Source organism: Coptis chinensis, chromosome 2 (genome assembly GCF_015680905.1).
Source record: "Coptis chinensis isolate HL-2020 chromosome 2, ASM1568090v1, whole genome shotgun sequence".
NCBI classification, from domain to species: Eukaryota; Viridiplantae; Streptophyta; class Magnoliopsida; order Ranunculales; family Ranunculaceae; genus Coptis; species Coptis chinensis.
Genome location: NC_141457.1, coordinates 28,032,803 through 28,104,580, shown reverse-complemented (window position 1 = coordinate 28,104,580; position 71,778 = coordinate 28,032,803). Strand labels below are relative to the sequence as shown.

General features: G+C 38.7%; 5 protein-coding genes across 8 annotated transcripts; 3 read left to right on the top strand and 2 right to left on the bottom strand.

Annotated features, from left to right (window-relative positions):
- Positions 1–13,476: 13,476 nt before the first annotated feature.
- Positions 13,477–15,756, top strand: LOC147515631 (uncharacterized). Its single transcript, XM_086592985.1, has 5 exons — positions 13,477–13,768; positions 13,844–14,024; positions 14,771–15,079; positions 15,188–15,382; positions 15,471–15,756. Exons 1-5 carry the CDS (start codon positions 13,477–13,479, stop codon positions 15,754–15,756), a joined length of 1,263 nt encoding a protein of 420 aa, XP_086449111.1.
- A 6,432-nt stretch (positions 15,757–22,188) lies between these two features.
- LOC147515630 (uncharacterized) lies at positions 22,189–23,612 on the bottom strand. The gene is made up of 2 exons (XM_086592984.1): positions 22,870–23,612; positions 22,189–22,309 (listed from the first exon to the last, which is right to left on the bottom strand). The coding sequence occupies exons 1-2, from the start codon at positions 23,610–23,612 to the stop codon at positions 22,189–22,191; spliced, it is 864 nt and encodes a 287-aa protein (XP_086449110.1).
- An 8,470-nt stretch (positions 23,613–32,082) lies between these two features.
- Positions 32,083–43,412, top strand: LOC147515629 (protein BONZAI 1-like). Its single transcript, XM_086588515.1, has 16 exons — positions 32,083–32,270; positions 34,157–34,204; positions 34,757–34,905; positions 35,026–35,074; positions 38,047–38,103; positions 39,175–39,363; positions 39,460–39,594; positions 40,018–40,079; positions 40,178–40,280; positions 40,362–40,476; positions 41,503–41,579; positions 41,667–41,804; positions 41,916–42,080; positions 42,340–42,453; positions 42,563–42,659; positions 42,802–43,412. The coding sequence occupies exons 1-16, from the start codon at positions 32,118–32,120 to the stop codon at positions 42,897–42,899; spliced, it is 1,749 nt and encodes a 582-aa protein (XP_086444641.1). The 5' UTR covers positions 32,083–32,117; the 3' UTR covers positions 42,900–43,412.
- An 860-nt stretch (positions 43,413–44,272) lies between these two features.
- On the bottom strand, positions 44,273–49,806 carry ATMAK3 (Acyl-CoA N-acyltransferases (NAT) superfamily protein). 4 transcript variants are annotated; one of them, XR_015210771.1, is made up of 8 exons: positions 49,619–49,759; positions 49,253–49,381; positions 47,734–47,973; positions 47,514–47,634; positions 46,498–46,553; positions 45,987–46,246; positions 45,593–45,757; positions 44,273–45,039 (listed from the first exon to the last, which is right to left on the bottom strand). XR_015210771.1 is itself a non-coding variant. In XM_086588512.1 (7 exons), exons 3-6 carry the CDS (start codon positions 47,944–47,946, stop codon positions 46,010–46,012), a joined length of 627 nt encoding a protein of 208 aa, XP_086444638.1. In that variant the 5' UTR covers positions 47,947–48,046; positions 49,253–49,381; positions 49,619–49,806; the 3' UTR covers positions 45,322–45,757; positions 45,987–46,009. The 4 variants fall into 4 exon arrangements, 3 of the variants coding, with proteins under 3 accessions (XP_086444638.1, XP_086444637.1, XP_086444639.1); XM_086588512.1 differs by lacking the exon at positions 44,273–45,039 and having other exon boundaries at positions 45,322–45,757; positions 47,734–48,046; positions 49,619–49,806; XM_086588511.1 differs by lacking the exon at positions 44,273–45,039 and having other exon boundaries at positions 45,322–45,757.
- A 1,143-nt stretch (positions 49,807–50,949) lies between these two features.
- On the top strand, positions 50,950–53,937 carry LOC147515627 (ethylene-responsive transcription factor ERF113-like). The gene is made up of 2 exons (XM_086588514.1): positions 50,950–51,642; positions 53,188–53,937. The coding sequence occupies exons 1-2, from the start codon at positions 51,504–51,506 to the stop codon at positions 53,745–53,747; spliced, it is 699 nt and encodes a 232-aa protein (XP_086444640.1). The 5' UTR covers positions 50,950–51,503; the 3' UTR covers positions 53,748–53,937.
- Positions 53,938–71,778: the final 17,841 nt, after the last annotated feature.

Sequence of the window (71,778 nt, the reverse complement as noted above, 5' to 3'; positions counted from 1 at the left end):
ATGTAGAACCTTGCCAAATTAGATTTTACTGCTTTTAACATAAATGGTGAGTACTATTTATCATGGGTATTGGATGGTGAAGTACATTTACAAGCAAAAAGTCTTTCGAAAACCATTACAGCTAGCAACGAGGAATCCCCAGAGAACTATGCCAAGGCCTTGTTTTTTTTAAGGCATAACCTTCATGAAGACCTGAAGTCTGAATATTTGACAGTGAAAAATCCACTTGAATTGTGGACAAGCCTAAAAGAAAGATACAATCACCAAAAGACGGTGATCCTCCCCAAAAGTCATTATCACTTTGGTATGTATAGCATCATCATACACTAAAATTGTGTGGAGAGAAATTCACTGATGCAGACATGATGGAAAAGACTTTTTCGACTTTTCATGCTTCAAATATGCTCCTGCAGTAACAGCATCGAGATCGAGGCTTTAAGAAGTGCTCTAATTTAATATCATGTCTGCTGGTAGTAGAACATAACAATGAAATTTTGTTGAAAAATCACAGTTCTCGAGCATCTGATACAAAACCTTTGCCTGAAACAAATAATGTCTCATTCTAGGGTAGTGGCTGAGGCGATGGTAGAGGTCGAGGAAACTACCAACAGGGAGGCGGTGGTCATGGTAACTACCACAGGAATTATCAAAATCACCACCTTTACAGAAGAGAAAATGATAGGGGAAGAAACAAGAAATATCATGTTTGTTACCAATGTGGTGTTAAAGGGCAGTGGTCTTGCACATGTCGCACACCAAAACATTTGGTTGACCTTTATTATGCATCAATTAAGGGCAATGGAAGTAGACATAAGTTAATTACACTGACCACCCTACCCTAAATGCTGATGCAACTCACTTGGACGCTGCACACTTTTATAATGATTCAGATGGTAATGATACCCATATATTATGGAACAAGCTTGATCATAATCTTGCTTGTTGGTAGTATTTCCATAGTATTTGCAAATTTTTAAGTTTTATTTGATGCATTTGTATTTCTCAAAATATTAAAATAAATTATTCTACTAATAAATGTTTGTAGTAGTATATTTTAGACATGGATGATTCACTTCTTTTATAAGATAGCAACAAAAACATATGTCTAGCAGATTGTATGACCCCACATACAATCCTTCGAGAAAAGAAATATTTCTCAAACTTGACATTGGTCAAAGCCGATGTCCACACCATATCAAGTCCTACCAACCTGATTGAAGGCTCTGGTAGAGTTAACATTGCATTATCTGGAGGAACTAAACTTAGTATCCCAGAAGCACTTTATCCAGCAAGATCCAGAAGAAATCTACTAATCTACAAAGACATTCATCTTAATGGATACCACATTGAGACTACAATTGAAAATGAGACAGAGTATCTCTATATAACTTCAAACGTCTCAAGCTAGAAGCATATTTTAAACAAACTTCCTCGTCTCTCCTCAGGGTTGTACCATACGACTATTCATACGGTTGAAGCCTATGTTGTCATGAAGTTCTCTGACAAGAAGTTGTTTATGCTATGGCATGACTGTCTTGGTTATCCATGATCAACAATGATACGACGTATTATTGAAAACACAAATGGTCGTCCACTAAAGAATCAAAAGATCTTTCTCCCAGTTGATCATCCTTGCCCTGCTTGCTCTCAAGGAAAACTGATCATCAAACCGTCTCATACCAAAGTTGCAACAGAATCCCCTCCATTCTTGCAAAGAATTCATGGGGACATTTGCGGTCCAATTCACCCGCCATGCAGACCATTTCAATATTTCATGGTCATTGTTAATACATATGTGAGATGGTCTCATGTTTGTCTTCTCTCAACGAGAAATGTTGCTTTTGGTCGTCTATTGGTTCAGGCTATTCGACTACATGCTCAGTTCCTAGATCACCCAATCAAGTCTATTCGATTAGACAATGCTGGAGAATTTGCTTCTCAATCATTTAATGACTATTGCATGTCAGTTGGGATTGATGTTGAACATCATGTTGCTCATGTTCATACTCAGATTGGTTTAGCATAATCTTTAAGAAAACATGTTCAAGGGTTAACACGACCTTTACTGATGAAGACAAAATTATCCACTGCTGCCTGGGGACACACTATATTGCATGCCATACCACTTTAATCCGCATACAACTAACAACATACTATCAATATTCTCCACACCAGCTTGTCCTTGGTCATCCACCAAATATTTTGCATTTGCGAACATTTGATTGTAATGTTTTTATTCCTATCTCTCTTCCACAACACACAAAGATGGGGCCTCAACGTCGACTTAGCATATATATTGGATTTGACTCGCTGTTAATTATCCGTTACCTGAAACCTTTAACTGGAGATGTCTTCACTAAACACTTTGCGGATTGCCATTTTGATGAGACTGTATTCTAGTCGTTAAGGGGAGATAAGTTGTTCCTTGAAATTACATGGAATGCATCTTCTAAGTCTCATCTTGATCAACGCACCTCTCACTGTGGTTCAGAAGTTCAAAGAATCATTCACCTCCAGAATATTGCAAATCAACTCCCAGACTCTTTTACAGATACTTCAAAGGTAAAAAAATCATATATACCTACTACAAACACTCCAGCCAGATTAAATGTCCCTGAAGGACAAAATTTTTACAGAGAGCAGCTAATGAGTCATCCACGACTTGCATGAAGCGTGGAAGACCCTTTGGGTCAAAAGATGTTAATCCCCGGAAGCGGAGAACTCAAACTCGTACAACTATGACTCCTGAAGAGGTAACACCTACAATACAGGTTAATGAATCCACAATCTCTGAACATATCACTCCTGAAGAGGCAACCCTTGAAGTAGAGCATGTACATGCACATATTGAAAATAAAGATAGCTCTATAAATTATGTCTGTACGTACGGAAGAAATATTTGATCGAAACATGATCAATGTGGATGAGATATTTGCCTGCATAGTAGCTCTTTCCTTAGTTGATGATGACAATCATGAACCATGCTCTGTTGACGAGTGTCGACGCAGAAGTGATTGGCCAAAGTGGAAAGAAGCAATTCAGGTACGTGGAACTTGATTCTCTCGCAAAACGCAAGGTATTTGGACTAACAGTCCAAACACCGAAGGAAAAAATGAATCTCTGGGCATCAAACTATGGCCAATTTCACATAGTGGGCAACCAACTTTTTTTGTTAACACTTTGGGCATCCAACTTTTCAATTTTAACAATGTGGGGATTCCATCAGTTTTCCATCCAAATACACTTAACAGTTGCATTTTTTTTTAAAAAAAAATCATCAAAAATTAAGAAATCATCAAAAATTATCCAAACGTGCAACCTCACTTTTTTTTTTTTTTTTTGATTTTTTTTTTAATTTTTTGATGATTTTTTTTAAAAAAATGCAAACTTTAAGTGTATTTTGATGAAAAACTGATGGAGTCCCCACATTGTTAAAATTGAAAAGTTGGATGCCCAAAGTGTTAACAAAAAAAGTTGGTTGCCCACTATATGATATTGGCCTTTGATGCCCAAAAATTCATTTTTTCCAACACCAAAAGACGTTAAGCCTATTGGATACAAATAAGTATTCATACGGAAACGTGATGAAAATGGCAATATCATGAAATATAAAGTGAGACTTGTTGCACAAGGTTTCTTTCAACGACCTGGAGTCGATTATGAAGAAATGTATTCTCCAGTAATGGATGCCATTACATTCCGATTTTTTTTCGGTTTAGCTGTTTATGAAAACTTGACATGTGTCTAATGGACGTAGTTACTGTTTATTTGTATAGGAATTTGGAAACTGATATTTAAGTCTCTGAAGGATTAAAATTGCCTGAAGCAAATAAATCAAAACCACGTAGCATGTATTCTATCAAGCTCCAAAGATCCTTGTATGGACTAAAGCAATTCGAGCGAATGTGGTATCATCACCTAAGTGAGTACCTCATTAAGGAAGGCTACATTAATTGTAACGCCCGTATTTAAAATACTTATTTATTTATTTATTTATTTATTTAAAATTGGTTGGATTGGATTTGGGATACGTGGGCCTGATTTTTGGGCACGAGTCTGTGTTAGGCTTAGGTTTCAAACCCAGATATATATTCAAATTTTTCCAGAGAATAGGGTTTTTAGATAAAAAAAATAAAATAAAAATGGAGATTTCACCAAAGCTTTACTGTTAGAGTTTTGGTTCTCGCTCAGTTTTTCTGCTTTCCCTATTTTCGTTATTTTGCTCCTCCTATGAAATATTTGGACTGGTTAGGTTAGATGGTAGTATAGTTATTTACTAAATCCTTGAAACTCTAGATTTAACTGTTGGAACTCGGAAGGAGTCGTCAATGGTGTCGCGAGTCCAACAGCAAGAAACCATCCTACATTTTTGGTGGAACTCTTCTGTGGTGGTGTTGATATTGTAGTTTTACCTGTTATTTTGTATTGTGGATTGGTTGATTGATGAATGGTGGTAGTGGGGAGTTTGGGTGTGGTTGAAAGCTTCAAGGATGCGACAATGGCGGTCGGATCCAAGGTTGATATTGCGATACTATGGTGGTGTTGATTTTGTAGTTTGAACTGTTATTTTGTATTGTGGGTTGGTTGATTGATGAATGGGGGTAGTGAGGAGGTTTTAGTGTTGATTGAAAGATAGAAGGAGGCGTTAATGGCGGTCGGATCTTGGTTGGGGAGTGATTTTCAAAGTTTATATGTTAGAGTTTTGTATGTATTAAAGTGGTGGGGGTTTTTGCAAGGAGTCCAACCGCTGGGATGAAGGGGAGAGATAGGGGTGGCCGGCACGTGAGCTGGTCCGGTGGAGGGAGCTGGTGAGCTGAGGGAGATGAGGAAGACGACCTGTTGGGGTTGGGGCTTGGGCCTTGGGCCTTAGCTAGTTTAAGTTGTTAGGCCATTTCATTTTAAGTTGTGTTGGGCCCATTTCATTTTAAGTTGTGTTAGGGCCAGTTTCTATTTTTTTATTCTGGGCCGACCCATTTGACTTAAAATGGGTCAAAGTGAGTCTTTAAGGGTTTAGACTTTTGGGCTTTGGTTTTGGCCCCGGTTTTGGGCTTTATTTTGGTTAGTTGGATTAGGACCATGGGTTAAAGTGTTTTACCTACGAGTTTGCGTTAGGACCTATTTGGATGAATACTGAACTGGTGACTGTTGGGTTTGACCATTGACCGTTGACTATGGAATGTTGACTTTTTCCAAATTTTCACATACTTAAGAATATGGACAAATGTAGTAATAAAATGTTGTCGAAAATTGTATAACCTTGTTTGTCATTATCTAATTAAGATTTGACGTAAGTAGTGTGTAAAACATATAAATATTGGTACGTAACAAGAGGGAAATTCTTATAATAAGACTTAGATATATACATTTTTATGAGAATTAAATTATATACGGACTTAGATTCATGGACTTTAGTATTGGGCTTTGATGGTGAATTGAGTTCACACAAATATATTGAACGAATACATTACATGATTTATTGCTATTATGAGTTGCTACTTAAATGTAGTATTTATGAAGGCATGAGATATTTCGTAGGGTGTAGTGCAATATATGATTGGCAAGTGAAATAATAAGTTTCGAGATTTGATATAGAGATACTTGGATATCGTGCAATGAATAGTATTAGCACGTGATAATGTGGATTGTATTACAACGAGAAACGTTGAGCTTCAGTACAATTAAGTATACTGGCATGAGATAGTATAAGAATTATTCTGAGATATAAATGTATGACACCTGAATAAATTACGTAACGAAAATCCTAGAACCTAGCTACCACAACTCATGAGATTTGGCCCTAGTGATGGGCGTATGTGATATAATTGGCCCTTCCGGCGTTTCAGTGAATCTGAATGGCCTTTCTGGCATAAGTAATTTGATTGGCCCTTCTGGCATTTTAGTGAATCTGAATGGCCCTCCTGGCATAGCCGAATAGTGACTTGAATTATTCCGTTCGCAAATTTAGAACTAGAAGCGCGATATTTTATGCCGAATAGTGGCAGTACTCACATAATGGCTTCCTTGTGAGGGTTACTTGGTATGCGATATCCCGCTTAGGGTAGCTACGCACGGAGTGGTTCATTATGTGAGGGGAGGCATGTGGATGTACATGTTCGGTGTTGGGAAGCAATTGTGGTAGCCAGAGAAACTAGGTAAGACATAGATACGACATGATATTTGGGACACGCAAAGAAAGCCTTAAATAATATAATTATGGTAATATGTTGGTAAATGATATATCTTTAAATATATGATTGTATATGGTTTGGAAGAAGGGTGGGTCAACCTAATTACTTGTGCAGAGATGACCCACACTGTAATTGAGCATGAAATGCGGAAGTATAGAATATGATTGGCTGGTTATTAGTTTAGTTAGAACCTAAGGCGCCTTGGTGGAGAAACTAAATGCCTTTTTATTATGCGTATGGTTTGTTGTATGGTTAGTGGAAGTTAAGGCGCCTCAGTGGAGGAACTACCTGCCTTAATTATGGTACTTAAGGATATTGTATTATACGTTGGAGGTTAAGGCACCTCGGTGGAGGAACTAACTGCCTTATGGATTGTGTATATATTTGTATAAGTATAATTTGTATTTTAGGGCTACTCACACCAGCATTGTTTATAATGCTGACCCGATTTGCATGTTTGCTTATCGGGTGTGTTCATTAAATGAACATAGTTGATAAGTCTTGACAGGTTTAGTGTTGAAGAAAGTTGGTTGCTGCTTGTGGTTTGCATTAGTGTCGCATTCAGGATATGTTTTGTTTTCCCTTAAGGTGTAATAGATTTTAGTTGAGACAAATATTGTTTTGTATTTTCAGTTGTAATTATAATTAAAGAGGGTGGAAAAGAGATTTGTAATTTAATCATATTTGCGAGTTTTTAGTAATGAAGAGGACTTTTGTTTATCTTAAATTTTTATTGGTTTTTAATTATCCGCGTATTTAAACTGATTATGGGTTTTTGGGAGTTGAGAGTGCATCACACCTCGAAAATCGAAGAGTCAGGAACAAATATTGTTTTTTCCGAATTCTATCGAAATTCGGGGTGTGACATTAATGATGATATATATCCATGCGTTTTCATTAAGAAAACAAACTCTAGATTTGCTCTCATTGTCGTATATATAGATGACCTAAATCTTGCTGGGACTCCAGAAGAGCTTACAAAGATTGCAACATATCTTAAGAAAGAATTTGAAATGAAAGATTTGGGTAGGACAAAGTTTTGTCTCTGATACAATCTTGAAGTGATTGTATTGAAAACAAATAAAAGTAAGGCTTATTGAGGAGCCTTTGACCTCCTAATTCACACACAAGTGCAAACTACAATAATATTCTTCTCATCCCTCATTCAGTCCATGGTTACAACTATTTATAAGACTTGCATACTAATTTACTAAACTACCCACTAACATATAATGACCATAACCCACTTACAGCAAGTATTACCTATTACCCCATGCTCCCACACATTTAACACGTAACAGCTCCACCTCTTGAAAACAACTTTGTCCTCAAGGTTGAAAGAACTGATCTTCTTCCTCGATCCCATAAGCGGCGTAAAGCTCGAACGAGTGCTCCAGATTTGCCATGGTTTTCTCCAGATTTTCCACCCTAGCTTTGTTCCATGCCTAGCTCTTGATACCACTTGATCTCGTGCTCCTTTTCTTCCATGGTGATGTTGTGAAATTGTTTAGTACTACAGTGGAAATAATTTCCAACAAGACACCTTCCCTTCATGAAGATAACTCCCTCATTGAATTCTCTTTGGCCCACCACTTGGAAATCTTCACCTTGGCTTTGTAAAACTGAATTGGACATTACTTTCACCTTGGTTAGTTCCATACAGTACGGAAAAGCTAGAGTTATATCAGCAGGTTCTTCTTTGTCGTCTCCTTCAGTTTGTTCTACTTGCAACGAAATCTCATGCATTTTTTTGTTGTCTTTGTGGACAATATTTTCTTCCTTCATAACAACATTGCCATCTTTCCTTGCACAGCAATATTCAATCATGAATAAATGCTTCACTGGTGATGAGACGTTGTGTGAATTGAGTTTATTGAGTAGAGTGATAAACTTCTCCATAATTTGTTGTTGACATATAATGAAAGAGTGCACAACTCTCTCCAACTTCACCACTCTTTGCTCCAAATCCATTCCACTTGCTTAAAAGATGAATGCCAATGATAGAATGACTAACCATAGTCCAAGGATGGAACTGCTCCGATACCACTTGATGCAATCTTGAAGTGATTGTATCGAAAACACATAAAAAGCAAGGCTTATTGAGGAGCCTTTGACCTTCTAATCCACACACAAGTGCAAACTACAATAATATTTTTCTCATCCCTCATTCAGTCCATGGTTACAACTATTTATAAGACTTGCATACTAATTTGCAACTACCACTAAACTACCCACTAACACATAATGACCACAACCCACTTACAGCAAGTATTACCCACTACCCCATATATGCTCCCACACATTTAGCACATAACAGTCTCGGCCTGCAGATCAAACAACTCCCAAGTGGAGCATTTGTCCATTAATCTACATACATTAACAAAGTCCTAAACCTATATGAATAAAGCTCATCCTTTGAGTAGTCTTATAGTCGTTCGATCCTTGGATGTAAAAACAAATCCATTCCGTTTTCAAGAGGAAAATGAAAAGGTTATTGGTCCCGAATTCAGTACCATACCTTAGTGCAATAGGTGCTCTAATGTAGCTAGCAAACTGCACCCGACTAGACATCTCATTTGCAGTTAACCTGTTGGCTAGATACAACTCTGCCCCCACTGATCGCCACTGGAAGGGAATCAAACATGTACTTTGATATCTCCAAGGAACTATTGATATGAGATTATTTTATCATAGTCATCAGAAAGGCATTCCACAGTTAGTCGGTTATGCAGATGCTGGATATATTTCAGATCCACATAGAGCTCGTTCACAAACATGATATATTTTCACTTATGGTGATATAACAATCTTTTGGAGATCTACCAAACAGAAGATGGTTGCAACATCTTCAAATCACTAAGAAATACTTGCACTACATGAAGCCAGCCGTGAATGTATATCCCTCGGGCTCCTCATTGAGCATATTTGGAAAACATGTGGACTCCACTCAATCACTAACATCCCGACGACGTTATATGAAGACAATACGACTTGCAAACAACAATTCAAGACTGGATATATCAGAGGCGATCGGACAAAACATATTTTACCAAAGTTTTTCTACACTAATGAACTCAAGGAGAAGTCCACAATTGACATTCAGCAAATCTGTTCTATTGACAATCTGCTGATTTGTTTACAAATGCACTACCTACAACAACGTTTAAGAAGTATGGTATCAGTTTACGATGATTTAGTGATATTTCATAAGTAAATGTTTGAGTGTTTCTTACACTTGTTCAAATTAGGGAAGAGCAATAAAATGTAAGAACAACATAATGCATGTAGTACTCTTTTCCCTTCATCATGGTTTTGTCAACGAGGCAACTGTCATTGAGTAAGAAGTAGAGCTTCGAGAATGAAGAAAGCTATGAAAGAAAGCTGCACATTGTATTTTGATATTTCTCAAGAGATTTTTCCAATCAAGACTTCAACGAGACAGTTCTTCTGATCACAAACGACGATCATTCAAGGGAGAGTGTTATAAACGAGAAAGAAATGTATGAGTGTATGACTGATCCACCACATCTATGCATAAGGGGCGGCAACCAAACAAAGAAAATGTAATCAATGCATTTAAACTAAATAGTTGTTAATATTATTTTTACCATTCACTTGTTATACTATAAAAAGAGAGTTTGCTAAATAAATAAGAGAATCATCGATTTTTTATTTTTTATTTTTTTTTTGAAGCAGTTAGGGGTTAGGCAGACCCCAACCTGTATTAGAAAAGCAACTTAACCGCTTTGGTACATCATACCCTAGCATCATCCTCCACTATTACATTTAACTCATACTCTAGCGGAGGGATGTTATATAAGGTGTTTAGACTCTCACAAGGACTAACTCTATCCATAACAGTACTGGCCTTAGCCAACCAGTCGGCCACTCTATTTCTCTCCATAAACACATGGGAGACTACAACAGACTCAAACTTCCTCATGTTCCTTCTGATCACAGCAACCAGTTCTAAGCAATACCATGGACATATCTCCCTCCCGTTGATCACTTGAACTGCCCTCAAAGAATCAGTTTTTGCCAAGATGTTCTTACAGTTCATGTATTGGGCTGCCAAAAGCCCAGCTTCAACTCCTTTTAGCTCTTGGATTATAACCGATCTAAGATTTGAGTGTCCCATGTAGGTAAGTACTGGTACCCCTTCCTGATCCCTTAGAACTCCACCATATCCCGCTCCTTCAACATTTACTGCCCCATCGGTATTAATCTTTATCATTCCAAGTGGTGGTTTCACCCATTGTCCTTGCACTGGGGTTTTCTGTTTCAGCGATAAGTCAATACCGATACTGGCTGTGATCTTCCTGGCTTCAGGTGTGTCTTCAGTGTCACTACTAAAAAAAGGTTTTTTATGACGCCTATTTTTTTTCTACCATGACGATTTCCGTATAACCCGTCATTATTTCTATCTCACCATTAATTTTATGACGCTTGATGTCAAATGTTGACGGTTATAGGTCAGGCATCATAAATATATGTGACGTTTTTTTATCAATGTGTCAAGTTAGTGACTAACAATTGTATACTTACCGTTCACTTTATGACGCATGATGTTAATGTTGACTGTTATAGGCTAGCCGTCATAAATATTGTTGACGTTTTTTGTCAATGTGTCAAGTTTGGTGTCTAATTTATGAGTTCATTTTCACAAATGTCAAGTAAGAACTTGTCTAACTTTTTCGCACGACCGGTGTTTAATTAATTGTCTAACCATTTGGGAGCAATTAAAAACGAACCCACCCCTTGTAACTGACTGGTCGAGTGAACCGTGAATAAGGACCTAATTCTTAATAACCAAACTTTTTTTTTTTTTGGTAACTCAATAACCAGACTTCCCAAATAACCAAAACCCTGAATCCCTATCTAATACCGAAGGTAATAAATCGATATGGAGAAAGGATTTCCCCGCTCAACAGATATACAGTGCACACTTACTAATCTAATTCCCGGATTCTCCTCAACCCTAACAGTTTATTATCGTAAGTTGTCAAATTGGGATTGGAGATTGGTTGCCGCGCGAAAGAGGTCAATATTCCCCTTCACTCTGATTCTTAGGGATTCACTTTGTAAACCCTAGAATAGTATCTCAATTATATATAAATTTAAATGTATGCGTCTTTTAACTCATCTTGCAATTAGCAGTGTTCACTTAGCGTCGAACTTAGAGTGGAGTGCGCTGCTTTTGCCAAGGAACTGATTTCTTATTAGCAAGTAAGATTTTACATTTGTTTTTTTGTTATCTGTTAAGCATTCTATAAAGGTTTTATAATGCTGTTTTGATTTAAAATTTCATCAAATAGGGTGTTTGGAATTTGTTTAAGGGTATTATCTATACATGACCTGTTTTGGCTGCAATCTTGTTTAACACGTATCTGGATTGCTTAAGTGATTCTTTTTGGGTACTTAACTGGATGCTTATTGCTGATGTTTTTTTTTTCTGTTGGTTTGTTTATAAAACTCTTCTGAACCATGCCATAGTTTCCAAGGGATGTTTTAACATTATATTTTTAATTGGGGTTAAGGGAATTTGGTGGGGTGTGGGAGGTGGGGTCTAATTATGGGATGGGATTACCTTTGCTTAAGTGACTAATTAAGAGATGAAGACAACATAGCAAGTGTCATATGCTACTAAAGAGTAAAGCTCTATATTACACTAGCTACATTGCTCTGAGCTCCTGCTATGTGAATATGTGATACACTCTCCCAGGGGCAATCCTGATCTTCAATTCTCTGTATCATTCCAATTTGGATGTCTTTTTGCAGCCATAATGTAACTCTTAATCAAGGCTCAGTGACACATCTAAAGCAAACAAATGAAACCATAAATACTTTGATAAGCCTCCTTATTACTAAGACATAATGCTCTAGGGCACAAAATATCATTATTTAAAAGTACTGCACATATTCTTTTGCTGGAAATTATTCAACTAGTAGTGGTTTTTAATATATTTTGCAATCCAAGCAGAGTACTAGAGTGTACTGTTGCGCGCTATATATATTGAACTTCTGATTCTTTGTGTATTCACTATACAAGAGTATGCATAAGTGAACTTAGTTCTCCTTAATGAGTTTGATTTAGCCTTAGCCGTCAAATTCAGGTCAATAGAAGCTGTAGACAAGTATTTTAAAAGGTTTTAAACTAAGGCATAAAGGTGAGAAGCTGATACTTGCAGAATTGTCTGTTAATACTTTTTGAAATTGCAATGGTTATATACGCAAAACCGATCTTCGACACGGCCATATTTCTTTAGTTTATCTACTTTCATATGTATTAACTACTTTTGAGTTGGTTTGATATTGTTAGGTGTCCCAGGCACATATTTATACTCAAACTTTTGGCCCGTAATTAATGTAGTTCATTAATTAAAGTGACACCCTGTGCTTACCCAATTAGCTTGGTATCACTTGTGCATGTGTAGGGTGTTGCCTTTTATGTGATAATCTAAAATGACCAACTGTTGCTCAATTTATGAATATTAAAAGGACCTGCCTCCCTATATGCATCTCATTATTATTTTGTCTTTATTTTTTTGTAATCTAATTGAGATTATTGTTAGGTGAGCATAGTACTTTTGACAAGAGTAGAACTAGTAATCAAATTGAGATTGTTAGTAAGTAAATTAATTTGCTCCACTGCAAATGCCTACTGGAAAGTAGTAGTGATACAAAAATTAGAGCACTTTTATGGTGCCTATGAGAATACATAGTAATAGAGAAGAATAAAATCACTAACATATTTAATAATCTTGAAGCGATTATTTTTATGTTTTTTTTCTTAATGAAAAAAGTGCAAAATTTGGGTGTTTTCAGGATTTTTGTGTCATACTTGATTCGAAATGGACAGATTGTGGATGTCCAAGGATAGGCTAACAGATGAATATATTGTAGGGGTTAAGAATTTTCTTCTGTTTGCAAATCCAATAGAGAGTGAGACCATTCTCATAAGATGTCCATGCAAACACTGTGTGAATCTTTGTGAGTTTACTCAAAAGGAGGTTAGAAACACCTTTTTGAATCTGGTGTCGACCAACACTATACTAGCTGGATATATCATGGGCAGAAAAGTCATAATGCAGCCCCTTCTAGTGTCAATGGAAATGAAGACCATCAAGATTATCACAATATGGAAACTCAGAAGATGCGCAAGTATAAAAAAACTTCTTTGGATCTTTGGGCGTGACCAATTCACGGTGATCTGTAGAGTTTGAACAATTGCTCCAAGATCTTTGAGAAACCATTATATGAAGGGTGTACAAAGTTTACCAAGTTATCAATGGTGGTTAAACTATTCAATCTAAAAGTCAAAGGTGGGTGGTTAGACAAGACTTTTTCAGAGTTACTGAAATTGTTTGGAGAGGTGCTTCCGGAAGGTCATTTACTACCATCCTCACTGAATAAGGTCAAGAAGACATTGTCCGTTTATGGAATGAAGTATGAAAAGATACATGCATGTCCTAACGACTGCATCCTATACAGAGGTGACGAGTATAAGGATCTTTCCGTGTGTCCTACTTGTGGAGCGTCAAGATATAAAGAGAATAAAAATATGACCGAGACAAGTAAAGGTGTGCTTGCAAAAGTTTTGTGGTATTTTCCACCCATCCCAAAGTTCAAAAAGATGTTTCAGTCTGTGTAAACAGCTAAGGATTTGACATGGCATGCTGATGCAAGAGAAGTTGATGACAAATTGCGTCACCCAGCAGATTCCCCAGCATGGAAGACTGTATATTGCATGTGGCCAGAGTTTGCAGCAGATTCACAAAATCTGCGTCTCACACTCTCCGCAGATGGTGTCAATCCACACGATTCTATGAGTAGTAGGTATAGTTGTTGGCCAGTTATGTTGATCACTTACAACCTTCCACCATGGTTGTGCGTGAAGAGAAAGTTTATGATGCTTACATTGTTGATATCATATCCACGACAACCAGGGAACGATATTGATGTGTACTTGAGGCCCTTGATTGAAAACTTAAAAAATTTATGGAATACTGGGTCGATGCTTATGATGCTTACCGACATGAATCCTTTACATTGAGAGTTGTGCTAATGTGGACAATAAATGATTTTCCCTCGCTTGGTAACTTATTTGGTTATTGCGTTAAAGGATATTATGCTTGTCCAATATGCGGTGAGAATACACCTTTGCTCAGACTGAAGCATTCTAAGAAGATTGTATACATGTCCACCAGAAGATTCCTCCCAAAGAACCACCCTTACAGAAAGCAGAAGAAGATGTTTAACGGTAAACAAGAGTTTCGATCACAACCAGAACCATTAACCGGTGAGAAATTAAAAGAAAAGATTAAGCTGCTTAATATTTCTTGGGGGAAAAAAGTTAAGAATGTAACTGTGAAGAATTTAGCAAAACCAAAAGGGCGGAAAGAAGTTACGAAACGAAAATTGAAGAAGTCAATGGGTAAAAGGAAGTGACAGGGTGCAGAGAAAAAGGCAAAGACGCCAACCACATCAGCAAGGGTTGATACTAGAGTCGATGATATTTTGAAATGTTGGAAAAAGTCGTCAATATTTTTTGAACTGGACTATTGGGAGTATTTGCCTGTTAGACACAACTTAGATGTCATGCATCTTGAGAAGAATGTTTGTGATATCATTATTGGTACATTGCTTAACATTCCTTTTAAAACAAAGGATACTATTAACGGTCATCTTGATCTTGAGGAGATGGGAAGGGCGGAGTTGGCACCAAAGATAGGTAAAAGTAAAACTTTCCTACCCCCAGCTTGTTTTACATTATCTAGGGATGAAAAGAGAAGAGTTTGCCAAACATTGCATGAGCTGAAAGTCCCCGAAGGATACTCTTCTAATTTCAAGCCCCGTGTTTCAATGGATGATCTAAAATTGCAAGGGCTGAAGTCGCACTATTGCCACGTTTTGATGCAGTAGTTGCTTCCTGTGGCAATACGATCTGTCTTGCCAAAGCATGTGAGATATGCAATTGTCATGTTGTGCTTCTTCTTCAGTGCGCTTTGTGCAAAAGTAATAGATGTGCATCAATTGAGTCAAATTCAAAAGGATGTTGTTGTCACCATATGTATGCTGGAAAAATACTTTCCCCCGTCACTCTTTGATATCATGGTTCATCTCACGATTCATCTTGTTAGAGAGGTGAAGCTTTGTGGTCCAGTTTTCTTTCGATGGATGTACCCATTTGAGAGGTAAACCAACTTACTGAGCTTTCCTTTATCCTTGGTTCGTATGACATAGTAAGCATCATTGTACCATTTTCCCATTGAAATGTCTTAGGTACATGGTGGTGCTGAAGGGTTATGTACGAAACCGCAATCGTCCAGAAGGTTGCATTGCTGAAAATTATATTGTAGAGGAAGCAATTGAGTTTTACAGTGAATTCTTATCTGACTTGGATGCAATTGGAGTTCCTCCCAATTGTAAAATCACTCCTGATGATATGCTAGTGGAGGGAGTTACCCCTGTAAGGGGTTATGTTGTTGAAGTTGATAGTACTGCCTTGGAGCAAGCGCATCTTTATGTGTTGCACAACACAGGAGTTGTTGAGCCCTACATAGGGTAAAATATGTTGATAGTTTACTTCCATTCTTCCATTGGTTTAGAATTTCTATAGCTAAATGTGAGATTGCTTTCGGTAACTAAATAGGGAGCACATGGACTACCTGAAGAAAATCCACCCCCGTCAGTCAAAGAAACCAACATGGTTACAAGAAGAACACAATCGTACCTTTAGTGATTGGCTTAAAGAAAGGGTACAATTAAGCAATTCTAAAGTACCATTTCTTCTGTAAACTCCATTTAATCGTTACTAACCCTTAAAAGAACACAGGTTTCACAAGAGCGACGCATCACCAATAACAAAGTCTCGGATACCTTAATGTGGATATCTCAAGGGGGGTGTGGTGGTTTACAAAAACATGGAGATGAAAATTTTCAAAATATAATTTATCTTCAAGGAATTTTTAACTTAATTATAGATAGGAAACAAGCATGATGGTGTGTCATTATCAAAATACAGTAGCTTTAAAAGATGGAAAAAATTGACAATAGCTTAGCTTACCGTACTCTCATCCGTCCTAGTTCCTATGCAATAATAGTGAAAGTACAAGAGTCATGGTGTTATTGAGAGTGCGAGAGATGAGCGCGAGAATGAAAAACATCCCCCCCAATGTTTTCACCCATTTTCATTTGTTTTCAATTTTTCTTTTATTTTTTTTTTCAATACGTCACACTTTATTATCCATCACATAATATTGGGTATATGTTAGGAAATAAATCAAGTATTTGCCTACAGAATAGGTAACAGTTGGTAATATTTCTAACATAAAACATGTACGTGTGACAAACATTGTAACGGATGAATAAGTGTTAGCAATCAATTTTACTATATGTTGCAAATTCAGTGTTATGGTGTAGTGCTACCAATAATGTTATGCTAAATTGTTTTGTTGTTTCAAAAGTGTAAACTGGCTTTGGGGTCCAAAAGCAATATTGTTGCGGATGCTAGTCTAATTGAGGAGTTCGGACCGGATGACAATATCCATAATGTTAAAATGGGGGAAGGCTATGTACGTGTACAAATCATACGTACAATTTTGGCAAATTCTCTTCTGCCAAGACCGATTCCGGATGATGATATTACCACCATAGGAGGTGAAGTTGGCTACCACGTGGCTTGGCCAAGTGACTTTGTGGTATTTGACAATTTGGCTATCTCAAAACCTATGTTAGGAAACAAGCAGGTACTTGCCATTTTGATATTAACTAAAAGTGATAGTTATAGTTTACAAATATCTATTGAAATTGTCCTTATAATGTTAGTTAGGTTGTGGGATCAAAAGACAATGATAATGGTGCTAAAGTCGGATCAAAAGGCAATGATAATGGTGCTAATAAAGCCAAAAGTGTTATGCCAATCTCTAAACCAAAATCAGGAAATGAGAAGGTAAAATCTCTAATTTCTAAAATCATTAATCATATATGATACTCACTAGAATTTTTAATTTACAATTATTTTAATGTTTGTGGTTGTTTTAAAGTGCAAACTTGCTTTGGGGTCCAAAAGCAATGTTGTTGCTAATGCTTGTATAATTGAGGGGTTTGGACCGGATGACAAGATCCATAATGTTAAAATGGGGGAAGGCTATGTACATGTACAAATTATACGTGCAATTTTGGCAAATTCTCTTCTGCCAAGACCGATTCCGGATGATGATATTACCACCGTAGGAGGTGCAGTTGGCTACCACGTGGCTTGGCCAAGTGACTTTGTGGTATTTGACAATTTGGCTATCTCAAAACCTATGTTAGGAAACAAGCAGGTACTTACCATTTTTATATTAACTAAAAGTGATAGTTATAGTTTACAAATATCTATTGAAATTGTCCTTATAATGTTTGTTAGGCTGTGGGATCAAAAGACAATGATAATGGTGCTAAAGCCGGATCAAAAGGCAATGATAATGGTGCTAATAAAGCCAAAAGTGTTATGTCACCCTAAACCAAAATCAGGAAATGAGAAGGTAAAATCTCTAATTTCTAAAATCATTAATCATATATGATACTCACTAGCTAGAATTTTAAATTTACAATTATTTTAATGTTTGTGGTTGTTTTAAAATGTAAACTTGCTTTGGGGTGCAAAAGCAATGTTGTTGTTGATGCTTGTATAATTGAGGGGTTTGGACCGGATGACAAGATTCATAATGTTAAAATGGGGGAAGGCTATGTGCGTGTACAAATCATACGTGCAATTTTGGCAAATTCTCTCCTGCCAAGACTGATTTTGGATGATGATATTACCACCGTAGGAGGTGTAGTTGGCTACCACGTGGCTTGGCCAAGTGACTTTGTGGTATTTGACAATTTGGCTATCTCAAAACCTATGTTAGGAAACAAGCAGGTACTTGTCATTTTGATATTAACTAAAAGTTATAGTTATATATAGTTTACAAATTGTTACAACACGAATAACAAAGTCAAGCTCTTATAACCCAAATGTTCTTTTCGATCTGTTACAACTCAAACACTGTTACAATCTTCTCTCTCGCTCTCTCTCTCTCTCTTGGATCTATTGCCGCCTCCTCCTCTCCTCTTTTTCCCCTCTCTTTCTTCCTCCTCACTTCCCTTTTATATCTCCTCCCCCTCTCATCTAAACCCTCCACCTGTCCCTCGATCCCGCGGTCCCCTACCCTCCATGTGTAGGGTTTCCGTATCGCGACCACGTGCTGGCATCACGCTCTGGTGCAGCGCGGCCTTGTGGGTTATGTTAAGTCCGGCCCCACTCCCTATGATATTCCAGGACGGTATCATGCCACTACAGATGCCCCCTCTCGAGTCCGCGATGGTATCTCGATCGGGGAGTCGAGAGTTCGCCTCCTTCCTCCTTCCGACCGGGGTCTTCCCTCTTCCCCTCACAGCTGGATTCGTGATTGCGCATGCGGTTTCCCCTTCTGCCCCCTCGTTTCTCGTGCATCCACGTGCCTTCTGCTGGCTGGTTCTTTTTGGTGTCCCCTCGATTTCAGCACCCCGGCAATTACCCTTTTGCCCCCACCTCTTATAAAAAGCCCGCTCGATTTCTTTTCTCTCTCTCACTCAGCCCTTCTTTCGCCTTTCAGCTTCTCTTCCCCTTTTCCTCCACCCTTCTTCCATTTTCCCAGCTCCGGTTGCTTGCTCGGTCGTTTTCTTTGGGTTCTGTAGCTGACATTCTTGCTCCGGTTGCTCTCTCTTTCCTCAGGTTGGTCTCCCTTTCTCTTTGGCTTCCTTTAATTGTTATAGTGCTCACTATTCCTTTGTGTTTGGAACTATTCATCTTCACTTCCTTCCCTGCCTTGTTGTGTTCGTACGTCTTCCACCCTGTCCCCGATGTCTGTCTCTAGATCCGCCACCTCCTCCTCCTCCCTACACCGCAGCCTTGCCCCTGACCAGACCGAGGCCCCCTCTACCTCCGGGCAAGCTTTTGCCCTTCCGCTGCCACCACCACGTAGCCGTAGACCTAATCTTGAGGCTGTTAAAGCGGCTTATGGGATACCCGCTGACGTCACCTTAGAGCACGTGCCCGACTTAACTTATTACCCTCATTTGGTCCCCCACAAGCCAGGGTGTCTCGTGGCCACGGTAGGACAGATTGTCGCTGGCCTTCGACTGCCTCTCACCCGTCTTGATGTCGAGGTGTGCAATCACTTCAACATCCCCCCATGCCAAGGTATTGGCAATTTCTGGAGAGTCATGTATGCCGCGAACCACTACAACCGCTCAGAAGTACCCCGAATAACGGTTCGCGACATGGCCGCCCACTTCTACCTCAAAAAGAGTACCAAGGAAGTCAGTGTGGGCTATCACTCGTTTTGCCTCCGCCCTAGAAAAAAGCACTTTATCCTTCGCATCACTTCCTCCGACAAATTATGGCATCACTACCCTCTTTATATCTCCGGAAACTTCATCTCCGCGGACCTTCCACCTGAGTTGAATCTCCATCACCTGGCCTTCCTCCCCAGTGGTGAGTCCCGCTCTTTATCTACCCCTATGGAAGTATGTCTTTCGGTTTCTAATCAAACTTGTCGTTTATCTATTTCAGGTTGGCGGCCCGACTCGAGATCGCGACCCTACGACAACATCTTTTCCACGACCTTCCAGAGGATTCGTGACCTGGGTGCGGCTCAATCCGTGCTACTTGGGATCGACCCCGCCACAGCTACGCCCTTATTATCTGACCCTGAGTTGGCATCCATAGGAAAATACAGCGCTCCCTTTTTTCGTCCTCCTCCCCCTAAAGAAAGAAAGCCCCGTGCCACTTCCCCTCCCAAGAAAAAACGCCGCACCGCAGCCTCATCACTCCGCCCCCAACCTGTTCGTCTTACCACTCACCGCTCCGCAGCCCCTACCCCCTACCGCTCCCTGGAAACTTGGGAAGACCAGTGCTCCCCGTCTCATTCCTCCTCCACCACTTCTCCTCCTTCAAGCATGGGCGCTAACAAACGCAAACTCTTCGATAGCGACTCGGATGAGGACGTTGTCGCCGCTGCCCCTCAATCCACCGCCGTTCCTCCATCTCCTCCCCCAGCCTCCAAACGTTCACTGCCTTCCGTCCCTGGAGAAGGCCCCCCATCTAAGGATCGCCCCACCTACCGCGCCCCCTCAAGTGGAACAGCGCCCCGGGAAGGAGGTGGCGTCCCACACTGATAAGGAGGCCGACGAACCCACTCCTCCATTTTGCCCCTCCTTCAAGCTTCGGAACCGCACCCTGACCATCAAAGATTCTGCTCTGAAGAACCCAGCAGTGGCTTCTTCCCTGTTCTTTGGGTCTCACCTCCCCGAAGATATGGCATATGCCGAAGGTGGTTCCTTTGAGTCCCACCGGACTTCCTTCTATACGGGCTGGGAGAAGGTACCCCTCTCTCTGCATTCGATATCTTTCTTCCTTCTCTTTAAGTATTCTGACTTTTGCTCCCTTCTTCAGATGAGCTTGGATATCTCCTTCATGATCCGCGGCCTGTTTGGTGCCAGGGCGCGGATTAATGAACTTAATAAGGAGGTGGCCCTCCTAGAAGAGAAGAAAGCGGCCGCTGACCTAGACAAGCTACGGGCCCAAGACAAGCTCAGGGCCGCAGAGGCCGCCCACCTGGCGTATATGAACGCGGCCGCCCTCCAGCGTGAGGCCCTTCAAGAGAAGCACGCTGCCGCTCTGGACTCTCTTTCTCAAAAGCACCAAGAAGCTTTGGCGGCACTCCATGCGCAGCACGAGGCCGACATGGACGAGCTCCGTGGCATTTACCGGGCCCAAGCCGAGAAGAGGGTGGCCAAGAAGGTCAAGGAAGAGATGACCCGGCTCACTAAAGAAGGCCGCCTCCTTCCGAAGCTCGCTGCCGCTGCTCCATCGAGATCGTTGTGCCAATGGGGACTCTACCGGAAGGAGAGGTGCCACTGAGCTGGTAGCCGAGGCTATAGATATGGCTGCGGACATAGTTATAGAAGAAGCCGCCGCTTCGGTGATCCTGGAAAGTTCTATGTCTTGAAAATGGCTTGTTTATGCCCTGGCTAGGCTTCTCTTGATGCTACATTGTCATACTCTTTACGTTACTTTTGCTGTATTTTTACTCCCCCCAGTTGGGATGTTAATACTATGTTTTGCCCCTTTTTATCTCCTTTTTATTGGATTGTTTCTGTCCACCCTCTTGTTTGGATGTTTGACTTGCCTGCCCCGATCCAGATTGGGGGCTCCGCTACTCTCTCTATCTCCGGCAGGCGCTCTGCCCGCGGCACTCGGAAGCCTCTTCGGCTTCCGCCCTATCTACCGAGGGATCGGGCGACTCCTCTCACCCCGGCCCTGAGAGACCTCACCTTAGTGTGGCAACTCCTTTTTGCCCCCCTAAGGTTTGGACCTCTCGTCCTTGGGGGGCTCATCCCCCCCCTTCCCTTCACTCTGAGGGGTAATGAAAACTCAAACGATGATATTCCACCTCAAAAGTGCTACAGTTTTATATATGTACAAGTAGCTCATGCAGTTTTCAGTCTCTCTCATTACATTCACTCATGAAATATTTTCAACAACCTTATATTCCACGGCTTATCCACCGCTGCTCCCTCCAAGGTTTGTAACCTGTAGGTACCGGTTCCCCCTACCTCGACTACCACGTAAGGCCCCTCCCACGTCGGGCCCAACTTTCTCTCGCTAGCTCCTTGGTGCTGGGTGTCACTCTCCAAAGCACCTTGTCTCCCACCGCGAATCTCCTCACTCTCAGCTTTTTGTCATACTGCCTCTGCAGGCGGCGGTGATAGTCCTCCAATCTGACGCGCGTCGTGTCTCTCCTTTCCTCTGCTAGGTTCATATCCCTGGCCAAAATGCCCCAGTTCGACTTATCCTCGACAGCCACGGTCCTAGTGGTCGCCGCCACCATCTCCGTTGGTATCACGGCCTCTACTCCATATGCCAATGCAAAAGGGGTGTCACCGGTGGATGTTCGTGGGGTCGTCCGATAGGCCCAAAGCACCCGACTTAGTTCGTCGGCCCAGGACCCCTTCCTGCCCTCCAGTTTCCTCTTGAGATTGTTGAGTATGGTTTTGTTAGATGACTCCGCCTGCCCATTTCCCTCGGGGTTGTAGGGGGCTGAGAATCCCTGCTTGATGTGATACGTTTGCAGGAAACCCCTAACCTTAGAACCCGTGAACTGGGTTCCATTATCCGCGATTATAGCGTAGAGGGCAACCGAAGCGGCAAATGATATTTTCCCACAAGAACTTGATCACCGCACCTCTTTCCTGCGCTGTAATAATGCCTGCGGCTTCAATCCACTTTGTAAAATAGTCAGTTGCGACCAACAAGAACCTCCTCTTACCGCGGGCCATGGGCAGCGGTCCCACTATGTCCAGGGCCCACATCGCGAATGGCCATGGGCTAGACACACTGTGCAGCGGCTCGGCTGGGGCCCATATCAACTGAGAAAATCTCTGACACTTCTCACATCTTTTAGAGAATTCCACAGCGTCTCTCTTCATGTGAGGCCAGAAGTAACCCTGTGTCAACAATCGGTGTACTGTTGTCCTGCCCGCCGAGTGGCTCCCGCAATCCCCCTCATGTAGCTCACTGAGCACCTCTCGAGCCAGTCCCGGCCCCAAGCATTTCAACAAGGGTCCCTTGAAATTCCTCCGATATAACTCCCCCCCTACTAATGTGTACCTCCGAGCTGTCTGTTCCAACCTTCGTCTCTCCCTGGGACCAATATTCTCTTCTCCTGTCAAAAACTGCTTGATAGGCACCATCCATCCTTCGTCGCTCTCTGCGGTATTCAGTACTCCCGCTGGTTCCTCTGTGCTCGGTCTATCCAGTCTTCTCACCTCTATAGTTCTTCCTTCAGACCCCGGCATGGCCGCGGCTACATATGCCAGGGCATCAGCGTGACGGTTCTCCCCACGGTTCAAATGTACAAACCGAATCGCCGCGAACTTCGACGCCCGACCCCGGAAGACCCCCAAGTATCTCGCCATCCTGGGACACCGTGCCGCGAATCCACCATTCGCCTGGCACACCACCAAATTGGAATCGGAGTACACAGTAAGTTCCTTCACCCCCAAGCCTTCTGCCATTCCCATGCCCGCAATTACCGCCTCATACTCTGCCTCGTTATTAGATGCCGCGAATCCTAACTTCATCGTCAGCTCTAGCCTGTTATTGTCTGGTGTGACCAGTACTACGCCGATTCCACTGCCGGCATCCGTGGCTGACCCGTCAGCAAACACTCTCCAACCGTTACCTCCGTCCCATGGATCCGCGCTACCCTGTTCTTTTTCTCCCTCATTCTCCAAAACCATCTCCTCCCCCCAATTAGGGTCCTCTGCGGGGAACTCCGCCAAGAACTCCGCCAGGGCCTGTGCCTTCTCCGCTGTCCTAACCTGATATTGGATCTCATATGCACTCAGCATCACGGCCCATTTCAACATTCTCCACGATTTCTGCGCCTCCGAGCACAGCAGGGGCAAGTTCGTGACCACGATCACTGAGTGTGCTTCAAAGTAGGGCTTTAGTTTCAGGGCCGAAAAGAGATCGAGGGGTGCTTCTCCACGCGGATCCGCACGGTTTCGTGATCCAACATTGTCTTGCTCTGAAAGTACACTGGTCTTTCTATCTTATCCACTACTCGAACGAGGACCGAGCTGATTGCGTAATCTGAGACCCCTAGATACAGATACAATTTCTCTCCTTCTTCCGGTCGCGACAACAAAGGGATCTCCCCCAAATATCTTTTGAGCCCTTGGAACGCCTGTTCACACTCTGCCGTCCATGAGAAGTCCGCGGAGTTCCTCAACAGTCGATACAGCGGTCTGCATTTGTCCGACGACTTCGATATGAATCTGTTGAGAGCTGCAACCCTTCCAGCCAACCGCTGCACCTCCTTTACTGTCTGCGGCGAGGGCATTTCTACCAATGACCTAATCTGCTCTGGGTTGGCCTCTATCCCTCGCTGTGTCACAATATACACTAGAAATTTTCCTGTGGTCACTCCAAATGTACATTTCTCGGGGTTGAGCTTCAAATTATGGGTCCGCAGTATCCGGAATGTCTCCTCCAACCCCTCCAAATGCTCCTGCTCCGACATGCTCTTTTCCACCATATCATCGATGTATACCTCAATGCCCTTGCGAATTTTGCCCTCGAACATCTTCTCCGCCAGGCGCTGGAATGTGGCCCCTGCATTTTTCAACCCAAACGGCATTCTCGTGTAGCAGTATGTGCCTCCTTCCACCACGAAGGAGGTCTTCTCCTGATCCGGGCCATACATCGCCACCTAGTTGTACCCCATCAATGCGTCCATAAACGAGAACATGCTGAATCCCGCCGTCCTGTCTACCAACTCGTCAACTCGCGGCATTGGATAACCGTCTTTCGAACACTCTAAATTTACATCTGTGAAGTCAACACACATCCTGACCTTCCCATTCTTCTTCGGGACCGCGACTATGTTGGACAACCAGTCCGTGAATTCCACGTCCCTTATAATTCCTGCCATCTTTAATCTGGCAACTTCTTCTCGGATTCCTTCCGCGTATTTAGGCCTCATACCCCTCATCTTCTGTCTCACTGGCTTCGCGTCCTCCCTCATATGCAGGCGATGACATGCGAATCCCGGATCTAAACCAGTGATATCCTCTATTTCCCACGCAAAGACGTCTTTGTTTCTCACCAAGCATTGTACCAGCTTCTCCCTCCATTCCACTGCAAGACTCGACCCTATCGACGTGAACTTCTCTTCCTCTCTCGCCCGCGGTTTTACCATCTCTATCTCATCCAAAGTTTTGGGATCCCTCATGAGTTGCTCCCTTCCGCTGCCCCGCAAGACCCGTAATTAATTTACGCGGACCTCTTCCTGGTGCTCGTCGGCTTCTCCTCTGGTCCGCGGGACATCCTCTTGATTGTATTCTGGTGACTATTTTTAGATGCCACCTGATCTCCGCGGACCTCAAATGTTCCCATTGGGGTAGGGAATCTAATAACTTGATAGTACGTCGACGGCACCGCCCTCATCTCATGTATCCATCTCCTCCCCAGGATCGCGTTGTACTAGGAGCTGGAATCGACCACCATAAACCTTGAGAACACTGTCACCGGTCCCGCGGTTACTGGTAGCAAGAGTTCCCCCATAGGCTCAGTGACACTTCCATTGAATCCGTACAAACTTGTCCGCGGAGGTCTCAGTTGTCCCGGGTCGATCCCCATCTCCTCTATAGCCCCTCTGAACAGCAAATCCACGGCGCTACCACAGTCTACCAGGACCCTTTTGACCACATAATTACCCATCGCTACTGTGATGACCAACGCATCCTCATGCGGTGTGTCCACGGCTCAGAGGTCTGCCTTGGAGAATGTAATTGTCTCTTCCATTGTCTCTTCTCTGTATCTCTGTCCTCGGTGCGACTCATTGACCTGTTGGATACTTCGTCCTTCGACCTTGTCGATGGGCGTTATGGCTCGGTCTTCCCGCTGAAAATAACATTTATAGTTCCCAGTATTCGCCCGGCCGCTGCACCCTGCTCCCTATTTGGAGGTTCCCCCACGAATTCCCTCAGCATCCCCTTCTCCACCAATCTCTGGACTAACCATTTTAGGGCATAACAATCGTTGGTCTCGTGATTGTGCACCTGGTGATAGTCACAGTATGGTTTGTTAGGCATTTCCGCCGGAATGGTTCGCGGCCCTTCGTATCCCTGTACATTTCTTATCAACGGTAATATCTCACTCAATGGTCTCCGCCCGGTATGTGATCTCGGTTCAGCGGTATGGCTTCCTCTCCCTCTGCTCTCTTCGAATTACCTCCCTCCCTCTTTCCGGCCTCGATGATTGACCGCGGTACCTCTCTTTGCCTCGGTCCTTTCCCTCGGTCTTACCGCGCTCCCTCTCTTTCTCCACTGCTGATACTGTCTTGCCTCCCCTCTTCGATTCATTCGCATGGTATCTTTCATTGCCTGATGTACTTTCTACCCGCGGGTATAACTTCGTGCAAAGGTCGCGATCTCGTTCTTAGCCACGATGATGGACCGCCGCCCGGTCGCGCCCTCTCTCGAACGCTATTACGCCGTTCGTTCTCGTCCAGATTTTCCACCTTTAGGGTCTCGGCCTGAAGTTTATTACGGATACTCTCGGCCGGACTCAGCGGTTCTTTGTCTAACATTGAATAAGGCCGCGATGTCTACCACCCTCCTCTTCTGATGTATAAAATGATCCACAAATGCCTGTTCTAGCTCTTGGAAATTCGTTATGCTCTTTGAGGGTAACCGATAGTACCAGTCGGAAGCCCCCCCCTTAAGGCTGGCCGGGAACATCATGCACCGCAAACCATCATACCTCGCCTCTCTTGCGGGCGGCATCTGCTGTCTGAAGTGATGGATGTGATCTGCCGGGTCCCCCGTGCCGTCATATCTCTCGAATCTCAGCTGGTTAAAGCGCTTTGGTACTTCAGACGTCCATATCGCGTCCGCTAGGGGATTGCGATTCAACCCCGCCACCACTTGACTGGCCGCGCCCGTTTGGGCCCTTATGCATTGAAGATTAAGCCTCTCTATCTGTTGATCATTTCTTTGGACTGCTCCATTGTTAACCCGGTCACCGGATTGTCCACCAAAGGTCGGTCCTTGCTCCTCATCCTCCTCCTCTTCTCTCTCCGGCTTCCTCTTACCTCATCCCCGGATTCTTCCTCCCCTCTCTTTTTTTCTCTCCTCGGCTCCTCATTTTCCTCCCTCAATCTCCGATTTCTTTCGCATGAGGCGCTTCCTCCTCTGCTCTTCCCTCCTCTCGTCCCTCTCCTTCTTCCACCGCCGCTTCCGGCATTTGTTCCGGGACTCTCTTCTTTCGGGGCCTACCCGCCGCCTTCTTTGGTGCCATTTCTATCTTGTTGTCCCCACAGACGGCGCCAAATGTTACAACACGAATAACAAAGTCAAGCTCTTATAACCCAAATGTTCTTTTCGATCTGTTACAACTCAAACACTATTACAATCTTCTCTCTCGCTCTCTCTCTCTCTCTTGGATCTATTGCCGCCTCCTCCTCTCCTCTTTTTCCCCTCTCTTTCTTCCTCCTCACTTCCCTTTTATATCTCCTCCCCCTCTCATCTAAACCCTCCACCTGTCCCTCGATCCCGCGGTCCCCTACCCTCCATGTGTAAGGTTTCCGTACCGCGACCACGTGCTGGCATCACGCTCTGGTGCAGCGCGGCCTTGTGGGTTATGTTAAGTCCGGCCCCACTCCCTATGATATTCCAGGACGGTATCATGCCACTACACAAATATCTATTAAAATTGTCCTTATAATGTTTGTTAGGCTGTGGGATCAAAAGACAATGATAATGGTGCTAAAGCTAGATCAAAAGGCAATGATAATGGTGCTAATAAAACCAAAAGTGTTATGCCAATCTCTAAACCTAAATCAGGAAATGAGAAGGTAAAATCTCTAATTTCTAAAATCATTAATCATGGTACTCACTATAATTTTTAATTTTTAATTATTTTAATGTTTGTTGCTGTTTTAAAGTGTAAACTTGCTTTGGGGTCCAAAAGCAATGTTGTTGCTGATGCTTGTATAATTGAGGGATTTTGGACCGGATGACAAGATCCATAATGATAGAATGGGTGAAGGCTATGTGCGTGTACAAATAATACGTGCAATTTCAGCGATTGCTCTTCTACCAAGACCAATTCCTGATGATGACATTACCAGGGTAGGTGGTGCGGTAAAATTTTACCACGTGAAGCTTGGCCTCGTGACTTTGTCATACTTGATAATAAGGTAAAACGTATTCTATTATATTTTTCTACCAATATTTATATAAATTAGCACCTATTTGTATTTATTATTCATTGTATTTTTTTTTTTATAGATTAATGAGGTTGAATGTGATGAGCATGACGAAATTATATTTGAAGAATTTGCGGTTTTGGTCGGCAATATAATGAAGGGAAATCATATAAGTGAAATGGACATGAGGATTTTTGAGCGTGAACTGCAGTTTTATATTGTAAAAGATGAAATAATGGATATTTGTCATAAGCAAATGTTGAATGCCAATTGCATTGTAGTATATATCAGGTGAGTGGAATCTTGGATTTTTTTTTAAGAGTTGAGTTGTTTAATTTATGCGTACATATCGTACTAATGGTAGTATGCTTTTCTTTTAGATATTTGTATGAGAAATACGAAAGTTCTCGGAGGAGGTTTGGATCGTTATCCTGGCGATTTCAACTTGTATGCAGACAAAAAAGAGATGAATCGTCTGGTCTCAAATAGATTAATGGCAAGACAAGGAGACCAAATTATTTTTCTTCCGTACAATTCGGGGTATGCTTGTTGGTCATGTTATTTAACATATATACATTCTCATTTTATTTTTATTTTTTGTACTTTCTTAACTCCTATATATGGTTGTATAGGATTCATTGGGTTTTGGTAATTATTGACGAAAGTGCAAAAAAAGTATATTTTCTTGATTCAACTGGAGGTGTCCCTGATATAAAACTAAGATGCATGGTGAACACGTGAGTTGATTAATCTTATTTTTATTTTGTATGTCATATATGCAAACAACTTGTAACTTAATTGTAAAGTTCGTTTTTTAGTGGGATGAAAACATTAGTATTAAGTGAAGGAAAAAGAGTGGAACCAGAGTGGTACTATGTCAAGGTAAATATATAATACTTGAATGTGAAAGATTTACTTAGTGTATTGAATGTGTTTTGACAATTTGTTTATGCTTTCGTGTAGTGCCCAATTCAACCAGGAGGATACGAGTGTGGATATTATGTCTTGCGGTTCATGAGACATTTTATGATAGATCCTAATCAATCAATTAAGACAAAGGTTAGCAAGTCTTTCTTGTTAATATATTCTAAAATATCTATGTAATTCTTTCTTGTAAACGTATATCATATATACTAAATTCTTTGTTGACTTGACGTACTTGTGTAGCTAATGGAGCTGGCCAATACTATCACCTATACCAATGCTGAGCTTATTGAAATTCATATGGAGTTTATTGACTTTATCGAACGATTTATCTCGCCAAGCCAAAAGTATGAGTATGTATTGCGATAATAGTATTTTGTTTTTATTTTGTTTGCTGCTTTGAGGTATGGGATGACTTTAAATGTAGTAGTGTATATCTTGAATCACATCCCATTTGCATTGTAGGTATTTTCATTTATTTTTTCTTCCGTTGTGAGAACTAAGTCCCATCGCATTGTTATCGTCATGCTTATATAAAATAGTGTGCTTTTGGTCAGTGGCAAATTTACTAATAATGTTTATTTACTTTATATGCTTTTTAGGTTTGACAACGTTCAATCGATCGATGGATAATACTTAATTTGTTGATGATGGAGTTGATTAGAATGATTTTTAGTTTGGTTGAATGTGCTATCAAATAAGTGTATCTAGCATTTTTCAGTGATGTTGGATAAATGATAAATTAATGTAAGGAATAAGTGTTTTCGAATGGTTTGAAAATATATGGGTTGAAGTTATTGTGGATATTTTAATTTTATTTTTGAGAATTTTATAGCTGTTTTATTGGCGAAATAAGTTTACAAATTAGGAATTGAATTACAGGTTATTAGGTAGGAATTGAATTACAGATTATTATGCAGTATTTTTTACTAGAAAAATATAATAATAATATATATAATATAAATTAAAAAATAATAATAAAAAAAAATAGATGACGGTTGTAGAAGAACTGTTACAGTGTAAACTATTTGTTGACGTATTTTTCTTGCATAAAATAACGATTTTGTAGTAGTTGATAGGCATTTCATGACGATTCTACAATAGTCAATGGGCATTTCATGACAGTTCCACAGTAGTCAATTGGTATTTCATGACGGTTCTACAATAGTCAATGGGCATTTCATGACGGTTCCACATTAGTCAATTAGCATTTCATGACGGTTCTAACGTGAACTGTTAGAAAATATTGTTAATTTCTTGACGGTTCTAACTATAATTAATGATGGTTACATATGAGATGTCATAATAAAACTTACCTACTATGACGTTTTAAAAACTAATATATGTCATAATGGGAGGAACTTTTAAGACGTTTTTCTATGAACCGTCATAAATTTAATGACGGTTTTGGTTGGCTTTTTATGACACCCTCAATAATGACGGCTAATTTTTCAATCAGAAAGTGTCATGATATGTATTTCATGACAGCTAAAAATTGTCATAAAAAGCCCTTTTTTTTAGTAGTGCGTCTTTTATCACTCTCTAGAGGTAGTTTTGCATTCTTTCAACTATGTCACTGGAGAGAGTGTCAGCTGAATGTGATTTCTTCTTGAACTTCCTGCTATTCCTTTCATTCCAGATACCATATACTGTGGCACAAACAAAAGTTTTGACTATCTCACTAGTCACCAATCTTTGCTGACTAATTCGTATAATACTCTGTAGGATGTTCACTTTCAATTATTCATCTGGTAACTGTGCTACCACTTCATTCCATCTACCATTTGTGATCAATTCACTCACTTTGGCGTCATCTAGTAAATCATGCAACAAGTTTCGAGCTTGATTATCATGGATCAGCAGCTTAGATGACATCCAGGGATCATGCCACAAGTTAGTCCCCTCACCATCTGCTAGCAAACATCGAATGAATTTTCTAGCAGTCTTTCGGTGTTTGAGAATGCATCTCTAGGCCCAAGAACAATCTTGCGGTATCTTCATGGTCCAAAAGTGCTTACTCCTTATGTGATACTCCCAGGTCCACTTTGTCCATAAAGATTCCTCTTTACTCGCCACTTTGAAGACTAGCCCACAATATGTAGCTTTGTTCCACACTCTCGGATCCATAATGCTTAACCCTCCTTCGGATTTGTGTAATCTCAGTTTCGCACGACTGGCTTTATGCATCTTTGTTTGCATGGACACTCCAGCCCAAAGAAACCGGTTGCACAACTTTGCCACCTTATCAAGAACTCCCATAGGCAAGATAAAGGTCTTAGCCCAATAGATGTGGAAAGAAGAAAGAATGGATTGTATAAGCTGCAATCTTCCCGCATAAGATAAAGCTCTATTTTTCCAATTTGAGATTCTGATTGATATTCTTTCAATCAAAGGCAGGCAGTCCTTTGAGCTTATTCTCGCAGAGGTTAGAGGTAATCCGAGGTACTTAACAGGAGGAGTAGTCTTTTGAATCCCTAGCAAGTTAGCAAGCGCCATTCCATCATCCTCTGTCATACTACCAGTGAGCATAGCAGTTTTGATGGAGTTAATTTTGAGCCCTGTAAGATTGGAGAAGCAATCAATGGACTCCTTTACTGCAGTAATAGACGCTTCTTCCCCTTTACATAAAAGAAGGACATCATCTACAAAGCTCAAATGAGTGATGACAAGTCTTCTACACTTTGAATGTGGGTGATGACAAGTCTTTTACACTTTGAATGTGGGATAATACTTCGTGAGTTCAGACCCTGCTTTAAGAGACCCTCCAACAATTCCATGAGAAACAAACAGATATCTCTTTGCTGGAGCCTTCTCTTGCCTTTGAAATATCCTTGTGGGCATCCATTCACCAATATATAGAGTAAGAAGGAGAGGTGAAAGACATGACAAGCCATTTGATAAACTTTTCGGGAAACTCAATTTTTTTAAGGACTACTACCAATGTTTCCTAGCTGATTTGAGATCATGTTTCCTAGCTGATTTGAGATCATTTTATCTTAAGTTTCTTGTCATCTTCTATTTTATTTTTTTCTAACCTCATTTTACCTCGACACATGACGCCTGACCCACTAAAAACAAAATAACTTTTAACCTATTTAATATGGAAAAAGAAAATTAAAAAAGTAGCGTGACGCGGCAATTTTATCCTTGACCTATAAATACCATTTTTTTGTAGTCACAGTATTTCCAGTCTTTAGAAAGAAAAAATAATAAAAAAATGGGAAACTGCTGCTCTGACGACAAAGGCGGGTGGTCAGCAGTAGGTGGCGGCGCAGCAACTTCCCATAACAATCTGACCACCACTACAAATGATTCCGTCGACTTCTTTTTAAAGTCACGTGGTTACCAAGCTCTCTTCACTCAGATCGAGGTCTGTCGATCTTTATATTCTTTGTCTGTTATCTACTTAATAAGTTCAATGTTTAGGAGAATCAACTTCTTTTGGCTTGATATTGTGAATAGGGATAGATATCCGTTATGTGAGTTGTTTGTGAAAATATTCTAGGGTCTGGAAAAAATATAACTGAATGGGAGTTTTTTTTTCTGATGGTCACACTTGTTTGGAGGCAACAAGTGTATGGGAGAGTTTCATAATAATAACTGATTTCTTTAAGATTTATTGTTTCTCTAGTTTTCTTCTTAATAGTGTAAGTTCGATCCTGGATATAAAGATTCCAATATGCTGTCCAATTGTTGAAAGTTATTGTGGAAGTTTGTGGTTGAATAAGTGCACGGGTCTGGTCCAAGTGTTGGATGATATATGGAATTGAAGCTGCGATGCAACGATGCCACACTATAGTTGGCCCCATATGTTGAAGGCTAGTGTTGACGCTATGGGTGAAATCATGCAGTAAAGATGATGTAGAATATGAGTTCATAGGCGTGCGCCTATAGCTCAAGTCCAAGCCCATGGTCGTGTTATGTGTGTGCAATTAGGAGTCCTTTAGTTATTATTTGGCACATGTCTAATTTCTATTGGTCTACTGTTTTTAGGGTTATTATAAATAAGGGCTTGTATTTAGGTTTTGAGTTAGTTGTGTTTGTGTTTATGAATTATTGAGTGAGATTCAAAATAAAATGTAAGGCTTTCTTAAAGTGTAGATTTTGATTAAGTGTTGTTTCCGCCGCTTCGATCTACATTAAAATAAGTGTCCCTAATCTGATTGGCACTGAAGTTGTTAGAGTCATTCCTGGAGGCATTCTTCAACTCCTTAGGTGCTATCACTCTATTAGTCTTCAAAAACATACTGAACATAGCGGAAGCGAGAAAAGTTCAATTATAAACTCGAAGACGATAAATTGAGAAAGGATTTGTATTTGGTTGACAATGTATGTATTATTGAATACTGAGCATAAAATTTGTTTTTGTACCTCCTTATATAGATAACTCCTACATAAAATTGGTGATACCATTTTTATTAAATTGGAAGCTTGTTTTAAAGAAGTAATTAGTTTCATTTGTATTATGTTTCCCAGTTAGATTTGGATTAGCTATGTGTGAAAAAAATGAAGGCCTTGAAGCCCCACTTAGTCTTTAGTTGTTATTAATTTTGAGAATTAATTAAAATTGGTTATGAAGAGTTCCTTATAGAAACTCTAATTTATCTTTGAGCAGACATTATTGAAGCTTTCGCCAACAAGCTACATCACATGCTTTCATAGATATCTTTAAAATACTATCCTAGTTCCATTAGACCTCAAAATAAACGCTTCTTGAGACTTTTATTGTTGAAGTAGACACGATTTTTATTTTCATAGTGAAATACAGATGTTTTATACAATTGACTTCTTCCACTGCTTTCACTTTCCTGTTTTCCTTCCTTTGGTGTCTGAGGGAACTGCTTGGTTAATTGTTATTTTCTGCTAGATACCTACAAAACTCTTCCTCCGTACTATTGTTTCATACCCTATATTTACCTGATTTTTCTACTGAGTTTTCAAACAAATTCTTTAATTGTTTAGGGTATCCTTCCCACATCACTATCGCAGCTTGTATAAGTTACTCACTAGGATCGAGAGGTTCTTTTCACAAAGTTTATTCTCTATATATTCATTGTTCTAAACAGATTATGCACTCATCCAGTATAGGGCTTAGCTCTCTGAAATTTCGTGGACCATGTGCTTCACCTGCTTATCTGAGATTGATCCGTAAAAATATATCTTTAAAGTTTTGACCTTTTTCTTTGATAGTCATTGACCTTTGCTATGTTCTTTTCTTATTTGTATCTGGCTTGATTCAAAAAATTCTTGGAACAGCTATCATTTTCCGCTTCAAACTTGCAAGATCGGGATGTGCTCTCTAAGGTTTGTATGTTTATGTGCACACATATCTTTCACACCTTAATGCTTCTACTAGCTTCTTTGTGTTTGCCACAATCGCTAAGTAACAGGAAACTTGATTTAGTTGGTGCACACCAATCAATTTAAGTCTTTTTTGCTTCTTGGTTTGAATAACTATTACATCATGATGCTGTCATCATGGGCTATTTTACATCACATATACGTAGATTACTGGTGATAAATCAAATATCTGGTAACCCTGTTTCATGTCATGTGATGGTTACTTTATGAGGAACTAGTGTATTTTCTACATTCTCTGGTAAGTGCTCTTCATTACTAGCTTCAGGAAACCCTGTTTTTTATATTGTTGGCAAATGTCAATAAGTTGTTTGATATATCCTCTTCGAAAACAGTGTAAAAAATCTTCATGTTTCTTTTCTCGTGTCAGTTGTGGGTTTTCGATCAGTATGCATCTACCATTTAAGTAGTATCCAGTCAGCTTCTCTGTATCCGAGCAAGTTAGTGACAAGGTATCTTACACTATCCTTTTTTCCCCCCTTGTCTTTTGGTCATTAGAGTGATCCAATGGCTGTTCTTTATGCGAAAGGAAGAGATGGCAAACTTGAAGAGCTTGGTCGCACTGAAGTAGTATTGAATTCACTAAATCCTGTGTGGATTACGAAATATGTTATTTCCTACCATTTTGAAGTTGTGCAGAATTTAGTGTAAGCATTTTTTCCCCATTGTTAGTTAATTTGTCGCCTCAGTACTTTCTTTCTTTCCAATTTATTTTCATATATTGATCATCATTTATTTTAATCTGATTGTTATGCACATTCCCACAGGTTCCATGTGTATGACGTTGACACACAGTTTCACAATGTACCAGTAAAGGTACATTATATTACTGTTACGAACTTACAATATGATTCTTGTTTGTAAATGCCAGTCCTTCATTTTGCTTGATCAATTGGAAAATCAAACACAGTTTGTTAGGTTCGTTCATAGTCTTAAAAGCAAGCACAAATTTATTGCCTTTTCCACTTTAGAGTTGATAGTTCCCTTTTTGTCTTTCCAAACTTGTTTCTGCTTAAACTTTAGAAGCATGGAAGTTGTGTGTATATACAGGCTGTTGATTTCGCTGGATATTGCTCTACGTAAACATATTTTTGGGAATAGGGAACCTACGCATCTAGCCATTAAGGTAGTTCACGGATGCAAACACTGATGCGGCGGCTCGACTATATCTAAAAAAAAATAGGACGTGGACAGAACCTGGATGCGGAAATTAAATAATGTGTTATTATTTTTCTTGCCTAATTACTAATTAGGGTTATTTAGCTTTAGGTCCTCCCAATAATAGGTGTATTTGCGTTGGATCCAAAGTTTTTTGTTTATTAGCTTTAGGTCCTCCTACCGTTAATTGACCGCGTTGACCGTCATTGACCAGGTTTGACCGTCTGTCGTGGTGTGTCTGGTGTCGTGAACTTTCAAACTGCCCTAACTACTCCTCACTTTGTGCACGTGCCCAAACAAAAAACTCAAAATCTTGATTTCAATTTACCCGATACGTATTGTAATCCTGACTCCCCAATCCAACGACTGCTGAAATTCCAAAAAAAAAAAAAAAAAAAATATATATATATATATATATATATATATAATTTAAACAATTTCATAATTGAGTCGACTCATCATCTTCTCCAATTGAAGGAATTCAAGAACCCATAAACAACACCATTAGTGTGGGATTATCTAAACACCCATAATTGGTGATTAAATTAAAACTCTGAAATCACCTTTATATCTAAACCCACAACTCTAATTAATCACATCTCGACACTAAATCAGTGAGCTCCAACTGGGAAAACACACTGATGAGAACTTTGGCGTGAATGGGACCTTTCCAATGTTTTTCCATGAAGCCGAACGAGTGTCCACACCTCAGTTTCTAAATTGGTGTCACTACCGAATAATACATGTGAAAACAGTACTTAAGAACTACACATGCCTCTAAAAACATTTTCCACCAAAATAATTACACGTAATCAAATTCATTGACCTTTAACACACGCCTTAGCAGTAATCTTCCCATCTCTTCCACACATCAATTCCTTCAACCCATCTACCACATAAACATATATCTTGAAATCCAAATACGACCTATACCCACGTTCAGGCCAAAATACCAATGCCCCATTATTAATAAACACAAAATTTTTGAGACTGTTAATTTCTTTTTTCTTGTAAGTGCAAGACTTATAGATTAATCGAGTGATCTTGTTATGAAGAATGTTGTGATTATTAATAGTAATGCACCGATTTGGTGTGTTCTTGTACATGGCGTTTGAGTTTGAATGGTTTTGATGGTGTTGTTGTGGAAGAGGCTTCATTGCCTCATCATTACACACAAAAATTGTTTCTTTTGAATTTGGTAATTGTTGTTCTCGTCATCCTTTTCATACATTTGAACAATGAGTATTAGATCAGGGTCTTATCTTTAGTTTTTGGAAATAATAGCAAGATGATGAAGCTGCTCAACAGAAACCATTAGATTAGAACTCTCGGATTTTGACACGTGTAAGTGAAATTGAATTTATTTTTGTTTTGTTTCTATTTCGTCACGTGCAATGGGTGTGAGGGGTAATTACGACAATCCACAAGTTCAAAACATCAATCACACCTCCACAAACAGTCAATGACAGTCAACGCGGTCAACTAATAGTAGGGCAACTAATAGTAAGGGGGACCTAAAACTAATAAACAAATTTTTTTGGATCCAACGCAAATACCCCTATTATTGGGAGGACCTAAAGCTAAATAACCCTAGTAATTATTTGTGTACTTTGAATTTTTTTACGATTATACAAAATCCAGTTAAATTGGATTTGACCTAATACCATTTATTTTTTATGTTTTCTATTTTCAATAATACATAAAATGTATTCTGGACATTTATTAGTATTAATAATGTAGTTGAATGCAAATAGATGAGTTAGATTATTATTTTGCAAACTCGTCAGCCCAACTCCCCAAGTCCCCAACCAGCACCACGTGCACACCATTATCCAGAAAAAGAGAGAGACACCGCATCCACAAACACTTTGACTATTGTACTACCCCATGTGTCCCTAATCCAACGAGCCAGATCCAATTTCTTAACATCCCAATCCAATGGATAAGGTTCATCTTCTCAGTTATCTTCTTCTTCGTTGTTTCCACTAACTGCCCACCACCAACATCTCCACACACCACCACTACAAACACTCCACCACAACTCGATCTTCTCCTAAAACTTAATACTTCAATAACTCCAAACACAAACCTCACCTCCAATTCACCACCACCACTTCCCCCCACCTCTTTTCTGACTTTGGTTTTATATTTGATCCGCATCCTGACTTTGGTTTTATATTTGACCCGCATCCTGACTTTGGTTGACTTGTGTCCATTGCAATTGACTGCGTCTTGACCATGTTGACCGTGTTAGAGCCACGTCGGACGCGGACACAGGCCTTTGATAACTGCGTCCGTGTATTAGAGGGTAGTTGCAGTTGTTATTCTTCTTCGTACTTATCTTAGTTATCTATGCAAGTTTAGATTAGGGGTATGGTTACTCTGCCTTAATTTGTATCTTACGGAATTTCTTTGCTTGAGTTCAGTTACAAAATATATGCATGAAAGTGTAGTTTTGAATTTTTGATATAGCACAGAGATTATTCTATTAAATTGTAGGAAATTTCGTGAATGCTATGTGGCTGAGTGTTTTGTTGTTGCTTAGTGTGATGTTATTATCATTATTATTGTCATTTAAATAGGCGTGCTCTTACTAGAATATATAACTAGAAATTCCAAAATGTATGCAGATGCTGAAACTGGAGGAGCAGCAATTTCTTGGGGAGGCAACTTGTGCTTTGTCTAAGGTTTGACCTATTCATAATTTAAATTGCGGGTGCCTTTACTTTGTAAAATACTTAAAAAGTTAGAAATATCACTTTGATAAGTATGGAGTAGAATGTCCATATTTTCTATATAAGTTGCTTTTGAGTACAACCATCTAGTTCAAGTTTTTGATTCATACTCTTCGCTTATGTGGCCCAAATATTATTGCAATCAACTCAACAATTTGGTTTGTAGTTTTCATAATTTAATTTTATCAGTTATGTGTTGACGAAACTTATTTCAATATCAAGAGACTGAAAGAGAAGAAGAAGAAAGAAACGGAGAAGAACCTTATTTACGCTAAAGGGTTAAAACCTTAAGGACTACATTGTGAAGAAATTGTGGAGAAAGGAGAAGACTGCTACTTGTTGATATATTACCCCAACACTAATGCCTATACATAGAGAGGCATACGAGAAAACCTAAAATGAGATATTCTTATGCTACTAATGTGGTCCACAACAAAACTAACGGTTCCGATGTCATTCTCTAATCATGAATGATGATAGAAAGAAAACAGTTTTTCTTTAACGTGATCTAATCACTTTATGGTTTTTCTTTTCTTTTCTTTTCTTTTTCTATATGCATGTAATGGAGGATATCTCATCCTTATGTACCTATCTTTAATTATATTAATAAAGTTATACTTTAACGATAAAAAAAAAAAAAAAAATCATTGAAGCTGGAATGACCTTTTCTGAACCAGTTAATATTTTTTTTTGGTCGACACTCGACGCTTATCTTCTGCAATCTGGAACATTGAGCATATTATTAACAGAGTAGACCTGTATACTTGTCAATAAGTACTAACCACGAGGTTAAATTTGCTTTCATCTCTAGTTGAACTCTTTATTTGTGTAAACCTTCATTTTGGAGTTGCCGATTCAGTAATCAGTGATTCAGTGTCTGATTTGTAAGAAAAGAAAAAGCAGTTACCAGCTTTTGTCTCCATATTGTTTGTTTTGAAGGCAAATGTTTCTTACATATACACCACATTCCATCTTTTTATCAAAAGGCATGTGTATTTATACTTTTTATGCCTTCTCTTGCAGATTGTCACCAAACCAACTCGATCGTTGACATTAGATCTTATCCATAGAGAAGAATCCAACACATCAAGTTGCTTTAAAAGCATAGGAGAACTTACTGTTCATGCTGAAGAATGTATTGGCTCCAAGACGGTTACAGAGATGATATTGAGGTGTTCAGATCTTGAATACAAGGATCTCTTCTCGAAAAGTGTATGGATCCTATCTTTTAGTTTTCATCATTTCTTCATCCTCCATGTTGCACCGATATAGGATTTGGAACTGATGCATGATCAGATTCTCTTATAGGACCCGTTCCTCGTAATATCAAAAACTGTGGAAAGTGGAGACCCGATTCCTGTTTGCAAGACCGAAGTGAAAAAGAATGATCACGACCCTATATGGAAGCCAGTATGCTTAAACATCCAGCAAGTTGGAAGCAAGGTATAAGCGAATCACCGCAGTAATTAAGCTTTTCTGTGGTGTTGTAACCATGGACCTGCTCCTTTCTGTGTTATTTCAGGTTTCTTTTTCCTGACACATTTGTCATCGTTTAAGCCAGTTACTGTTTAGAAGAACGTACCCTAAATCGCACCAATTGGACCATCTTAACCAAACTTTCTTTTGGCCGTGTTAACATAAATTTCATCTACGCAATTCTACTTTAAAGATTTAAATGGCATGTACCGTCCACACGTGCAACTGTCGGGGTAGATGATAAGTGGACTAACATTCAACATTCAACAATCATTACTCATTAGTATGTGCAAAACATGGCTTCCATATGACTGGGGACTTTTTGCGGACCACATTGAATATGCTGGTGTTTTTTACTCTTACGGTTTCATGATTTTTGCTAATATGCAGGAAAGCACATTATTTATAGAATGCTTCAACTTCAACAGCAATGGCAGACACGATTTGATTGGGTAAATGGAAGACTACCATTTTCATTTTTTATAATTCTTAATATCTATCTGGTATACTTGTATTTTAATTTTGCTAATTAATTTTCTTGATCTCCTAGGAAAGTTCAGAAATCATTGGTAGACTTGGAAAAGCTTCACCATGATGAACAAGGAGAAAGCTTGTTCTTACCAACTCTAGTTGGACATGGTTACCAAAACAAGGTGTTGATTGTCGGGTCAGTTGTTTCCGCCCATTCATTTTTTCCTTGATTGTAATTAAAAAGCTTTCTAACATAATCACAGGTTTTAAAGAGTCACTTCTTTGTGGACAAATTTTCTGAGAGTGTACAAAACACTTTCTTGGATTACATTACTGGTGGATGTGAACTAAACTTCATGGTGGCTGTTGATTTTACTGGTAATTCTCATGGCTTTTTTACTGTATTGAAGAACTGGAAATGAACTTTTTCTGCCCGTATGAAATGTTATCCATGTCATCTCAGTTTTTTTAGACGATTTCTTGGGTGCAATTTTTTTTTTTTGGATTAGATCTCTTTGCTTGGAAATAAACTTAAATGGCAGTGAGTTTGATAAGTGTTCCTTCCTACCTAGAGATCCCTTTTACTAGATCCAAATGTTGACTTTAAACTATGGATTTGTGGTCTCGAATCATTTGAATAACATATGTTTAATTCCGAAAATTAGGATTATTAGTTTCTAAATTTGAATTAGAAGGGTGCCGGCAGTCCCCATATCGCCTAACTTTTCTCGCCTCGAAAGTTCCGTCCGTTGACGGGTCGTACTTAGGCAGCTTCTAAATTAATTGTTTATTTAGCTATATATTGAGTTGTAGGCCTTTGGCCATAGTTAGAGTTGATGAGTACTAAAGTTTGAGTGTTAGAGAAAGGTTTTCTCAATTGAATTCTTGTGTGAGAGTTTGTGTTCTTCGCGAGGAACAAGGTTGTCGAACCCATAAATTGACATAGGCTTTGGAAATCCTTGGTGCAAAAAGTTGAAGTGGACCATGTGACTGAAAAAGACAAGTACAAGCAATCAGTGTACCAGATCAACTAGACAGATAAATGAGTGAATTACAAATGTGCCCCTATTGATGTGAATGTTAGTAGTTAATAAACAATAGTACTAAACATTTAGCATCAAGGGCCAAACCAACTACACATACCATAATATCCATAGATGTTAAACAAAGTACACACTACATAATAAATGAGGTGAGGCAGGTTGCAACTAACTGAATTAAGGCATAAAAGTGACTATGTTTACTACACTATTTCTTTTACACCTAAATCTGAGGGTTCCCCTCCCCCCTCCCTTTTTCACCTTGGATCTGCTCAATATCATCATTTCATATACATCCAACGCCAGGTTTTCTGCTGTGTGCACTCAAATACCAAAATCTAATTCCTATTTTCTCGTTTATCAGCTTCAAATGGAAATCCCCGTCTCCCAGATTCCTTGCATTATATTGATCCTTCCGGGCGACCCAATTCATACCAAAAGGTAAGAAGTTGGTTCACTAAATTGATCTTGTGCTGGTTTCCTATTATAAATCTTGGACAAGTAAATGAAGAGCAGAAATTTTCGTAGGCAATCCTAGAGGTTGGAGAAGTTTTGCAATTTTATGATTTGGACAAACGGTTTCCTGCCTGGGGATTTGGCGCACGACCAATAGATGGCCCAGTCTCACATTGTTTCAACTTGAATGGAAGCAGTTATCATTCTGAGGTGATGATTGGTGAAACATTTTTTCGATACAAACATGTTCCCTGTATGGGTCTCTGTTCTACGTTTTAGAGCATTCCCTAATGTGAGCAAGATTTGTTTCATTTTCTCTAGGTTGATGGTGTTCAAGGAATCCTGACAGCATATGCAAGTGCCCTTCCTAATGTGTCGTTAGCAGGCCCCACGCTTTTTGGACCTGTGATAAACAATGCATCCTTAATAGCCAGCCAGGCTCTTGCCAATAATCAGCAGAAGTACTTCGTTCTTTTAATAATAACGGTATACGTGATAACAGAATTTTATTTCTATTCAGTAGACAGTAACGATTAAGGAAAATGTTGAGAAATACCATGTTAAAAACCATGCTATATTTTAGAACTGATACAGTTTAATTAAGGGTAACTTTTAATGCATTAGTGATATTAGAAACTCCAAATGGTTAGCAATAGAAAAGTCTTCTTGACATGGTTATTGATGTATTATGTCTCTAGATTTCTGTTATTGCGTCTTCCCTCAAGTTATCTAAATTGTGTTGTAGGATGGAGTGATAACAGATCTCCAGGAAACAAAAGATGCTCTTGTGAAGGCATCGGACTTGCCATTGTCAATTATCATTGTTGGAGTTGGTGGGGCTGACTTCAAGGAAATGGAGGTAGCTAATTCTTACAGTCCATTACTGCTACAATAAGTAGATTGGGCTACATAGTTATAACGTGAGCTTGTATTGCACCATTTATGTTGATTTTATTTCTGCTTGGCAGGTATTAGATGCAGATAAAGGAGACCGACTCGAAAGTTCAGCCGGACGAATAGCATCACGTGATATAGTGCAGTTTGTCCCGTTCCGAGATGTGCACAGTAAGTTGAATATAATATCTTAGAGTAGTATGTCTTTTATTAGCCCCCCTTGTCACCTTGTAATTCTAGTCAACTTATTCGTATAATATTATAATCTAAATTGATTTACATTGGTTAGTCACTCCTTTTATTTAACTTTCAGGTGGAGAAATCTTGATTGTTCAATCCCTTCTAGCAGAATTACCTGTGCAGTTTTTAACCTACATGAGGAGAAGAGATATTCGTCCACAAAATTGTTAAGTTGAAATTGTACATATCACTTATTTTCCATTTCATATTCCATTTTTAGAGCTCGTGGTTGGTTGAGTCCATGGTGCTAGGCACCATCTTTTGAGCAAGATTCCGTTTCGGGGTTTCCCATTCTTTGAGGAGATCTGGTCTCACATTTACAGTACTACTGTGAATCAAAGGGTTCACAGCCTTCGATCGACCACAAGGGCCACATCATGTCCACCTTGGTTCAATCATAGTTTATGAGGCCATCAATATACCACCAAAAAGGGGGAGTCTTTGGAAATTAAGAACGAGGTATTGACAGGTGTATTCTTTTGAATCCGACTCAATTGCTGACTGAAACTTGCAATCTCCGTTCAAGGTTGGTGTCAACTTTGGACAACATTTGTGCTGTTCCAATTTTGTATTTTTCTCAAAAGACATGTATGTTGCAAAAGGTGTAATTTTCTTTTTGCCGATGATAATTAATTGAACACGAAGGGTTAATTGAGTGGAAAAGTTGGCAATGGCTACCAAGCATTTCACCTCTTTAAAAAGGAAAATTAACAAATGTGGATAACTTTATATATAGGGTTAACTAGTATTACTCCCCCACTAGATGAGCCAATTAGAATTTTTCCCCACTAGATGAGAAATTAGGGTCTCTCTCCTAAATACACAAAAAAAAAAAAAAAGTCAAAGTGGGTTGACCGAAATTTTTTTGTGTGTATTTAGGGGGAGACCCTAATTTCCCATCTAGTGGGGGAAATCCTAATTGGCTCATCTAGTGGGGGGCTAATACTAGTTCACCATTATATATATATATAACATAATGATGAAATGTGATTCTCTTAGTTGCTGCCTTACATTAATCTGTCGGCTGTGACAAAAGTTCCTTTATGTTTCTGGACTGTATAACAGTTAGGGCAGGGAATCGGGTCGGGTTTGACCCGAATCCGATTTGATCCGAACCCAAATAGTTTGGGTTCGGGTTGATTTTTATATCTATTTACTTATTTGGGTCGGGTTCGAGTTGATTTTTATATCTATTTACTTATTCGGGTCGGGTTCGGAGTCGGGTATGTCGGATTTGGATTCGGATATATTTTTTGGGCTTTTTTTGAGTGTTATCCGATTGGATTAGTCGGATATAATCGGGTTCGGATATTAAATTTCGGATATAATCGGGTTTGGGTTTGGGTTCGGGTTCGGATATTTTGAAACTATTCGGATTCGGATATAGTTATATCCGACCCGAACCAGAACCCTGCCCTAATAACAGTATAACTGGACGTACAAACTTCGTAGGACCTGATTACTCCTTGTAAGTTGTAACTCCTTATGTATTGCCGTATAAAGCATACTGAAGTTTCGTGTGAGGCAAACAGTTGAGTGACATGTTCCACTAAATCACTTGTTGATAAGGTGTGTTTTACTACTAAAATGTGATTACAAGAGAGACTAGTACAAGTTTATACTTTGCATGTGTCTTTAACTCTGCTCGGAACAAGGATTCCACGAGTAAACTCGAACTCAATCCTCATTTCTCATTTATGGGTGATGGGCGATGAATACATTTCAATTTGTACTTTCTGTGATTAGTGGTAGTTTCTAATTCGAGAAACTTGCCTTTATCAATTCAACTTAACTCACGGAATGGGCTCTACTGTGTTCGAGTATTTTATGATGGAAAACCTAAAACCAAAAGTTAGAAGTTTCAAGGCTATGTCACTATAATATGATGATGTATAGAAAGCTCATGAAGGTTGCCATAACTTTCTCATGACTTCGGCAAGTGACATTATAGTCTCTTGAATCTTGATTGGTTGATTCTGATGAGATTGTCTAATACCTAGATGATAATATGGTACGTTCTTCCTAATCTCACAATAGCAGCTTCGCAAAATTGCAATGTAATTGACAATCCTCAGGAGTCGATCACCAGAGAAAGAGAGCGGTGAAAATGTAAAGGGAAAGGGGAGGGGGCTCGGGGCATTTTTGTTGGTTGAAGTGACTAAAGTTCGCTGTGTCAATGAAACACACACAAAGTGGGCATTAGGTTTTCCATGCCTCCCCTCGGTAGCTCAATATTATCCAATGAGATCGAGTAGAATTAGTGGTTTCTTGCCACTAACAATTTCTGCAAGGATGAAATTGGCAATTTCACCTGCAAGACATAAATGTTTCATTATTGGTTTAACATTAACAGTTGTTACGCGAGGGTAAAAGAGTTACTTTGTTCACCAACAGTCAAACAAGTGAAACAACCATAGCGAATCAACAATTCCATGTAACTTAGTTATACCATACGGCTAGCTTATAACAGCTATTAGTTCAAAACAACATCTTATTTGCCAATTCAGTTTAGTCATTCAGTCAATCAAATGAATTCAGTTCAGTTTTACCAAAACCCTACCTAATTCGAGTCTAGATATCCTGACAAGTTAAATCCTGTAAGATGAGATTTTATTGGCAGCAACATATCTGTTACAATGGCTGTGTACGTCGAACCAAAGTACATAGTAACAACTCCCACTACCAAGAAAATACTAGGCATCCACATGCCAAAAATCAATAAATGAGCCAAGATATGACTTTGAAGAGAGGTTATTCTACTTGAGGTTTTTGAGTAACCAAAGAATAGAAGAAATAAGTATAAAATAAATTATATAATCCAAGTAAACCTACATATCGACAAATTTCTGAAACAATGAAAATACCGAGTCCTTGTACTTCTATCCCATCATTTTCTTTCGCTCCAACAGCTACTTTCCCAGTTCGTGAAGGATGAAATTGTCCATTTGCGATTCGAAGAGAATCACGACTAAGAATTTAGTTTGTTACGCGACACTCAGCAGCATCTGCGCAGATGTGTTACCTGTTCCCTACGAGAAGGATACATGTGCAACTATGTCACACACAATCTGAACTCAATTTGGCAACTACAAGATAAGCACCACCAAAATCCAAAATATCCCACTAGGCACAATAAATTGCACCATACCAAGAAATACATGAAATGATGTCTGGTATTTGAGGCATGAATGAACTTATCCTTTACACTTTTATGGTGGCATATAAAATAATAGCTAATGTGTAAACATTGAATGGTACCTGTGAATATTGGAATCAGGTGCTTAATGGAACTGAGAGTGTTCTTCCTGTGGCTCTTGATAGTTATAGATATGGCTGTCATCTTTGTCGGTCATCATATGCAGGGGCTGCTGTATGACTGAGTGAGGGAACAATAACTTAAGCCGGAAGGCATCTACTCCATTCAGGTAATACCGAAAGAGCCTTTTTGCCCTGATAAACCCAAGTCGTCCATACAATGCAAGGGCTCCTTTATTCGTAACTTCAGCTTCCAAAGTTACCTGCAGAGAATAATAGTATGATCAATAGAGGTTTCCTTTGACATGGAGTCAAACCAGAGACTAAGAAAGAGTGAAAGACAGTGCAATGTGTTTCTGTATCATTCCATTTAAGAAGTAACTTCTATTTAAACGGCTCAAAATGTTGCATGACGCAGCCTTTCAGCCCCCAAAAGATAGAAGCATATACTAGATACAGCTGACGCAATGAGAACCGCAGTAAACTTCAAATTCCTAAGCAACATAGAAGTTACCTCTTCGCATCCCGATTCCATCATGACTTGAATTGACCTAGTAACTAGTTCTGTTGCTGCAATACCACAAACTCTAAAATTAATAAAAACCAAAGCAGATTGTATTATGGAAATGAAGTTAGCTACAATAACGACAACAGTGGACCACATATATCTTCTATAAAGTGAAACGAAAGCCATATTACAGAGAAAGTTTCACCCAATTTGACATATAAGACCAAAATATACAACACCAATATCGGACAACACCCTCCACTCTACAGTCTACAGCAGAGGCTGTCCTTACTTAATCATTCCTAACACCAAATGACTAATAATGCCATAAAGTAGGTAGTTTGGCGTATCTTGCATGGATCTGTTTGAAAAAGTGATTCTCGAAGTAGTAGTTCAAGATTTTAATTCGGTGCATAATTCAACGGATCCATCAAGTATGGTGCTTTAGATTCGTAATAAATTTATATAGATATAACATACTAAATTCTCCAGTTATAAACTATTATAAATAACAAATAGCAACACACTATTTCCACTGCACACCAAACTTATAATTACAACAAAAAATAACATAAAGAAAAATAAATTTAACATCTAGATCACTAGATCACCCAATTCTTCAAGCTCAATGGGAATCAAGAAATAAGCTAAGTTACATTGAGACGGATACGTGAGTCTGTATCCAACACAGATACGAAGTGTCTCACACGGCGAAATACAAAAAATAGAGGTTTATAAAAAACAATATGTGCCCATGTGTTTCCGACATGGGCACGTGGATACGTATCCAACACGGATTATTTTGAAAGATGGTGTGTCCATGTAACATAGGAAACAAGTGAAGATGAAGGAAGCATTGAAACCTAGGGTCATCACTAATCCGCTTTCTACAAAGATGAGATAATTGGTTGACCACATACAAAAGGTGTATCTTACAAAATTTCATTTCCTAAATAACTAAATAACAATTGCATGAAAATTAAGATACATAAATTAAAAAAGAAAAAAGAAAAAGATATTACCAATTCCTTTCCCTCTATAAGGCTTGATAACAACAAGCATTGCAATGTACCCTCTAAAAGTATTACGATGTTCACCCATCTTCGAAACAATAGTTCCAATACAATTCCCCTTATGAAAAGCCTGCAATAAAAAACACGAGAAACCAATCAAACAAATGCCAACCCGACACTTGAACATTCAATCTAAAAAAAACAAATCAAGAAACAACAAGTTTCTTACTAGGAAAGAGAGTTGAGGCCATATGTAGACAAAGTATCTGTAAGTGAAAATTGAGTAAGGCTCACTTAACTCCTCGTCAACCAAACGCATGATAAGTGGTAAGTGGTGTTCTCCTTTGTAGCTTACGTACTCTATTTCTGATGCCTCGAATGCAACGTTTTCTTCTTCTTCTTGTTTTTCTGTTGCCTCTTTCTTTGCTGCTGGCGTTTCCATGTTTTTTTTCCCCTTCCTTCTTTCTCTCTGTGTGTCTTCGATGTTAGCAGACAAGATGGGCTTTTCTCGGCCCAAGTTGTTGTATTATATTGGGCTTGGGCTTGTAGGAAGGTCCATGGAGAGAGAAGGGTAATTTTTAGTTTTACATTCTGGACCCCACTCGATTAGAGCCCATTAATAGCGACTACGAACAGACTTTGTAATATATTTTTATGTTCAAGTGTAGAAGCTGCTACACAAGTCCTCAATTTTAGCTTCTACAGAAATCATGTATTACAAGTGCTAAATATATTTGGGGGCCAGGGGGTGTGATAAGTGCTAAATAAGTGATATGACACCTATTTGGCACCTAGTAGGCAGGCTACCTATATATGAAACCCCATTGGACTTGTTCTAATGATGAAATCCGTATATATATCAGCCCTATCATAGGTCTTATCCACATTATCATATTGACGTACTTGGCCACCACTTGCAAATGGCAGTGTCACCTTAAATATCAAATTATTGATATGACTTGGCATTAGGGGAAGTTTATCAAATTGTGCTAATGGAAATGGCAAGTATGACAGCAACTAAGCTTAAAGTCGCTTTGATGCATGTAATGTCATCTATGCTCTACGCGATCGTAATTTCAGCGAATTTCTTAAACATAATGCTATTGTCAAAGCAAAGCTTAATGATGTTTAGTACGTAAATCTATGAAATCCTATTGTTTTCTATTTTCTTAAACAGAATGCTTTCGTCAAAGCAAGCTTAATGATGTTTAGTTTTGAAAAATTAAATCTTAGCTAGCTAGAGAGTTTAGAGTTTAGACCCGTTAAAGATGAGAACTGGGAGCCAGGTAAGTGGACAAAGTTGTGGCGCGTTGCTAAATTTGTCAAAGATATTGGTGTGACTTGCATGTGCAAGGGATTAAGACCCTCCAAAGTGGTCAAATCTAAGACTTTGAATATGTTGAAGGTTGCACATGTTGCACCTGACAAGGTCAGCTTCAAAATGGTCGATCTATTTTAAGTGCTGCTCATGTATATGCCTTTGTCGGAAAAAAAAAAAAAAAAAAAACTACTTACATGCATGAATCTAGCTTAACATAAGAAAAGCAAAAATATAGTGAACTTGATTTAGTTAGTTAGGTTCTCTTCATTTATCAGATTTTGTAATTGAACTTCTATTATAGATTTCTTTAGGAAGGGTAGGGAAGGGAAGGAAAAGGAGGGAGGAATATTAGAACATTCACAATCAGTCGTATGTGATATGAGATGGGATATGATAGATGCATGTGGTAGGGTGTTTGCTGAACTACCTTAAGTGGTTCTTTTTGTTGAGGAAGCACATCCATGTGACGTCTTGTTTGCTTGCAATGTTTCATTGTACAAGAGGTTGGCGCCCATTGGATCCTCACTTGCATTGGGCCGGAAACCATGCAGCTACCCTGGAAGAAAACAGATCGATGTTACAAATATATATAAAGTCATACTCATCGCAAATGATCATCAGATGGTACATATTGACTTTGCATTCAATTCCTTGAATTGGCTACATTTATGACACAACGATCAACTTCATTTAGTCCTCAAGTAGACAGGAATGTCAATGGATCAGTTTATATATATCTTGATATTTGTTAATGGCCGGATATATAGGATACAAGGAGGAGTCAAATACATACCAATGAAGTTATGAGATCAGTAATCAGTTATGAACTTTTAATGCCTTCGACAAGCTAGCTTGGTCCGGTCTTACCCTCGCCTCTTTGTGGGGCATGCCAGGTTGGTCCCCGACGGCATGGGTGCCTAGCCTCTAGTGTATAACTTAAAGTGCAGTGGCTGGTTTTAGCTCCCATAGAAATCCTATGTAGATATACACAATTTCGTCCATCATAAACTTGGTTGCCTCCAGTGCTACTGGTCGCCATCTGGTTACTCGATCTGTGTGTAAGAAGAGAGATCATCATCAACATGTCCGGCACATGCATATCATTAATCAACTAACTCGATCAATACTTAAGCCATCCACATATATACAAGTTAATCAACATATATACACGAAGCTTATCATATGATTAATAACAATATAATATTAAAAAGTACAGAGAGAAATGAGTAAGGACTTACGTTATTGCCCATGAACTTCTGCATATTCTTGGTGTTGATGGCGAAATAGTACATGAGTACTATTGGTACAGATACGTATAGCCCAAATTTTGCTATCTCCAAATCTCCAATACACGTTTCAAGACAAAAAAACATGACTTTAAATCGTAATGTATGTACTGATCACCTTGCGAGAGAAACTCTTAAAAGTGGGGTAGATTTGTAAGTAGTTTGTATATATTAATATATGAGTACCAAACATTTTGCTGCAAAAAGATTTGATGACTAACGAAATTAAAAAGCGAAAAGAGAATGGCAACAAACTAATCAAAGCTTTCTTGCAGCAAAATGCACTCATCAATTGGTAAGAAACTACTCTATGAAAATAATCCAATTTCAAACTCCAATCCAAATTAAAGAGTGTTCATCGATCTTAAAATAGCTGCAAAAAAGAGTGTAATTGATTGTCTTTCGAGATGTAACATTAGCTATATTGCTAGCTAGGGGGTGTACCGGCCTCCTAAAGTATGCTTTTGTTGGTCTATATGCATTGAACATATATGCATATATTTATTTGTTTGTCTATCTAGGAACGTAAAAAGATCGAAACCTGGTTCAGAAACCCTGTGTTATTTTTTGGTAAAGAACAAATAGTGTAGTTCCTCTGCGCGCTGCAGGGATTAAACCTGTACAAGCTCGCTCTTGTATCCATTGTCAAAAATTCTCGCAGGTCTTGCATATCTCGTAACAGTTTTTTAAGGTTGATTAAAGAGGTTGCAAAGCCGGTTGCAGTTAATATGCTCTCAAAAGGACAAATATACGTGGCTAAAAGACATAAACCAAAGACTAAAAGAGTTCAAAGCCAAGCAGCAGGGGAAGTAAATAATGCAATAACATGGACAAAAGTAGGAAGGAAGTGAACGAACGAAAATGAAACTGAAAATGATGGGACCATCTCACCATCAATAAAATAAGATTCTTCTCTTCAGTTTTCACACTAGAAGTCTAGATTTAGATAAACTCCCACACCAATAAAACCCTTGGACATAACCCTACATTTTCTTCTCTCTTTTATCTTCTTCTAGCTCTTACCATTCTTCAAAGCCCCCATTAGACACTTATTCTTTCTTATGTCTTTGTTGTTCTTCTTGGTTGTTTAGAACACTAATAAGTCTGTCTGACCCATTTTAAGTTTTTCCAAGATCTAACAACAGTGTGATCCAGTGCGTGGATATTAAGCTTAATTATTTTTCATGGAATAACTGATGTACTGGTTTTGCTTCGTGACGTGACATACTAGTATAAAGGAATAATAAGTAAAGCATATCTCGGTTGTGCAAAGCTTTCAAAGTGGATCGTAGGCATGGGAAAAGGCCTCTTCCTTCCGATGCTTCGGAAGAGAAAGCGGAAGAGAACAACTTAAGCTTTCCAAGCTATCCCTCCCTTCGGTCGGACCAAGACATGACGGCCATGGTATCTGCCCTTGCTCGTATCATTGACACAGGTCAAGACAATCCGTCTAATGCGCAAGGTGACGTGGTGCCTGCGCCGGAGCCTGCCTCGAGGGAGATAGATCCTTCACACCTGGTGCAGGATCAAGGTACATCATTTTTTCAACCCTTGGTACCTAGTCAGTAGTTATTATCTTCTATATATAAACCTACCTTATCATTGAATAATGGTTACGTGAGAGACACAAACTGCTAGCTTATTTTCTTGACCATCTCTCTATATATATACTAATTAAGACTTCCTAACTCATAACCAAACTAAAGGTGAAGAATGTTAGGTACAAGCCATTGAAAGTGATAACCTCTAATTTTGTTTGTCTTTTTGACAAAGAACAAGGAACTAATAATTAACTTGTAAGCTTTGTCCACACACTAGATGTAGTAGTTTGCACCAAGAAGATAAATATCAAGGTATTTATTCCCAATTTGTCATAGTCAGCCACCATCTTATCTTCACTTCTAGTTTAGTTTTCATTGATCGTGTAATTTGTCTATTGTGTTAATACAAGGAACCAGTGCATAAATGCTTTCGATTGTTCCCTCATGGATAGGGCGGTAAGAGACGACCTCTATATATGTACAGATTATATTCGTCAAATGTCAATTTCCTAACCTCCGGCCCCTACCATGAAACACAGACAGACACACAAATGAATACCTATTTCAGTCGAAAGTCTCTATACATACATTAAGTTCATTCCTATTGTTGAAGTTCAATAATTTCTCAAATATTTAGTTTCAATTCCTTTTTTCCATTGTACCCCCATTTCTGAAATCAGGTGCATTAGAGTGATGCTCTAGAATATGGAACATTTCCTTTCATAGAAAACACACTACTACGTTGCCCACTATTATACACCATTTTTGGTAGTTGGCTCATCTTTATGTAGTCGATCAACAAACAGGAACACCTCAATTCCGTTCCAAACTGGCAAAAGTGGTGTAGTGACACTTAAAATGTTGATATTTTAGAACAGTTTTCAATTCCATGGAATCAAACACAGCTCAAATAACATTCTCATTTTAGTCTGATAATTATTTAATTCTCATTCTGCCTTCGGATCTTCTTGTAGAAGGATTTTGGAAAATAGATGAGCTACAATAACTACAATACCATCTTTCAAACATTGAACTCTCTAAGAATTTATAGTTTTAAGTATTAAAACAGTACAATCATAAAGTGCATATCCCCCAGTGTTAGTCGCATGACTATTCAATCCGTTCTATTTCAGATTCTCAGTAGGCTACATTGACTTATAGTATGATTGTGCATTTGTTCCAAATGAAGTCAAGAGGCTAAACCTAGTATTCATTTTCATAGTTTGGCCGGGTTTAACGTAATGCCAACCTTTTGTACTTGACCTATATGCATTTTTTAGTTTTGGAAGTACTCTGATTAAGGGTCGTTTGCTCTCTCTCCGCATGTTTCTTTCTAATTGAGAAGTTTCTTATATATCTATAATCTATTCTGGATTGGGATTGGTAGTTCCAGCCAGTGTTTTGCGCTCTGCTTTGAGTTCCTTATGGGGTCCCTTGTCACTTGGTCTTTTTCTCATAACACTTTTTATCTAAACAAATGATTCCTTCGCCTAACAAAAGTGACTCAATCTTATGATACATGCATGTAAATTAAGGGACCCAAACAAGAAGACATTATAGAGGAGTTAGGCAGAGGCCATGGGGCAAATGGGCAGCTGAGATCCGTGACCCGAAGAAGGCAGCTCGGGTTTGGCTTGGCACATTCGACACAGCTGAAGCTGCAGCCGTAGCGTATGATGAAGCTGCACTCAGATTCAAAGGAACCAAAGCTAAACTCAATTTTCCTGAAAGAGTTCAAGGGAGATCTGAGTTGAGCTACTACTTGGGTCGTCAAGATACAAACACGGTAGTGGAGCGGGTACCGGACTCTGTTATTCCACAGCCTCCTTTCTCTCATGATGCATATCCTGGCCTTCTTCAATATGCACAACTTCTATCTAGTAGGGATGAAGACGTACAGTATGTCACGCCGAATTTTTATAATAATCAACAGTTTGTTTCATCGTCAACTTCTTCAACAATGTTGTCACCTTCATCCAGGTCTTCAGTAACATCTGATCATCAACAAGAGTTTCGTACATTTGGCGGATCTGCTTCCGGCTCTGAACATTTTGAGCCTACCAGATCAAATAAGGACAGAAGACGACACTCCTGATGAGAGTAATTTAACGCCAAAGTGTCTGTGTTATTAACTTACAAGCAAGAAGATAACGTGAAACGGCAATTGTAAGCTTATTAAGTTATTGCATGGGACTATTATTTTTGGTAAAAAATTCATGTCCCCTTGAGCATTTACCCCTTTTTTCGATTAAATTCAAATGTGGGATTTTATGTTGCAGTACAAATTGTTTTTGCTTCGAGTGCCCTTTCCTTTGTTAACAGATCTCTTCGAAACATGGAAATTCTCAAATAAGTTGACAATTTGACATATATAAAATTTGGGGTCAAGTGCAAATCGATCATCACCCAGTTTAATAAAAGTAGGATAGTAGGCTGTTACAAGGGCATTCCTAATGTAAGGTGAGAGCGAGGAAGCTATGTTTAGGTGAGTGAGTGAAATCCATCCCGATGTATGTATCGATTATGAATGTATATGTTAGGTGCAGGAGTTTTCACAAGGTTCCGTCCAGGAAAATGCATGATTGCCAGCCTTGAAACTCTGTAAAATTTGTACCTCCCTGTTTGAGCAAAATTGGTCATGCACCTGATATATTTCTGGTCAGTTAGATTAATTTTGAAAATCTAAGACCTTTATTAGACTCGAAAATTTCATCCCATGAAATGGTCTTGTGCAAATGGTCTTGTACTAGGAGTCTAGGATACTGATTTCATACTATCCGTCTACCCCACAAATGGTCTTGTGCAAATTTTTGTTGACCATTGGACGCTAGTCACTATGATTTGTAGTATCCTAGTATGAGTCAATTTATGAGATATCTAGTTATCTAGACATTCAAGTGGTTCGGTCACTCCACATGTTTAGGCGACAAAATGAGGGAACTCTGCACTAATTCACTCTAACTCTATAACGAAGCAGGACGCACAGAAAAATGCAATCAATTGGCGTGAGATGATCAGATGACGTGGAAATAGTCTTTCTCGCACGTTTCAGCGTGCATGTATCTTAGAAATGGGCCAAGCGATAGGGACTGCCATACCATGCTTTCGGCTACAACGTCAAATTTTGCGGCTGTGGCTTTTGGCCAAATGCAAGTGCAACCAATAATATTTGCAGAGATGCGGAGTTACTGAGTTTCATGCACTGCGCGTGATTCGACGCACTTTTAGCAGTACAACTTTAACGTTGGAAGTAACACCAAAAGAACACCAGAAAAGTAAGGAATGCCATGAATATCATCATCAAGCAAAATGAATATGGATCTTCTTCATTCATTGTGGTCTCATGCTATTGGTAGGGTCTGGGATAATGCAAAATGCGTAACGTTGCTTCATAAGGTTAACTTTTTACTCCTTTTTAAGCTGCGGAGGCCCATGAGCTTGCTGGGTAGACTATCAGGACATAGGATCTCTTTCAAGGTGTATTGCGCCTCTAGATAGTGAACTCGTTCAGTATTAAGTTTTAATGTGATAAACCAAAAAATATATGGTGGTTGTACGGTTGATTAAAAAAAAAAAATTGGAGAACGAGAATGGTCCTCTAGAAATGATGATAACTTATCGTTCTTTAACCAAAAAACGAAGATAATAAATTGATAAACCAAAAGCTTTCGTTTACAAACCCAAAAACGGTCTTTTATAGGCAACTAACCCTAATACAAGACCTGATGTAAAATACTAAACAGTGCATGTGTTAATCAGAAGGCCCATAAGTTACTGAACTGAAATAACACGACCTAGACCTGATGTAAAATAAGACTAATCCTGTGCCCAATTTGTTGCATAATCAATTCGTTGCACATCTAGGTCTTCTTCATCCAGTTTGTTGCATAACCTGTACTGCATCAGGAAGAAACTGCGGTTGAATCGAATAAGAGAATAAGAGGCGGAGGAGATAGGAGAGATGATGGTTGTTCAATGATATGGTATGGTTTCCATGGACACCTTTCAACCACTACCACACCCAAACCACACACCACTGATAGACCTCCTGCCACGTAAACCTCCTACCATTACTTCAATTTTGTTTCCTTTTGTTGAATCACCACGTATTTAAACACTACCACAATTCTACTTCCATCGCCTAATAATCCACCAGGAACCTTTCACCACTTCACCATTTTCCAAAACGCCACGCACCACCATTTAAACCTAGTCCTCATCTATTTCACCATTGGGATTCTCACTTTTTTGAAAAGTCTTTACCATTTGACCAAAAAATTTATAATAATAATAATAATAATAATAATAATAATAATAATAACAACAGTAAACACCATATTATCGATCACCAAATTATGAAACTGTGTTTATGAATCTCACACCATCACGATTGAGGCTAGCACCAATTAGGAAGACCTTACATGTGGTGTGCGGATGGTACTCCGTCCTGGGGAGTTGGTACATTTTCATTTCAAGATTAGATTTTGATGGTTGCACAAATGTGGTAAACGGTGGTTGTGGGGTAATCTAGGTGTCAATGGATACCAGTTTAACACGAACCGCAACCGGTACATATAAAGTTTTGCGAACAAATATATATAACTGCAAGTGAAAACTTACTTTAATGCGTGACTGAATGTAAAAGGATCAAAAAGTTTTAATTAATCCTACTCAAATTGTTCGAGTTACAAGATGCATCAATATTTCTTTCTTTTCCCACTAATAAGTGTACATGGTATCAAACTAACTTAACTAAGTAATATACTTCTTGTATAGACCCAATTTCGTGGCTCATAAAGCCCCACGAATTTGGCCCAACACTACAGTCCAACCTAAATCAGCTAAGTCCAGTTTAGCCCTAGCGACATTCAATAAATTATTTATTCTTTTATTCAATTAGATAAAGACAAATTTATAAAAAAAATCAAATCTTTAATCATTCAAGAAGACAAGTCCTCCAAGGACTTGATCTATTTTTTCTATCAATTCATATAAAAAATAATTATCTCTTACAATAAGGAACTACGATGAGACTTGATCCCTAGAAAATCAGATTTTGGGTACGTAGGCAACCACTCTTGGTTCAGTCTCATCCCTCCAAACCTTCAATTTTTCTCTATTTTCTAGTGTTTTCTTCATCAAATTGCTCTCGTTGTGTCGAAGCAGGTTATTGCCGAAACATTTCTTACTGAACTTGAAAAATGAAGTCTGACAATCGATCAATAGTCTTTTACTTTAAAGTACTCAATAGTTAGCTCAATTCACTGGATGTACGTATATTCCACCGCACTTTTAATGCATGTCTGTTCCAAATATTTTTTTTTAATAAAAATAAAATAAAACTTGAGGTTACAGTCTGTTCATTAAAATTATCCTCTTAAGTACATACGACCTATTTTGTCCTCACCCATAATGGCTTGAAGTCGATCGAGCTTCAAGAGGGGGTACAAAGTAGTTGCAACCATTATAAATCTCTAGTGCAGCCAAAAAGTCTGCATCCCTATTACATTCTATATATGTAGACGTGAATGAAATCAACATGTAGCATCCTAAATACTACATCTTTTATGGCTGCATTGATGTCCCAACAATACCATGGCGTCGATTCCTTGCCCAGTAAGATATGATCATTACTGGACCAAGTATCACAAGTTCACAACTTGAGTTTTGATCGATCTCACAAACTAGTCGATCATGAGTTTTGACCGAGCGACCTTATCAAAATGGATCTTGAGCTGATTTGCAAACTACAACAATTAGTGATATGTTTATCGATAACAACTTTATTTACATTTTTCTATGCCTTTGCAGGAGCTTAATATTTTTACGCAGATTATATTACCACGTCATTTCAATACTCCGAATGCGACATTGCAAAATGTCTCTAATGCTTTTGAAAAACTCAATCAATCCTTCAGTAGGCGAGTTATCGTTTCTACTCTTGATCTAATATTTTTGGATGCGAATGAGTTTTTACTGATTAAAGTAGACCAATTTCTACTTAGGCTGGCCAAAGAAGAAAGCTTTGGTTACTTGCTAACTTATGCAACTTCCATATCATTGACTCATTGACGCATTGAGTTATAAGAAAAACTGATGTAGAGATGGCCCAATTTTCAAGTGTGAAAAACTTTCATATCACTCCAGCAGGCTGCAACAAGAAAACAAATCATCTAAACATTTCCATTGAGTAGCATGAAATGATACAAATAAGGATACTTTATCAACCTGTGACATATTGATAGAATGAAAAATACTCTTTTACTCATACTTAGCTCAAGAGACTAGGAAGAAGGAAACTATATTTTCTATCTTTTTATATCAAAGTTCTACTCTCAATTTATTATATAATAAAATTAGAGTAAGCATTCGTTCTACTCCTAATTGCTTAGATAATAACTAATTCCACTAATGATGAACAATTAAACAACATGTCTAGTCCAACTTAATACAATATACATCTCCAAAATTATTACAATTGATATTGAAGTGTAGTAATTAGTTTGTACTAAGGTGTTATCTCATTTTTTTACATGTCAATCAAGCTCCCAAACTGGGGCTAGCTACAGTCACGCTAATTCAAGGTTAACTGTCAACTATAGTAACACCCCCAAAAGGCTAGCTATCAACCAATCAACTTGATACCCTACTAAGGATCAAGTTCAATTCAACTATAATCACGCCAGTTCAAGGCTAGCTATCAACTGCAATGTCCAAAATTTCTATCTCCAATTTGCGATCTTCAAGTGGCAACATACACCATTTAGATCCATTCAATTCAATTCAATATCTTTCCAAGTTGAGGACCTTATCCAAGGATCGACATGAAGTCAATATCTTGCCAAGTCAAGGACCTTATCCAAGAATCAACCTGTCGAGACTTCAATTCCATTCAAGTCATTAAAACTCCAAACTAGGGACTACAAAGGAGTCTCCAAACTCAATTCGGTACTACTCAGACATAGTAGTTTACCATTATTCAATTCAATTCAATATCTTGCCAGGTCGAGGACCTTATTCAAGGATTGACCAGATAAGACTTCAATTTAATTCAATTCAATATCTTGCTAGATCGAGGACCTTATTCAAGGATCGACCTGCCAAGACTTCAATTCAATTTCTTGCTAGATCAATACTTTCTTCAAGGGTCGATCAAACAAGAGCTACAATTCAATTCAATATTACGGCATGATGGTACATTCTCCAAAGGACAATCAAATGAGACCAAGTGAACTATTCCGATCCAAACAAATTCTGTTCAATCCATTCTTCAAGGATTAGTCAGACAAGAACTACCATACTAACTAATTAATAAAGTTGGTATCATTTCAAATATAAGTCCCTATTCAAGGACTAACCTACAATACACGTGTCAAATTATTTCTCTCGTCAGGTCATTCTTAAGAAAGCACAACCTAATGAGAGGGGGCTATGTGAGGGACATATATTCATATTGAATATATTAATGACACGTGTCTTATCATTGATCAACTTAACTAATGGCCAACCTATTATATCATAGCAACCAGACATTTCAAGAGTCATGAGTTACTAAATGGTTAAACAAATGTTATCTTATTCAATTGATATTAATGGAGTACTAGAGAGAGAGAGAGAGAGAGAGAGAGAGAGAGAGAGAGAGAGAGAGAGAGAGAGAGAGAGAGAGAGAGAGAGAGAGAGAGAGAGAGAGAGAGAGAGAGAGAGAGAGAGAGAGTTTTATGCTTCTTCCCCATTCTCCATCTCCAAAATCTATCTTGATGACTACACCCGACTTGATTTGCATTCGCTAGAGAACTCGGTACGTAGGTAGCTCCACAGAATGGAGTTCAGTCAAATCCACAATCTAATCCCATTTCCTTGATCGTAAGGCTAAATCCAAAATCAGTCTTTACAGTGGGCACTACACATTCTCTGATATGATCTATTTACTGTTAGAATTCATTTGAGATATTAATGGTTAAACATTCTACCATTTTGAAGCTAGTTTTCAGACTATTGTTCAACTACTGTTTGTATCAAAATGTTTCTAAAGCTTGAGAGTCTTTGCTTTGCTTTCAAAGGATTTTAAATTGTGTCATCAGAATAGAAGAAACGGGTTAAATGTATTTTGATTTGGTAAATAAAGGTACTGGAATAGATTTTGGTTTGAAGGAACACTAAATCTATGTGGAATTGACATTGGTGCACATGGAATGCCTGGTTAAACAGGTGCGAAAGTCAATCCTATGGTAACATGTGTCGAGCGGTTAAGTTGATATGGTGTTCACGTAAGTAGAATAATATTTTTGAGGCTTAAATACAGAAATATGCAACGTACTTAGGTCTTATTAACACTTGTATCAATATAGAATTTTTTTTCACAAACGTATTAATGTATTATGCCCGATTTCACAAAAATAGTAATCTATTAGCACCCGTCAGTTAAGTGATGATGCATCCGTTTTTTTTCAATTTCATTTTATTTGTATTTTCCACTCGACATACCACCTCAGCCAAAACTGACCCATATAACCCGTTTTCATCATCTCTTTCACCCATTTTCGAACCCATTTACATATAGACCATATCATACTCTAAAACAATCATAATCAAACCAAACAAATCGATACTAAATGCAATATTTTCAATAACCGAGTTTACACCTAGACTCAGCTTTAGTTATAGTCGTAACAAACTAACAATTGCAATGCCTTGAACAATTGGTATGGAGTTAACACTTACACTAGTTTCGCTATAATTGTAATTAAATAAAGGGTTTTTTAGACCTGCCCCATTTCAAAGATGAATTAGACTTGCCCCTCAAATTGGGAAATTAGACTTACCCCCAAACTCGGACTCGGCCTAAGTCAATGCAGTTTGACCGTCATCTCTTTGTGAAATGTCCTAACTACCCTTTGACGGAGTCTGAGTTTAGGGGGGCAAGTCTAATTTCCCTGAATTTGGGGCAGGTCTAAAAAACCCTATTTTTTTTTTACTTGATGTCTGTCTTTTGCTAATGAGTTCAGAGTTCAGAGTGAAACATAAGGAGAGTAACAGAGTGAAACATAAGGAGAATAACACTTATAATATACTTAATTATCAATCTGGGAGACTAATTGTTAGTATCATCTGAAAAGTGCCAGTAATTGGTAACACAACAGTTTACTTGAAGGGATCCCTTACTTGAAAGAATGAATTTATAATTTTGATAAAATGCCATTAAGGAACTATGTTTTGAAATGACTCCTTATAGCCAACGACATCCTTACTCCTTGCTTGAAAGAATGAATTTATAATTTTGATAAAATGTCATCAAAGAACTATGTTTTGAAAAGACTCCTTACAGCCAACTACCCTTTGACGGAGTCTGAGTTTGTGGCAAGTCTAAAAACCCTATTTTTTTTTTTTTTTTTTTTTTGCAGATAATCTATTTATTAGAACATTATCACAACCAAGAGAGTTTAAAACCACTCAATCCCATTCAGCTGGCCATTTCACACACCTAGGAAATGATTGCACTAACAGCAATAGCCTCGCAACCGTGCCATCCAACTTTCTCTTGCTTTCTCAACCCCTCAAAAATATTGAAGTATATTCCCAAGAACCTTACCCATTCCAATATCATCACTAGAAGAATAGCAACAATAGCAACTGTGAACACAATTTTGCTAGCAAGAGAAACCAGGTTCAACATGGATGTAGCATCTGCATTCGACTTTAGAATGATGGTTCCGGATCGGACACTGAAGAAGAAGCGAGAGGGTTCAATCGAAGACCATGCACGAGAACTCTTAGAAGTGAAAGATTTAATCGAATCAGAGCAATGGCATGACGCACAAAAGGAGCTTCGCAGGAGCTCATCCTACCTTAAACAAGACATTTACACACTAATACAAGCAAAACCAGGAAGTGAGAAGCCTCCGCTTAGGTTGCTCTACTCCAAGCTTTTCAACAACGTTACTAGAGTAAGTAGCCAAATGTCATACTTGAGTCTAGAGTTTTTTGGATTAAGATTTTAACAGGGTCACTCAGAGGGCAAACAAGCGATGGTTTTACCCATCTGAAAATATGTTAGCCGCGCCGTGTCAAGTGACACTATCTTTCATGTTACTCTGATTGCGTTAGTTAAAGACCAAAAAACAGACCCAAAGTTGCGATGCCATTGGCCTCCAATCTTAAAACAATTGATAAATGCACCTCTATTTTTTTTTCATCTTTTTGTGGTTCTAACATAACTAGAATTTTTGCAACTAGATTATGCAGCAAGGAGTAAGGATGTCGTTGGCTGTAAGGAGTCTTTTCAAAACATAGTTCCTTGATGACATTTTATCAAAATTATAAATTCATTCTTTCAAGTAAGGGATCCCTTCAAGTAAACTGTTGTGTTACCAATTACTGGCACTTTTCATATGATACTAACAATTAGTCTCCCAGATTGATAATTAAGTATATTATAAGTGTTACTCTCCTTATGTTTCACTCTAAACTCACCCTAAACCCTAAACCCTAGACATCAAGTAAAAAAAAATTAGGGTTTTTTAGACCTGCCCCCGCATTTCAAAGATGAATTAGACTTGCCCCCCCAAATTCAGGGAAATTAGACTTGCCCCAAACTCAGACTCCGTCAAAGGGTAGTTAGGACATTTCACAAAGAGATGACGGTCAAACTGCATTGACTTAGACGGAGTCTGAGTTTGGGGGGGGCAAGTCTAATTTCCCTGAATTTGGGGGGGAGGGGGGCAAGTCTAATTCATCTTTGAAATGGGGGGCAGGTCTAAAAAACCCTTAAATAAATTTGTCTTCGTCTGAACAAGAAGTGTACGTAAGTGAGTTCTCAAAAATACACATGCCTTTGGCTTCAATGGATAGTATAACTGAAAAAAAAACACTCAAATAACAGACAACTTCCATTGACCTTTTTCAATGTAATTCTGAATCCACGCGAGGCAATTAATTATTATTATCAACGAAACAAATTCCTTAGTAGAAAAGCTAAAGTATCTAAACTTTAAAGTAAATTAAGTATTAATTAACAAATTGCAATTGGGAAGGGTGACCAGAATAATGAAGAGCCCGAGTAGCACGGGCGGTGGAAAAGCCCATAGACTCAAGTTCCTCAACAAGTTTAACATCAACAACTGGAACAATCCTCTCTTCTTCTTTTTCAACAACACCAGTAGCAGCGGGAGGTTCTAAAGAGATGGGTTTGGCAGTTTCAGAAGTACAATCGGAGAAATCAGAGTGACCAATATGTTTAGTATGTAAATCAGATTCAGTCTGGATCTACAAGGTTTGCGACAAGTGGCGCAGACCAGATAGAGAACTGGTTCGGTCGATTCGGCGAAATTGGAGTGGGAAGTGAGTTCCGCATGTTCTTGTGCTTCTTCTACTGATTTTAATAGGACCCCACAGTCTCCGCACTGAAGTGACACACCCGCCATTTAATTCTCTCAAAACCAACGATCACAAACAATTATTCTTCTTCTCAACCGAATCTCTCAAAATTAATACTACTAGTATTTTCTACTTTTATTATGTTGCTGTTCTTGTCATATATAATTTTAAAAAATGGGTGAAAGAGATGATAAAAACGGGTTATATGGGTCAGTTTCGGGCTGAAGTGGTAGAAATGCTGAGGTGGTATGTCAAGTTGAAAATACAAATAAAATGAAATTGAAAAAAAACGGACACATCATCACTTAACTAACAGATGCTAACAGATTGATATTTTTGTGAAATCGGGCATAGTACATTGATACATTTGTGGAAAAAAATTCTATGTTGATACAAGTGTTAACAGGACCTAAGTACGTTGCATATTTCTGTATTTAAACCTATTTTTGACATTTAAGTTTACATGTTTTAAGAAAAATTAATACTTGATAAGGTATTGCCATGTATTCATCAACACCTATTATTTTTCTTTCTAGTAGTAACTCATTGGGATTTGTGGACAGTGGGAGTAGGTCTCTTTTATCGTTTTCATTTATTGTTGGATGTAAGATTAAGATTTATTTATTTGGAGTTTATTTGGGTAATTATATCTATGTTTTAGGATTCATTATTTGAATAATCACAGTTGGAATAATGATCATAGGTGATGAGGAACAAAGATAGGGACCAGTGCTTGCATGTTTCAGTGGAAGTGGTGGGCTCAAGTCTGTGATATTCTAGGAACTAAAGGCACTTAAGGTATGCCTGGGCAGATGTTTACAAGAAGGCCGGTTATAAGGAAGTTAAGGTAGAATCTGATTCTTTGAGAGCCATAAATGTCATAAACAAGGTATAGAAGCCACCGTGGTACTATTTGGATGTGTTGGTTTCTATTGAATATGAGTTTAGATTTATCTCCTTCTCACATGTATTCTGAGAATCTAATAGAGTGGCAGACTACTTCGCCAGTCTTAACCAGGAAAATAGTTGGTCTACTATACAATCTGGCCCTCCATTAGACCATGTACTACAAGGTTTTGCAAATGAGGTTGCAATTAGCCAAATGTACTTAAGAAAATTTTGATTATCAATATAGGTGGGGGTCTGCCTAACCCTAGTTTATTTGTTGGAAAAAAAAAAGGTTAGAGGTGTTACACAAATTTAGCTCTCTTCTCTCGCCTAGGTATTAGAATGCTCATGTTATGAATCTTCCCCAAGGACCTCTTAAGAACATGATTTTGGGAACAAACATCAACATATACTTACAGGAAGACAAGATTATTTGGACTCGAAGCTCTAACGACCTCTTCTCTTCCAAGTCAGCTTATGAAGCTATGAGAATCCCAAGAGAAAAAGTGATTTGGTATAATCTAGTATGGGGCAAACATGTCATGCCCAAGCAGTCCTTCATTGTGTGGCAACTATTTGTTAATAGTCTGCGCAATCAAGATAGACGGGTTAAAAAGAAAATCCTATAAACTTATAGTTGTTGTTTGTGTAACATGGCTAGGGAAAACTCTAGTCATCTTTTCTTTGATTGCCATTACTCTTAATCCATATGGAGACAAGTCAAATCTCATATATATAGGACTCAATAGTGCATTAACTATGACTCAAACAGTGAGTGGTATAAAATCATGAGAATCTGCAGCTCCAACACCTCTGCAACTGAGATATTCAAAGTATTTGCTTGTGTTGCACAGCTGCAGTAAGCTTCATCTGGAATGAGAGGATCCAAAGAAGATTTGAACATAAATCATAGCCATGGTAAATAATCTACAACTCTTTCATGAGCACATACTGTGAAGGTTTATCTTCATGGGATTTTAATTACTCATAGACATGCTTGGCATTTAGGCTACTAACAGGCTATACTCTCCAACCAATTGCATATGGACCAAACCTGATGAAGACACAGTCAAGCTCAAGTTTGATGCCTCATTGATTGATGACCACACGGGAACTGGAGGCCTCATTAGATAAGGTCAGTGTTATATCAAGAGTTGAAAGCTATTTTTGAAGGATTACAAGGTTATGAATTACTTAAAAAAAGAAAGAACTTAGTTGCATATATATGACTCCATGAATGCAATTCAAACTACTATAGAAAGGCTCATATACCACTGTTATTTACAGTGGTAAAAAGCTTTTAACCACTATTTTTATACTGTGGTAACAACCACCGTGACAAATACTTCTAACAAAACTGTGGGAAAAAGTGAAGTTGTAGTAGTGGGAGTTTCAAAGTGTTTTGAAGTGAGGTTCACAATAAATTGTTTAGAGTTTGGATGAATGGGAGTTAAGAAGAAGGAAAGGTAGGTTTCTTAGCTTAGGACTTGTATTGGTTAAATCTATTGTATTGAATAACATGAAAAGCTTAAGTTATTAAATGGTTGAAACACAAGCATGAAATAAATGAAATGATTGATTGAAAGAAAGAACAAACAAGAAAGAAATGATTGAATGAATGAAGAACAAAAAGTAAATAACAAGATTGAAAATAAAGAACAAAAAGTAAATGACTTGAATGAAAAATGACTAGAATTAAATCTTACATGACACTAGAATAAGTCTAGGTGCATTCTCTCTCCCTAACTTTTAGTTCTTATACCCCTACTTTATGCAAATGACTGATTTACCCTCTCCCTCTACAATTAGGACACCTCACATATTGCTTTATGTTTTTTCCTTTTTCCTTCCTTTTTCATTTCTTCTTGATCAAGCTAGGTTTTAGAGAAAAGGCTTCTTTTGTATCAATGACATCTATATCTTTGGTGTTCTGAGTTAAGGACTTGACTTTCAGCTCCCTAGTTTTGAGCTTGACCTTTGACTTTGACTTTTTCAGCATTTTTTCATAGCAGCTTCGAGTCTTCATAATAAGCGTAAATAAGTCTCCTTTTGGTGATAGGACACAGTTTTTATGACAAATGGTCTGAATTGCTCTGTAATATGAAAAAGACAATAAAAGCAATGAGTAATTATCTTTTTATTATGTGTAAGAAGGGCTGTAATGCAGTAATGTAAGGGGAATAAAACACACATTTGTGAGTTGATCACCACCCCCAAATAGCATCTTGTTTGTCCTCAAGCAAGGATGAGAGAAAAAACTAAGATCACAAATGTGTTATTTATTATTAATTATACTAATTTCTTTTCGCGGATTGCGATTGCATTGACTATTTGCAACAATGCCTTAAACCACTAGGAATTCCCTAGTAGATGATCGTACCTCACCGTCGATATGAGTTCTCCTAACCTTTTCTTTATTTTGAGTTCAATTATTATGTGTTACCACTACCAAAAAAACGACTTTACCCGATAGACTCCAGAAAGATTACCCGACGGTTTATAACCATAGGAAGTTACCACCGCCTTTTATCCGTCGGGTATTAGTTGGCCATCCGTCCAATATTTTCTTGGGGGTATTCCAATTGTTTTATTCTGTCCGACGGTTGCACGAGAGTTTTTAGCTATCGGCTAGTTCGACGGGTTTTAACCATTGTTTGTTTCCAACGGACACCTAAACATGGCAGTACTATTTAACCGTCGGCATATCTATTCAATTATCAGGCAGCAAAGATTTCACTTCCCACGCTAAAATTTCATGAACCTAAAATTAAAATAATTAAGCCGACTCTAAAACTTCCGAGTTTTCAGCTTCTCCTTCTTCTACTATTCGCCTGTTGCAATAGCCTTGCTGATTACACCATTACCTCGTGAAACTCTTGAATTTCATTGGCACACAGACACCGCCCTTCTCAACCTGAACAGGTAATTTCAATGCTTGAATATTTAGTTGATTGGTTTGAATCTCCCCAATTCTCACTTCGTTTTTTTTTGTTTGTTTGTTTTAAGTTAAACAACAACCACGTTCATGAGTTCTAGTCAACATAAATAAACGACTACAACAAAAAGAAGTAAAATCACTTTGTTGTTTCACATCAAAGAAACGACTACAGTAAAGTAGCTTCAAAAGATCTTCTACCTTCTTCTCCACCACGTCATCATCTTCTTTTTCTTCCTTGGGCTTGTTGTTCAAAAAGACTTCTTCTTGAACAACAATGTACAATGCCCTTAATCTTTTGTTCATGAAACTCATCACTGGTCCATCTATTGTAGTAGTGCTGACGTCATAGTTGGCTTGTGGTGGTGATGTTGTCATCGTGCACCTGCCCCCAGTGGAGAGAAGGTGGAGGGTAGTTTTTGCATGTTTAATCCTTAAAAAATCTTCACTTTCCTTCACTACAAAGCCACCACCTCATCTCTCTACCACCACACATCTCCTCCTCCACTTCCACTACCACTCGTTTGAACACCGGCTTTTAAAAGATGGAAACTTAAGTTATTTATTTAAAACTCGTGTTCGATAAGTGTAACATGATTTCTTTTCTAGCAATTTTATTAAAACTTGTGTTTGATTAATTTCAGCTCTAAGAATATTCGTCTAAATACCATATTACGTTGCCATAATTTCTGGTAAGTTTGTCCAATTTGATTTGTGTGGTTCGACAAAGGGCTTCTTACATAATGTCTGATCTTCTTGTTTAAATTGCTTTGGATGACAAGCAGGTTCCTTGGTTGTTTTTCTTTGCTTTTTGTAAGTGTGTATTCTATATTTTAGTGTCGGTGAAAATTTAGTATTCTATATATGTGCACTGGCTATCTTTTTTTTTTGTCTCTTATACGAATTCTGAAAGCTCCATTTGATATATAACCAACTGTAAGAATGCATTTTTATTTTTCCCCATATTCTATTTTTCAGTTCCTAATGTGAGTAAAGTGTTTTTATTTTCAATATTGTTTGATGAAACACGATAGTTAAGCGGGCTTTATACTAGTGGTAATGCATTTTGTGGAATTAGAAATGTCGTGTTTATATAGCTTTACAATTGTAGAAGTAATTGTAGCAAACTAGTATTATATACCTTCAATGCCGAAAAAATATTCGAACAGAAGAGGTGTATAGAGACTAGTATCATATGTAGCATACTAGTATCATACCTTCAAATCAAAGGCTACTGACTTTGATTTGGTTTAAAGCAACTCATCTTATTATTATTTGAGTAATGCTTTAATCAAATGTGTTAGTCAAATGAGGATGATGTATCAAAATAAAATTGCCACATTGTGTTTGGTTACGTAAAAAATTCTAAGGTAGTTTGAGAGCAATCTAGTTAACTAAGTTCAACTATTCTACCTTTTTTACTCTTTGAAAAACGAACTGATTTTTCAAATGGAAATGTCCTGCTAGCATTGTAGGATTGATGTCTTTCTTATTACAACACCAATATGTTTGTGTATGTATTGCTGATTATATAAGATGCATGGATATATGGGTTCATCTAACTTTGCTAATGAATATTAGGTTAGTGTATGCGTAGAGTTAGCTTGAAGTCAGTGTATGCTTAGAGTTAGCATTGTAACTCCTTGGCCTAGTTAGTGTATGCCTCTACATAACTATTTAGCTATTTTTCTAGTTCTGAGTTTCATTCATTCTTTCTTATCTCTTAGAAGCACATCATGGAGTCAACATGCTTGATAGATAAAAGTTGGATTGATCTAGACGATTTCCGGCATCCGCGTTTTATAAGAGGTGTTACAGAGTTTGTAACCTTTGCCTCGGAACATCACGTTAACAAGAATGTCATACCATGTTCTTGTCGAAAGTGTCGCAACCAAGGCGCAGCAATGAGTCACGATAATGTTGCCCTACACTGTTTTAGCTATGGGTTTGACAAGACATATAAAATGTGGTTCTTGCACGGTGAGAAAGAAGTGGAAGAACAACACAATGAAAGAGGGTCGGGATTTCAAGAGAACGCGCATGTGGTTGACATGAATGCTGCTTTCCACACCATTGCTCAAGAGTTTAGTCTTGACAACTTGGACACTTTTCTTGGAGATGATCCAGGAGGTTGTACAGAGGGGAGAGAAGTCGTAAACGGTGTTGCTTTTAACGCTAACTTGTGTGAAGCAATGACTGCATTATATCCTAGATGTGACTTCATTGTTCTTAGATTTGTCGTGAAACTCCTTAACCTGAAGTACACAAATGGGTGGAGTGATAAGAGTTTTACCGTATTGCTTCAACTACTCCGCATGGTGTTGCCTGCTGGTAACAAGATACCAGAGAATAACTACAGGGCAGATAAGATGATTAAAGACTTGAAACTAAAATGCAAGAAGATTGATGCATGTAGAAATGACTGCATCTTGTATTGGGAAAAGAATGAATTTAAAGTTACATGTCCTACTTGTGGAGTTTCTAGATACAAAACTCCAACCATTGAGGATTTGAGGAAGCGAACCAGGGTGCCTGCTAAGGTCTTGCGATACTTTCCACTTACGGAAAGGTTGAAGCGATTGTATAGTGTGCCTTGGGTGGCAAAGGAGATGCGGTGGCATTCTACTGGAGAATCAAAGCCTGGCACGATGAGGCATCCTGTTGACTCGGCAGTGTGGAAGCAAGTTAATTTAAAATATCCAGACTTCTCTGTAGAGCCACGGAATGTTCGCTTGGGACTAGCCACTGATGGTTTTACTCCTTATGACAACTTTGGAGCGCAACACAGTTCATGGCCTGTTATGCTTGTGAACTATAACCTCCCGCCTTGGCTATGCATGAAGTCTCAATTCACTATGCTTTCAACTCTCATTGAGGGTCTAAAGCAACCAGGTAATGATATTGACGTTTATTTGCAGCCGTTGGTTAAAGAACTCCAAGAATTGTGGCGTGATGGGGTGATGGTTAAAGATGCATTTAAAGGTGAAGAGTTCCATATGCGTGCCATTTTATTGTGGACAATCCATGATTTCCGGCTTATGGGAATATCTCATTTTGTAGAACTAAGGGAAAATTTGCTTGCCCTACTTGTGGTCCGAAAATTGCTTCTATAAGACTTCACCATGGAAGTAAGCATGTGTATATGAGAAGTAGACGGTGGCTTCCATTGAGATCCAAGGCTAGAAATGATACAAGAGAAATCACCTATGATAAGACAAAGGAAGAAGGTGAGCAACCAATAAGGTTGACTGGAGTTGAAGTTAAGAGAATGACTAAGAGTTTGAAAAATCATCAATTTGGGAAGCTCGGCAAGAATAAGGAAGGGAATAAAGGAAATTTGTGGTTTTCAAAGTGATCTATCTTCTTTAAGCTCAAGTATTGGAAACACATTCTCGTCCGTCATAACCTTGATGTCATGCATATTGAAAAAAATGTATGTGAATTTCATCTTGCTTTGATGTTGAATACGAAAGGGAAAACTAAAGATGATGTCAATGTACGCAAAGATTTAAAGCGCATGAAGAGAAAGAAGAAATATTGGGTGACTAAGCTTGGCGGGAAACATGTTATGCCTCAAGGTATCTTTTGGCTTCGAAAAGAGGAGAAGAAGTTGTTCATCCAAACCTTGCGCAATCTTAGTGTACCTGTTGGGTTTAGTAGTAACTGGTCTAATATTGTCAAAGGAGATTCAATGGATTTGAGACAAATGAAGTCACATGACTATCATATTCTAATGCAACATTTGCTGCCGGTATTAATACAGCATGCTTATAGAGATGGCAACAGAAAAGAAGCTCGAACAATTATTACTACCATTTGTACTTTCTTTAGTGCTTTGTGTTCGAAGAAAGTAGAGATTGAAACACTTGATGTCTTTGGAAAGGGGTATGGTCAAGGCATTGTCTTGTATTTGGAGAGAATCTGCCCACCATCATTGTTTGTTACTATGATGCATCTTCCTATTCACTTAGCTCATGAGGCTCGCCTTTGTGGGCCTGTTTTCTTTAGGTGGATGTATTGTTTTGAAAGGTATGTAGCCTGATTTTTGTTACTTATTTTATTTATTTATTTTCTCATTTTTAAGATTCTATTGCTTCTAAAATACTTTTTTAAGGTACATGAAATATTTCAAGGATTATGTTACCAACAAAGCACGCCCGGAAGGGTGTATTGCAGAGCGTTACTTGAAGGATGAGACACTAATGTATTGTGCTGGATATAAAGGAGGAGGTGGTCTTTTAGATAAACTTGATAGGATGGCTAGAAATGAACCTGATGTTTTACAAGATTTTTTGGATAGTGTAGACGACAACCACACTGCCAATGAGGGTGGGCCACTTGGCCCAAGTGCAAAGTATTTATTGGAAGGTGTGGAGTATGAACAAGCACGCCAATGGGTACTAAGAAGTCATCCTAGTTATGACAGATGGCACACGTAAGTATATCATGTCGTATTAAAGTTTTTAGAAACTTAACATAATCTAAATTATATACATAATCCTAACTGACTTTATTACTTCAAAAATCATTTAGGAAGTACACTAGCTTCATTGAGGACAATAGAACAAGTGCAAGGAGGAGGACTGGGCACACTAGGGTTGCGTTGTGTTCTGATGATTTCATCACATGGTTGACAAAATAGCAGGAGTTCCTCGAATCCATTGATGATCACTTCAAGGATTTAGTTAGGGGACCTACACGCTTTGCTACAAAGTACCATAAGTATTGTGTTAATGGGTTTCTCTTCATCACCAAAGACTATCAGAAAAATAAAAGGAACCAAAACAGCGGTGTTACCACAAGTTGCCCTACAACTTTCCGTTCTAGTTCTAAGGATAAAAATCCAATTGATGAAGATGCAGATTACTATGGCGTTCTAACAAACATTGTTCAACTAAATTATCGTGAAGACTACAAGACTGTTTTGTTC

Coding starts and splice junctions, on each gene's coding strand:
- LOC147515631 (XM_086592985.1), top strand. CDS start 13,477: ATGGTGGTTAAACTATTCAATCTAAAAGTCAAAGGTGGGTGGTTAGAC. Junction 14,025..14,770: donor CACGATTCTATGAGTAGTAG/GTATAGTTGTTG, acceptor TTTGCCTGTTAG/ACACAACTTAGATGTCATGC. Junction 15,383..15,470: donor TGGATGTACCCATTTGAGAG/GTAAACCAACTT, acceptor GAAATGTCTTAG/GTACATGGTGGTGCTGAAGG.
- LOC147515630 (XM_086592984.1), bottom strand. CDS start 23,612: ATGCTGAGTGCATATGAGATCCAATATCAGGTTAGGACAGCGGAGAAG. Junction 22,310..22,869: donor TTGGAACAGACAGCTCGGAG/GTACACATTAGT, acceptor CACATCAAGCAG/GGATTCTCAGCCCCCTACAA.
- LOC147515629 (XM_086588515.1), top strand. CDS start 32,118: ATGGGAAACTGCTGCTCTGACGACAAAGGCGGGTGGTCAGCAGTAGGT. Junction 32,271..34,156: donor CTCTCTTCACTCAGATCGAG/GTCTGTCGATCT, acceptor TTCTTGGAACAG/CTATCATTTTCCGCTTCAAA. Junction 39,595..40,017: donor TCCAGCAAGTTGGAAGCAAG/GTATAAGCGAAT, acceptor GCTAATATGCAG/GAAAGCACATTATTTATAGA.
- ATMAK3 (XM_086588511.1), bottom strand. CDS start 49,372: ATGGTTTCCGGCCCAATGCAAGTGAGGATCCAATGGGCGCCAACCTCT. Junction 47,974..49,252: donor AACAAAAAGAACCACTTAAG/GTAGTTCAGCAA, acceptor GAAGACACACAG/AGAGAAAGAAGGAAGGGGAA. Junction 46,554..47,513: donor TTATAGAGGGAAAGGAATTG/GTAATATCTTTT, acceptor GTGGTATTGCAG/CAACAGAACTAGTTACTAGG.
- LOC147515627 (XM_086588514.1), top strand. CDS start 51,504: ATGACGGCCATGGTATCTGCCCTTGCTCGTATCATTGACACAGGTCAA. Junction 51,643..53,187: donor ACACCTGGTGCAGGATCAAG/GTACATCATTTT, acceptor ATGTAAATTAAG/GGACCCAAACAAGAAGACAT.